General features: G+C 42.3%; 1 long non-coding RNA gene across 2 annotated transcripts; it reads left to right on the top strand.

Moving 5' to 3' along the window:
* The first annotated feature begins 6,176 nt into the window (after nucleotides 1-6,176).
* On the top strand, nucleotides 6,177-45,535 carry LOC142080467 (uncharacterized). Of its 2 annotated transcripts, none has more exons than XR_012672990.1 (4): nucleotides 6,177-6,589; nucleotides 35,918-35,989; nucleotides 41,034-41,090; nucleotides 42,872-45,535. It is a non-coding gene; the product is annotated as an uncharacterized LOC142080467 (long non-coding RNA). The 2 variants fall into 2 exon arrangements; XR_012672991.1 differs by lacking the exon at nucleotides 6,177-6,589 and adding an exon at nucleotides 26,323-32,694.
* The last annotated feature ends 26,554 nt before the right edge of the window (nucleotides 45,536-72,089 follow it).

Raw genomic sequence — 72,089 nt, forward strand, 5'->3', positions numbered from 1 at the left:
AAGACTTGTCTTTGTTGCTTCAACCCTGTTGCACCAAAAGGGTTTGTATTGCTTTAATTCAGTAACATGGGAATGCTACTAAACTCACATGCGTATGATGAGATCTATAACCTCTCATGCGGTACTTCTCTCATTCTCTAGCATTATTACTTTCTAGGTGAAGTCTAGTATTATAATTATTCCCAATAAGAAGTATGCTCTTGACTGCTGTTAAACCCTTCCTGGACTGGATTCCCTCTATGACAGTAAGCTTACCAGTTATGGAAAAGGAATGCTTTCCTTTAAAACCTTCATAGCATCCCTGCTTTTGTCTTGATTAGCAGAAACAACATTTAAGGAGAATTTTCTGACTTGTTTTTGTAGCAGGTCCCAGGAACTCAGAATTTATGGTCTTGCTTTTGTCCTTGGAAATGTATCTGCATGTTCACACCTTCAGATTGAAGTACAAATATTTTGGCTGCTCTGCTAATGCCCTAATTTAGGTTTCCTGCTGGGATTTTACAGCCAGAAAAGATATATCTCTGTTGTCTTTTTACTTTTGAAATATTTTGTGTACTTGAGTTGTACTGTCTTTTGTTCAGAATTTAGTTTTGTGTTGTTTTGTCTTGAAGTAGTTCAAGGACTGAGTAGGGAAGGTCAGAGTGTTAGACTTCAAAGAATACACGAAACAAGCACTTGCAGAAATAAAATCCAAAGCTTAGAGATTTGGAGAGAATGTATGATTGCATTTTGTGAGGCTGCTGAATTGCAATTATTAAAGCAGAATGCTAATGACTAAGTAGGTGATAAATCTATATTCTGGAAAAAGAGTCACCAGTTTGCAGCTGAGGTTATGATACTATTTGTAGGTGTGTGCCCGCATAGTCTCACTAATGTATGTGCATGTAATGCATTAGTATATAGTTCCTTAAAAACTACTAGTTTGCCCACCAGTAGGCAAAACTACAGGACATATCTGTGTAAAATAAATGCACGTAACATTACAGTAGTAACAACTGACAACTTAATATACTGAAAGCATAAAACTTACTGAAAGACTATTTAAATGAAAACCTTTGTCCTTTTCATAGACAGATAAGTTATTCCCCAGGTCACAAGTTGTATCTCTTTCCCAAGAACATCTCCTCCTGCCTATGACATGATAATAGTTGAGCATCCAAACACTAAATAAAAGAGAGAGAGGGGAAGAGAATTCTGGAAGCAAAGACATTTGCGAGGGAACAAATTAGTTACTGACTAAACATTTTCTGCATTTTGATAAGATGTTTCTTGCATGCCAAGAGACATTGCTGAGTAGGTGTCAAAAGTCCAAGCAGATTCAATCTAAAGATAACCTCAAAGAACATTCCCTGCCAGCATTTTGTTGATTTTAGAAGTTCAATATGTTTCACAACATGAGATGAATTTTCATTACGTATTACTGGCAGTGTATCATACTGCAAGAACCTGCAGTGACCTGACTTGAATTTTTCACCCACTAAGGAACAATTTTGCCATTAGCCAGGCTGCATGGGGGCTGAAGGTGCAAAGTTCCTGCTGCTCAGAGGCTGAAGAACATAACAAGCGTTTGGAGGACGAAATATCTAAACACAATTCCAGGAAAAATGGAGCATCAGAATTAGATAAGAGGTAGGGTCTGGTGAAATCGGACTGCTGGGGATGCACTTTCTCAGAGCATGTGATAGGGGATAATAGGTCTCGCTCCCTGTGGCGTAGCAACTCTTTTTTTTTTTCCTCATGACATAAAGGAGGATACAGGTCCCTGTGTAGCACGTCTTCTGATGGAGAGCGGTACATTAATCTCTCTTTAAAATGCTCTTTACAGTGTTCCAGGAAGCACTCCGATGAAAGCAGCTCATGGCTTTGGGGATTTTTCTAATTCCCAGCACCCCAGCCCTGGTAGATCTACCTTTGAAAGGACGCACTCGTCCTGCGAGTCCAGGCAGATGGCATGCCCAGGCACAGCTCGAGCAGAAGCAGCGGGGTCTGTAGCTCACCTATGAACAGCAGTCGGTGTCAGGTGTGATTCCAGCCATTCGTACCCACCTGGTCACATCTGCAAGGTCCACTTATGTCTTAGCAAGATAACTTCAGATGGAAGAAACAAACACCTTTAAGCCAACCATGCTACAGCAAAACTTCCTGACTACAAACTTGCAGTGTGTGCAACCCCAGAGCTCCCCCGTCCCCAGGAACGGGCAGAGTAAAAATGATTTTTCTCAGCACAGTGCTAGAGCTCACCATGTAAAGATGCATATGACTGAAATAATAAGATAATATGTGGCAACTGTGTTTAAGACATTAAGAGGGGGGCACCAAGGGGAAATAAGCACTTAACTCAGAATAGTCTTTTTTGTGGCTGAATTGTACCCACAAGTGTTTTATAACCAAGGACATTATTATATATGCTATTACAGTACGTTATATTATATAAAAGCAATCAGACTAAGAAAATGCAATGTTTTAGTCTAATTCTTATCTATCTAAGGACTACCTGTTAAAGCACAAACACCCTTTAAAATCAATGACAACCTTTGCTGGATCTTCATTGAAACACCATTTTTTTTCCCAGTAGGACAAATTATCTGACACTGACACGGTAAAATAATTTAAACATTTTTTATATTTTGTCTTTATGCCTATCAGTCTTTGTTTTAATCCAGATTTACCAACAGAAGCACATAAATTTACAGATGAGAGCACACTAACCCCTACCCTTTAGAGCACAGAACAAAACAGTAAAAGGAGAGCTGAGCACATATTCTACTCGAAAAACTTCAAAATTATGATGGATAATTTTTTGTCCACACAAGCACAACACGATTCAGCAGTTTTTTATATAGTGTGAAGCCTGAAATGGCCAGAAAGCAGGGAAAAGAATCCCAAAAATATCAGTATGCTTTCAATCAGTGTGTACAATCAACGTAAGGAATAATACACCAAAGAACTGCTCTATGTATAGACTACAGGCAATCCTTGTGCGTAACTACTAAGGAAATGGACTCCTTTATTGTATAGGATTATATCTGAAGTGACTGTTGCTCCCCACTTGTATTGTGTCATTTGGTTGGATGAAAGCATCTCTTTTGCTAAGTTTATATAGTGTCCAACAGAACACTGTTCTCAACCAGATCTGGGGTCTCTGGGCACTACTGGAATAATATGTAAAAGGATACTTTAACATTGCTCTTTGGAGACCTGGAATTAAGTCTTCTGTTTAGCTGCGATCGTTACATTGACAACACAGTTTGAGGTTATGAATGTTGGTCTTGTGGTTAATGGGGCTCTAGAGATCCACGTTCAGCTCTTGGCTCAAGCACAAGCTTCAGATGTTCAATTAATCTCCATGTGCCTCAGTCCCTAATCTGTAAAAGTCAGATAATAACATATTTTTCCCCATCCTGTGTCTGTTTCATCTAGTTAACATATAAACTCTCCAGGGCAGTGATAGTCTCTTTCTTCAGGTCTGTATAGCTTCTAGTACAATTAGGCTCTGATCTTGCTGTGCTTCTGCAAGCTATGTTGTATCAGAACAATGAATAATTGCAAAACATTTCTCAATCATACTATTTTTAATTTTTCGGTGAAGCTCACGGTCTTTCTTTCCTCCAGTCCCCCTACATAGCCCTTGTAAAGACTTCTTTTATACTGTGAAATGTGCTGGGCCACCTCCTAGAAATCACTCTGTGCACAAAAATCCTTCTGACTCTGCTGTGATGCTGGTATGCTTCTTTCCACAAAAAATGAGATGCTGCAAATTATTAAAGAGGATGACAGACGCTGCCATCTGACAGTGCCATCAGAATGCTCCACGGTCCCCCGATCAAGGCAGAGATCATAATTTATTGTTAAGAATTCAATTAAAAAAGAAAAAAAAAAAGCACAGAGAATGCTTTCCAAGGTCATCATTATCTGTCTTGCTTTCCTTTTTTTGGTAGCAGTTATGCTGTAGAGTGAATGTCCTCTCTTTCTGCACATTTTCTTCAGTGAATAGTCAGAAACAAAAGCATTTTTGAAGGAATAGCACTAATTCCTAAGAGAACTGCAGTGTATTGATGAAGTATCAAAATGAATTTACTTCAGACTCAGAGAGGAGACCTTGTGCTATGCCACTGAGTGTGCATGAGCTCTCCTCTTAGCCATGTTTTCTTACCTTCATCTGAAGAAATTTCTTCCTCATAGCAATGCAAATGGCTATAAAGTTATTAAATCCCAAAGATTATAAACACATTAATGCAAAGTGGGACACAGTGTTCATAATATGTCTTTGCAGATTTTTGTTTCATTTCATTTTTTTATTCTGTGTTGGGTAATGGGTAGGTGCTACACTATGCCAATAGAGACAAAGCATATTCCTGATATTTAGTAAAATGCTCATTCTTTTTTCATTTTCTGTAGGTTCTTGATTACTGTGATTCCACATCCATGAAAAAAATATGTCCTTTGCCAGGTTTGAATTTGCTACCTCTCCATTCATTGAATGTTCCCTTGCTGCACAAGTAGTGATGCTCCGTATCTGTCATCTCTAGATCTTTCATTATCCTACAGACTTGTATTGTGTCCCTTCTTAATATTCTCCTTTCTAGGGTCAATGATTCCAATCTTTTCAATTTCTCTGACACATGAAAGTTTTTCTGAGCCTTTGCTCAGTCCCATCATATATCTACAAACTAACTCCTTCAGTTCTGTCATATCCTTTCAGAGATCACGTGGTCGGTACCACCGGATTCTGGAGAAGTCCTCAGCATTGCTTTAGAGACAGACATCCTAAGGAAATCTATATTCTTCTCTGTCCTGTTCTTCATTTCAGCTGCCTTTAAGATGTTTTTAGGGTGTGCAAGTTTTTCTGCAATGATTCTATGGGAATTTTCTAAGTAAGTGCAAGAGTGGGCTGCTCACTGCTAAAGAACTTTTTCCTCCCTGGTAGATGGATTTGTTAGATGAAGACAACAGGATTTTCATCTGCAGCATGCATACCTACACCAGATACGGTGAGAGTTCCTCTCAGAAGAGACATGCCTCATGGTGTTTGAAGTGTTTACAAGCAGCTCACATGTTCCTGCTTCTGTGCCCAAAAAGAAACTATTTTACAAACCCAAATTTGACTGATGAGGTCTCGGCATGAGAAACAAAAGTCAAGAGAATAAAAGAAAAATTCTGGATGACTTGAAAGTGTGTCATGGACTTGCAATGTTTTAGGTGAAGGCCTCTCCTAAGATACTGCTTTCTACAGACAAGACTCCCCAGAAAATATTCTGTCTGCGGAAAGGTTTTTTCCTGATTACTTATCAGCCACTTTTCAAAGTGAACTTAGTGCTACTGAAAGATGCCAATTCAACAGCTGAGAGGACTGAAGGTCCTTCAGAGGGACATAGTAACACACATACACCCATGAGCTGTTCCAGCTCTGGTGTGCTGGCAACGTGACTTTGTCCAAAGGGAACTTTCTTAGCCGGGAAGAATTCATCTTCTGTCTAGATTATATTTATATGGCCCTAATTACTGTGTTATCTAAATTATTCATAATCTAGAACTGTATCATTGTAGAAAGATGGGGCATTTTGCAGGCACACATACAGTCACACACACCACGCTCTGGAGCCACATGGCAACTGCCCTTTCCTCAGCCATGGCTGCTACCGTGGCACCTTACCAGGGAGGACACGTGGGAATGCGTGTTTTTGCTGTGGAAGACATGCAGCAGTTGTTGAGCATATGCATGGCAAGTATTTGCCCATGCTCCTCTTTTTCCTGCCCAGCTGCAGAACTTTATTCAGGCTGCCATGTGGATTGCAGCATACTGGATATGCATCTGGCTTGTCTGCTGCACTTGCCAACTAATGCACATTAGTTTGGCCTTTGCTTTTTTTTTCAGTATGTGAACGTGCTTTCTCAAAATAGGGAGAAACCGTGATCACATTTCATAAAACCCATCAGGTTTTTAAGCATTAAACTGTAGTTTAAGAATACATTGACTCATTTACGGACAGACGGCTTATCCTTCAGTCCATTTAATTCTGGAGACATTTTCTGCTTCCCCTGAAACCTTCTAAACATTTGTTTCCTTTTCCATTTTGTTGGACGATAAGACCAGAATTACTTACCATGCTGACAGTAAAAACCCTGCTTCCAGAGAAACAGACTGACAATCCCTGAATTTCATTTCAGTGCCCTCTGGAGCAGCATGGATGACAAAGGTTCAAACGCCCACTTGAGAGGTGTCCCTGCACCACCCACAGCCCCCCACCGGAGCACCCCAGGCAACTCAGCCGGAGCCAGGCTCTGTCCACGCTGCCTGGGGCTGCTGCGAATTGCAGCCTTTGCCCGGCACTGTTCCTGGGGCAGGGCAGCCAGAAACAGCAAGCCAAGCTGCCAAGCGTGAACAAGATACGGGACATGCCAAGAAGGGGAAAGGACGACAACGGGCTCATGCAGTCAGACATAGATATGCTAGTCTGAACAGTGTCCTGGCAGAGAAACTGCAGCTCCAGCATTTCAGGCAGCCGGGCACAGCAGGCAACAGGAGGGGACGGAGCCTGCCCGGGGCTGAGGTTCAAATGACTCCGAGTGACTGGGACCGAAAGCGCTGGTGAGTTGACACGCAGTGGCCTCGCTCCAGCCACAGGTAACAACACTGTGTTGCAAACACAGCTGGGTTACTGTTGTCCAGAGGGGCTCTGGTGGGACCAAGTGAGGCTCTGTCAGCCATGAGGTAAGTGGCCGTGACATCCTGCGGCTCCCTGAGCAGCTCCCCGCCTCCAGGTCACAGCAGGGGTCGCAGAGGGTGATGTGCATTCACCCTGCAGCTGCCACAGTTCATAGCGCTGATGACAGTGCATTTGCACTTACATGACTGACCATGCACTGCAATCACTTGAGAGACAGGCACACTCTTTCCCCGCCTTACTTCATGCCACCGTCTGCCACCTTAGTGTGGGGACACTGGCAGAGGGATGGAGCAAACAACTGAGGGGCCAGGAATGTCTTAAAGGACTTGGTTCACTGCACATGAGTTATAATGCTCAATCCAGCCCATAATGCTCAATCCAGCCCAAGCCAGATGCGCAGAAGAGAGGAATGAAACACACAGGAGATGTTCCTGTTGGCCATAGGAGTCGGACTGCACAGGTTTAACCTCAGGCATCTCTGAGGTTAAATGGTGTTCTGTAAGTTTCCAACTGCTATGCTGTGAACATCTCTCAAGAAATACCACCAGACATCACATTCACATTCACAGCTTCATTCATTGCCAGCTCTTACATCACCTGTTGTTGGCAGACTCCATCAATGAGGATGGTTTTCTGGCAATTATGTTAGCCAACCTTCTTCTTTACATAGCTGTGTTGTTCTGCATTTGATATCGGCTGATGTGGTTTATGAACTGTTTTTCTGAGAACTCTCAGTTGACATATTTGCCTGTAGTTTCCAGTTTTAATACACCATGACTGCAGGTGGAATTCTGTCTTTCGCACATGCGTTTTTTTTTGGAAGTGAGCTATCAAACTATTGAAGGAAAAGCTAAAGAGCCTCTTTGGGGAACAACAGCCAGAATCCCTCCAAAAATGGTCAGAAAGATATAGGAGGTGGATCCTGCAAAACTATCAGTCAGTTTCCAAAACGCCCAGTGAGGGCTTGGAGGTTGGGGATGGTTGGTTGGGGATTAGGTGGAAGCTGTTATCACAGGCTGGCTGGGTTATGCATTTCCTCCAATTCAATCCCTACTGTGCACAGAGCAGCAATGTACCTAACAGCTGCATGTTCTTTGCTTCCCTTTTGAGCCCTGCTCAGGCCAAAAAAGCCCTTATCAGAGGACACATTTGGGTACCTTTATTCATTAATGATAACTGAGATGGAATACAATTTCTTCTTCATCTCCATTGCCTCTGCCGTAAATCCCCATGGAATAAAATCTCCTGGGACTTTGCAGCACTACAAGTCAATTGCCAAAGGGAATTTAAACAGACAGTACCTAAGTTTGGCAGCAGTAATCAGTTGGTATTTTTTTTTTCCCTTTGATGTCCACAGTCTGCAATTGCAGAAAGTCTTACTAGCCCAGCTTGACGGAAAGGGGACGAGTCCTCTCTGCAATTTTGTGCTCTTTTCTTGAGCATTTGCATGCATGCCTTTCCCTTATTCATTATAATGACCGGAGGATCTCAGCCAGCCATCAGCATGGGAGGGAGCCTAGATGCTGTTCTTGTGGGGAGTCCACGTTCCCTGCAAGTCTTGCATAACGCAGACTTTCCCTCGGACCCGGTCCAGGATTACTTCCTGCCAGACACTTTTCCTCTAGCAATGGGACCATATGAGGAAAAAAGAAACCTTTAGGGGAACACCTCATTCTTCCTCTTCCCCTCAAACCTAAGATACATTAAAACTCTTATTATGTAAACATAAAACAGCACTCTAATGAAACTGTCAGTGTCTTTTTATGACATCCCAATATTCTGGTTTGACAGGTTTATAAAACACGTGTGCTCTTTGCCAGTCTCTCTAAAGGGTAACACCATCCTTCTGCCACCAGCTAATGACATTACTTAAGTAATTTGTGTTATGACGCTGAAGGTCACGGGTCTAAAACCTGCTGATCAGTCAAAGCAAATATCATCGCAAAAGCAGTGACTTCTTTTCTTACTCATTTTTTATCCTAGAATTGCTGCTGATGAGCAGTGCATATCCCACTGGCATGGATGTCTCAGCAGGTAGGACCTCTCATGCCATTCATGTTTCAGTACTGGAAAAACAACCACTTATGTAATTCTCATACTACCAAAAATCTGCACCACAGATGAGCCACCAAATACAAGCTGAATTTACTGTATAGCCAGATGAGCAGTCAGAAACCAAATACTTACCTAGAAGAACTGCAAAAACAAATGCCCAGAGCTCACAGAGGCTAGTTACAGCAGAGTTGTGCATGGCTGTATCAAAATTATGTTTTAAGCACAGGTTTAATGACCGAGGGCTCTATTGAAAAGATTTAGTTATCTTTTGGACCATAAACTCTGAGGATGCACAGGCAACGCGACAAACGCTAATCATATGGAGTGAAATACCAATCCCCTTGTTGGTAACTGCTTGCTCTTAATTTGACTTGTTTCTGCCTGTGAACAACCATGAATCAGGCTTTGTGTTCACTGGCAGTGTGAAGTAATAGAATGTTGCACAGCTTTAGGTCAGCTGAAAGCTAAAGCATTCTTCATATAACTGAATTTTCCCAGAAGATTTGCAGCATAAGCTTGTGAACATTATTTATAGGGAACTGTCTCACCCAGGAAAACATACAGCTGAATTTATATGGTGTAACTCCACTGAAAGGTGTGGAATTACAGCCCAGGTGGGCTTTGGCCAGCGTGGAGCCAATGTCCCAGAGCAGAAGAGGTCCTTGGCAGTGCCAGGCTGCAGTGAGTGCCAGACTGTGGTGGCTAGAGGTCCCAACGCAAGCAGATGCCCCAGTGGCAGATGCCTCCCACATTTCTCCCTTATTTTCCCATTTACCTCCTCTCACCCCGTGCCATTCTGTCTTGGCCCTGCCAGATGCCAGATGCCAACCTCTGCAGTGTTGCAACTTTGGCCTTTGCCACAGGACCATTCAGTGTTTCCAAGTAAAAAGCAGGACAGTACCCTTACTCGTGCTCCTTGAGATAAAGACAAAAGCCAGGAAACCTGGTGGAGGAAAAACATAAAAAGAGGAGAAAGATGACCAATAATATACCCATCACGTGGCATCTCTGTAGGAGAGAAGAGTGCTGCTGTGTAAAAGAGGTTGCCTGTAACGTGCGAGTATGTTGACACAGCAAACCAGAGTGGATGGCCACTCCTCTTCTAGAAAACAGCCTAAATCTTTCTCACTCTCTGACTCTCCTGGAAAAAGGAGGAGGATTGCTTGCCTGGGTGGGAAAAGTATTTTTCCTGTGAAGAAGTGAGACAGCTGAACTCTGTCTCCCCTCCAGTGTTTTCTGAACTTAATTCCTAGTCGTGGCTGGGGTTAGCACAGGTGAGCCCTGGAGGCAGCATAATGTGAGTCACTAAAACAAGTCCAACCGCTGAACACATTTATACCATGACCCAGATTTCATCAATGCATGGAAAGTCCCCAAGTTGAACTAGGAAAATATTCCTCAGATTCATTAGAAAATCTGAGGCAATCAGAGGCTTGAACTCAGCATCGGAAATGCACTCACACTTTGTTTGTTCCAAGGGCTGTGAAGCAAAGTGCAGTGGAGTTTATTAGAAGTTAACCTGATGGGTGTATTATTACTTTAACGTGGCAAACCACAGTAGGAAGTCTTGACTGTGATTTTGACCGAGATTCCTGTTATAGAACTGCCGTTCTCATGACTGGAACAGGTTCAAGCAATAAGGACATATTTTTTTCGATGTCAACTCACATGTGGCAAAGGAGCCAGATTTTAAGAATTGTAGCTGCTTTTCTTTTTTTTATTTTCTTTTTTTCTCTATACTCAGTTAAATGTTATGACCATAAGTGCTGAGCCACAGGATAAAAGTAGCATAGGAGGAAGTGGCAAAGAAGAGAAATTACAGTAACAGAACAATTGCAGTGGCAAGTTCATTGAAAGCTCCTCTGATCTGAGGGATGTGTGCTCAAAAAACTCCCAAGCAATGTCCCTGGCCTTGGCTGTTCCTTTGGATAGTCATAATCCTGGGCCTGCATATCAGTAACAGAAAACCATTAAAAATAGCATAGTATAAAAGAGTCAGAGCAGTGAAAAACTTACAGAGGTGGACAGGGAAAAGCTGTTGTAGAGGCAAAACGGGGAACAGGAGCCGATGTGCACAACTGGCCCTGCAGCTACCAGCCTCGACCAGCTGATTGCCCCAAGGAGCCTGCAGAGCCTAGTCAGAGTGCCAGCAGGAGAGACAACCTTGTGTGCATTCCTTTGGTGGCCTTGCCTGCACTCTCATGAACTTTTTTTTAACCATTGAAAGGCTGGATTGTTCTATGTGGTTTTTTCACGGTGAGGTGTTTTATGACCGTGTTGTGCTTTGGCCTGCTGCTGATGGCAAGCTTCGAGTCCACAGGGCTGTATAACGAAGCAAACTGGCCAAAGGTCAGGGCTGGCAACATGGGAACAATGCCAGTTTTTCGCAGTACGAGCATTATCCGTTGACACGTCCTGATGTTAAAAAGTATTCAGCTGTTGTAAATGTGAAACTTGCCATTCCCCACCTTTTAGAGAGGTGATTTTTTTCCTGTGAGGTGAGACCAGAGGAATCAGACAACCACTGAGCTCTCCGAGAGCCAAAGACGACTCAGCCACATCCCTGTGAGAACAGTTGTCTACCTGTCATTATTTAACGTGTTGTCAACGGTATGTTCTGCGCTATGAAGGCAAAAAAAGAAACAGGAAGATATATTAAGCCTGTCTGTTATGGTGACTGTGTTTAAAAGAACAAAGAGCATTTCACGCTGCCCAGAGTTAGATGCCTAGGGTGGGATTTCTCTTTCCTAGCTTTATATGTCTGTCAAGTCAGTCATCTGTATCTGAGCTAGGCAACTTCGGCTGCCTGCATAGTCAATTGAGAAGAACAGGAGCTTCCAGAGGGCAAATCACTCTGTCTTATTTTAGACACCCATAGCAGTCAAAAGGAGGACCCAACATCTGCACGGTTTTCACTATACACTGTCTCCGGTTCGGTCCCAGGGACAGGACATCCACAGGCAGCCAGGGCATGTCTTCAGGAGTCCAGTTCATGCAACCCAAGATGATTTGCAATATGATAGCATGCAGCCTGTGGGGGTGACTGGGAGACCCATTTCAAAAGCACACTTCCAATGTAGGCAAAGATGCAAGTATAAACACACAATCTCTTCTTTACAGAAGACAGGGCTTTGGATAAGCATCAAGTACAGGTTGTACCAGGCAGGATGTTCTCACTTGATCCTTATGTACCACTATCAAGTGTAGGTGAACTACTTGCTTAGCACTTGCATTGGGGAAATATTTATCACTTATTCATTAAGGAGTAGACAAGAATGGTCTTTGAGGAAAGAAGATTTCTAACTTTACATTCAGTAAACTCCTTTTCTGTGGACATAGAGACAGCCTTATTTGGCACCCATGAACCTTTTGTTCCATATTTTAGTCAGTGTTATTGCTGCTATAAATGAATATTGTTGCTATTTATGCTTTGCTTACAGTAGGTGTAGCCAGGACAGGAGAATGGGAAGTGGGAAGTGCAGTGCACAGATTCATTCCTGATTTATTTTGATTTAGTTTCTGCCACAACTAAATAATTTTGACAGTGCTCCAGATGTACTAGATGTTGTACAATTGCAAAGATCACTGTCTTTGCTGATCTTCCAGCTGCACAGAGAGACCAATACAACAGACAGGGCAGAAGGCAGAGCAACATTAAACATGGTGGTGGAAAGGTGCATAATTGTGCCTCTGAAAGCTATTTTCACACGCTCAGTTTTTCTGAGTTGTTTTATACCCCCTACACACACACATAAATGGCTATTGCTCTGTGACTGTATTTAGGGGAACTCTTCTTCCTGTTACTATGACGAAAATCTACTGATTTTCAGTACTGATTCAGTTCTACTGATGAAATTGTCAGTACGAGGAGGAAAGGTAATTAGCGTGGGTCTCAAGTCAATAAAAGCTCTTCTAGACATGTCCCCCCTTTCACAGAAGTTAATGCCAGGCTGATTTTCAGTAGTTCTGCAGTCTGTATTTCTCCACTTAATCCAAAATGTCCCCTGTGAGAATGCAGGGAGGTACCTTACAGTAGTGGGCACTGCCTGTGTCAGCAAAGGAGGCTCCTACACAGGCAAGAACAGAGTACAAGCCAAATGCACCGAGTCTCACAACAGTTGTCTGGATTTGGCATTTAAAAATGGTAATTAATCTCGCTGAAACTGAAAGGGATACTTGAAGTGTGTTGATTTGAAGCTGTATGTTGATACCTCATTCTGAAAACTGCCAGCAGGACATGTGCATGGTGCACGGTGTCTCAGAGTTGAGAGTGCAGAGTCATTTAGTGTCACATGTTCCATGCCAGAACAGTTGGGAACCTCTTGGGAAGTCTTTTGTTCTAACATTATTTAAGATATGGGTTCAATAATGACCTTAATGAGAATACCTAAAATGTACAATGGGTCAATCACCTTGTAAAGGAACAGGAAATAGTTGCAAAATGCATAGGGAGGGGCTAGTATTAGAGAAGTCCAAGAAAATGTGTTGCCTTAAGGAACTGCTGATGTCTTCTGTGACTAATGTATTATTGTTCACAGAACAACACAGGTTATACACTTGCCCATACTGCTTAATGAGGTATTGAACCAAACACTTCTGTATCTTAAAGAAAACTGTTCTTTTTCGTCTGAAGCTTATGCGTAAGAACCAGATTCAAGGGAAAACTTCTTGTCTCTGAACTCCTGTAATGTCTGAAAAAGCAGTAACATATGAAATGGTGAATCACAGAGAAGAAAGTCTTGCATTTCAGCAGCAAATACATTTTGTCAGTGCAGGAAAGTAGAGCTGGCACTGTGCAACTTTGAATTTGCAACTGTGCTCTTGCACTCAAAATTGCCTGAAAACATTTGCAATCAAAATCAGACAGGTACAAAGACAGAGTAGCAGTTCCGATGCAAAGAAGTGCAAATGTTGCATGGGGGCAGGGGAATAAAAATGTTTTAAAGAAGTGTCTGAACAAGAAAAGGAAAGAGGCTTAGAGCATGAGAAAGTGGAGATAGCGCCCACAATGAAGAAATGCATAGTAAAACACCCAGGAGGACAAAGATCCCAAGCAAGCAGTCTGCCTGAAGCTAGGAGAAGACAAGAAGCAAAGCAGATAGATAGAAATGTAGTTGGAGAGGAAAAACATCTAGGTCTGTTGTGGAGGAAAAAGTAGCAGAGTTTTTTGAATTCAAGTATTGGATAACTGTAGTAAATGTTGGAGTGACAACCAGAAATATGAGACTGGACAATAGGCAAAAGGTCAGAAGTGAAGAGAGAGATTTTGAGTCACCATTCAGGTAGCACCTATAAGTACTGCAGCACATGAGGTCATGAAGAATTGTACACATGGAAGCCCATAATAAATCCTCATCCTCCTTCATCTTTCAGTTAACTGGATTTATTCCAGTTCAAAGCCAGGGATTCTTTAAAGTTCTGACTGTCTTCTACCTACCTTCAGCACCCCCTTCTTACATCCCCTTTTTGTTTCACTTTTACAGTATTGGCCATGTTGACATGACAGCACAGCCAGCTCTTATACTTCAGAAAGTGCCTCAAACTACCTAACCTTTACACACAGAAATATCTGGTGTAACATCTAAAGCATCTCCTCCTCCCAGAAAGTAAGATACTGAGGTCAAAGCTCTGGCATTCCAATGGTCTGTGTGGACACAGCAGGTACCTAGGACTGGCATTGTAAGCAGGAACACCTCCCAGTCATGCTTCACTACCATGAAAAGAGGACAGGTAAGTTAGCAGCCGCCTTTCTGCTTCTCACATGCAGGAAATTCAACTGTTTACCGATAGCACAGTTTCACAGCAACTAAAAACCATGTTTTGCATCAATGCTCAGGCTAACTTATTATGGCTTGTCACATCATCGAAAGTCAAACTGGCAAATTCCTTTTCTAAACTCCTCAGGATTTATGAATTTGTAAAAAAAAAAAGTTACATGTAGAAGACACCCTTAATTTTGGGGTGTCTTTGATGCAAACTCCTCTTCTGCTTGTTCTTTTTCTCTGTTCATCTACGTAGACTGCAAAACTGGCACCATTATTTTCTCTGTACTTGTTAGTCCTAAGAACGTTGGTGCTGCGGTGCAGATTTCAAGCTACAGGAGCTTGGAAAACTAAGTGAATCCCATCCCACATTAGTTTACAGAGACCCCCATCAGACAATTATTTATTGAAAAGAGGAGAAGGAAGCTCTCCCAGTCCCTCTCTTTCTTGGAATAGCTTTCATATGCATACACAGTCTGAAAAAAACCAAATTCTACATGAGCAAGTTTATGAAAGAAGGTCATGACATTTCCGCCAAAAGGACGTGAACTTGTTCCTGTTGAGATTGCTAGTTAAATTCATAGAGTCATAGAATCAGAGAATAGTTTGGGTTGGAAGGGACCTTTAAAGGTCATCTAGTCCAACCCCCCTGCAGTGAGCAGGGACATCTTCGACTAGATCAGGTTGCTCAGAGCCCCATCCAACATGACCTTGAATGTTTCCAGGGATGGGGCATCTACCACCTTTCTGGGCAACCTGGTCCAGTGTTTCACCACCGTCATCGTAAAAAATTTCTTCCTTATATCTAGTATAAATCTACCCTCTTTTAGTTCAAAACCATTACCCCTTGTTGCAACAGGCCCTGCTAAGAATTTTGTCCCCATCTTTCTTCTAAGCCCCCTTTAAGTACTGAAAGGCTGCAATAAGATCCCCCCGGAGCCTTCTCTTCTCCAGGCTGAACAACCCCAACACTCTCAGCCTTTCCTCATAGGAGAGGCGTTCAATCCCCCTGATCATTTTTGTGGCCCTCCTCTGGACCTGCTCCAACAGGTCCATGTCTTTCCTGTGCTGAGGGCTCCAGAGCTGGAGGCAGTACTCCAGGTGGGGTCTCACCAGAGCAGAGTAGAGGGGCGAAATCACCTCCCTCGACCTGCTGGCCACGCTTCTTTTGATGCAGCCCAGGATACGGCTGGCTTTCTGGGCTGTGAGCGCACATTGCCGGCTCATGTCCAACTTTTTGTCCCCCCCAAGTCCTTCTCGGCAGGGCTGCTCTCAATCCCTTCATCCCCCAGCCTGTATTGATACCGGGGATTGCCCCCACCCAGGTGCAGGACCTTGCGCTTGGCCTTATGGAACTTCATGAGGTTCACATGGGCCCACTTCTCGAGCTTGTCCAGGTCCCTCTCGATGGCATCCTGTCCCTCAGGCATGTCAACTGCACTACTCATCTTGGTGTTGTCTGCAAACTTGCTGAGGGTGCACTCGATCCCACTATGTCATTGATGAAGATATTAAACAGTACTGGTCCCAGTACGGACCCCTGAGGGACATCAATTGTCACCGATCTCCACCTGGACATTGAGCCATTGACCACTACCCTCTGGATGCGACCAATTCCTCATCCACCGAACAGTCCACCCATCAAATCCATATCTATCCAATTTAGAGAGAAGGATGTTGTGGGGGACCATGTCAAAGGCCTTCCAGAAGTCCAGATAGACGACATCCATAGCTCTTCCCATGTCCACTGGTGTAGTCACTCCATTATAGAAGGCCACTAGGTTGGTCAGGCAGGACTTGCCCTTGGGGAAGCCATGCTGGCTGTCTTGAACCTCCTCCCTATCCTCCATGCGCCTTAGCATAGTTTGCAGGAGGATCTGTTCCATGATCTTCCCAGGCATAGAAGTGAGGCTGACAGGTCGGTAGTTCTCAGAGTCCTCCTTTCTACTGTTTTTGCAAATGGGTGCCATGTTTCCCTTTTTCCAGTCACCAGGGACTTCACCTGACTGCCGTGACTTTTCAAACATTGTGGAGAGTGGCTTGGCAACTACATCAGCCAATTCCCTCAGGACTCTGGGACGCATCTCATCAGGCCCAATAGACTTATGCATGTTCAGGTTGTCACGAACCTGATCTTCTCTTACAGTGGGAGGGACTTTGCTTTGCCAGTCCCCATCTTGTGGTCCATCCACTCAAGAGGTGTGGGAAGAGAGGTTGCCAGCAAAGACTGAGGCAAAAAAGTTGTTGAGTACCTCAGCCTTCTCCTCGTCCATTGTTACCAGTTCGCCAGTCTTGCTCATTGGGGGGGTACGCTTTCTTTGACCTTCATTTTCTGGCTGACATACCTGTAGAAGCCCTTCTTACTATTCTTTGTGTCCCTTGCCAAGTTCAGCTCTATCCATGCCTTTGCCTTCCTGATCCCATACCTACACAACTGGGCAGTGTCCCTGAACTCTTCCCAGGATACCTCTCCCTGCTTCCACTGCCTGTGCGTTTCCTTCTTGCCCTTTAGTTTGACCAGCACGTCTCGACTCAGCCATGCCGGTCTCTTGCCTTCCTTGCCTGATCTCTTACACCTGGGGATCGAGAGCTCTTGTGCTCTGTGGAAAGCGTCCTTAAAGATCTGCCAGCTCTGTTCTGCTCCCTTATCCCTGAGGGCAGTTTCGCAGGGTGTCCTATTGACTAATTCCTTGAAGAGCTGGAAGTTTGCTTTCTTAAAATTCAGGGTCCTGACTTTACTCTTTGCCTGACCCATATCCCTCAAGACTGCGATCCCCACCCATGCGTGATCACTGCAGTGCAGGTTGCCTCCAATCTTGACAACACCGAGTAGCTCACTTGCATTGGTGACCACTTGCATTGCATCAGGTCCAGTCCTGCATCCCCTCTGGTAGGGCTGTCTATTACCTGGCTTAAGAAGTTATCCTCAATGCATTCCAGGAGTCTCCTGGATTGCCTACAGCTCACTGTGCTACTTTTCCAACAGATGTCAGGGTGGTTGAAGTCCCCCAGCAGGACAAGAGCCTGTGAGCATGATGCCTCCTGTAGCTGGAGTAAGAAGGCTTCATCAATAGGCTCCCCTTGATTGGACAGCCTGTAGTCGACACTAACCACAAGGTTCCCTTTGTTGCCTCGATCTCTAATTCTTACCCATAAGCTTTCAACCTGCTCGTGGCTATTCTTCAGAGACAGCTTTTCACACTCTCTCCATTTCTTGATGTAGAGGGCAACCCTTCCGCCCCTCCTTTCTCACCTGTCCCTTCTGAACAGCTTGTAGCCATCGATAGCCACACCAGTCGTGGGATGACCCACCAAGTTTCAGTAATGGCAAGTAGGTCATAGATTTCTAGCAGCATGGCGGCTTCCAACTCCTTCTGTTTGTTGGCCAAACTCCCATCAGCTTCAGTCAGAGTTAAAGTGGAATGTGAACAAAATCCAGAATGGCTCCCTAGGCTGCCTAATAAATTTTATGCAGTTGTTGCTGTTTTTAGCAATTTGGTTTTTAGACAAATTATAGAGATATGGAAAGCGGAGGAACTAGAAGAGAAACAGAGAGAACTGTTTTGTCTGGACCAAAGGAATGCTGTTACAACATGTTCTTTAAATAATAAATTGACATTGTGAGTTCAAAAGAAATGAAAATGAAAATATTTTTCTTTCTCAATATCACTTTGAAACAACCAATTTTTTGCATCTTTCTCCCCATGAAATGGATGATTTTCATCAGAATTCAAATATTCTTGTGCAAAAATACCGCCCTCCCATACTGTGTTTTAAGCAAGCAAACTTTTTCACGGATTTGACAAGCTTTGTTTATTTGTTTACCGTTTGGAATTTCCAAGCATATGCCAGGTACATCATCAAAAAACAGAAACAGCTGTTCCTGCTCTGCTGAGTATAAAGAGCAAATTTAAAGACAATGCTGCAGTTCCCAAGCTGGTCATAAGGGTTTTGTGGTGAGGATGAGGATAATCTCCTCAGGCTTCGGGACCTACCTGGCAGCCTCTGGAAGGCAATGAAGGTGACAGGGTACAAGGATCAGGATTTTGATCCTTGCATCTGGTTAGGCTTATTTATGAAAGAGCACAGATACAGGATGAAGGTCAGTGAGAAGGACAATTTTACCCCCACGGGACAAACGTGACACAAGCAGAGCAATCCAGGTGCCCAGACCTGAGGGTACCAAGGAGATAAACTCAGCTATGACTCACATCCAAGAGCAGACCCTTCTGGAGCAGCAGCAAGAGGTCAAGTAGCATGGCCAAAGGTGACCTCAGGTGCCTCTGCGTAGGCATTTGAATTGCTCCTGGGGCGTTTTGCCTTCCCCACTTCCTGCCTCCCGACGCTGCTCCGGTGACCGCTCAGCCCTTGGGAGCAGCACTGGAGCGTGAAGCCACAGGCTGTTTTTCTGGGGAATCATCCTCTCCTGGAGAAAAACAGCTTCCCGGTCACTGCTGGCCGGAGGGGCACTGCACTGCCAGCCATGTTCAAGTGCAGGTTGTGGCTGACTGTTGCCAGAGGAGTAATTAGGACAGAGCCAAGCAAGCAGCAGCTCCTTTTACTCAGGGTTTATTCCTTCATCTTTTGATTGTGGCTGCTAATTGAGGTGTTAGCATGGCTGTGGTCGCATCAAACCCAACATCAGATTTGCCACTGGCTCTACTATGAACTTTGTGGTGTCCAAAGGAAGTCTAAGTGCTATATGGAGAAACCTCTTCTAAGAGGGCACAGCCCTAACAAGAGAGAAAACAAGACAAAAGCTCATTATTTTTCCTCTTGAAAATACATATATAGACACTGTATTTTTAGGTATTTTTTAATCCTGTTCTGTTCTACCTGAAACTGAGTTTCTCCAGCTGGATGTCCTCAGCTCCCGTGCCTCCCATCAGCTAGGCCCGCCATGGAAATCTGAAAATGGTCTACAACATTTGGAGGCTCTAATACAATTACTGGAAACACAGCAAGATCCACAGGGCTATCTAGATTGACCATTAAATTGTATTACCTGCAGACTACAAAGTGAGAAAGCCAGAGGGGAAAATGACACCATACATCAGCTTCTATACTATTGGATTGTATAGTTGCAACCCAGACAAATTAGGCAATCACAGGGGCAAATTCAACATCATCTTGTTAAGAGCTTGTTTTCAATCCAGTTCCTAAAGTGTTTTAGGACCCAGACAAATAGAGGCTCTTCAGTTGTTAACCACTCATTGTGTTGCACACTGTGATGACTTCACTACCTATTTGTTCTAACTCAGCCCCAGGGAGAAAAAATGACAGCATAATCAACTTCAGGACGTTAGTTATTTGGGTGAAAACATGAAGCATGAAGTAGCATGAAGACACAATGAGTCTATTTGAAACTGATAATCAAAAATACTTATGGCTTGAATCTCTTCATTAATGTGCTTTTGCTATTATTTTTCAGTGCTGTGCGGCATAAATAACCTATGAGACTGTCAAATTGTAAGCTGGTTTTGTTTTGGTAACATGATCACTTCCTGTGTCTGTGACTATCTCCTTCTGATCGATGGTGGGAACTCTTGAGGAAGTTTGGGGTCAAACACATGGGATGACTTCAATTGGCTGATTAAGCAAGTTCTCATGGATGGATGATGTTCCAGCCTGGGGTGCTTCCTCATACATGGCACTTAACTGTATGTGTAATGTTAAGGGACTTACCGTAGCTTATAAGCACAAAATGACCAAATCAGGAAGCTGTGTCACACCTCCATTTTGCATAATTTACTCCTAGAGTTTCAGTGGTTTGTGACACCACCGCAGATGAAGGCATGAGAATGCAAGCTTCCTTTAATTATGCAAAACAAAACCAGCACTGCACTGCTTCCAGAAGGATTTAACATCTAGCAATTTTTGGCAATTCAAAAGGTCAAGGAGTTCATACTAGCTGTGTTTGTACTGATAGGCATTTGGGCCTTACACATATTTCTCCTTTCCATTCATCTTTCAGCCCCCTCCCTCCTGGGTCCTCTTAGCAATCACATGCCACTTGGATGGTCCTTAAAGCACTAAAAAGCTCTTCATGGAGCTATTACAACAGCAAAAACGCATCCAGGATACATGATCTGACATCAAAACCAGTGACTATTGGCAAGGGCTTCTCTTTACTCATCCCCCTTTCAACTACTTTTATGGTCTTCTGATACTTTAAATCAAAGTCTTTCTGCTGACTGGCATGAATTTCCAAGCTGACTGCTAGGGACATTTGGTTTAGGCAACGTGCCTTATCTGTTTTTCCCCTACGTCAGTTGGTGGGGAAAATCCCACCCATACCAAATATTTAGAAGATATCATTATCTGCCTATCTTTTTATTTGCATTGAGCATCCTTTGTTTGGGCCTCAGAAGAGCTGTACGACTCAGGAACAGGAAGAGCCGAGACAGACAGACTGGGACTGTACAGGGAACTGAGGAAACTCTAAAGAAGAACAGCGTGTTCTGTGTTCTGTCCTGGTTTGGCTTCGGGGTAGTAAGTGCTGATTTATTCTCTGAGGCTTGGACAGGAACTGCATGTATGTCAGCCAAGAGAGTTTGGAATATCTGGGCAACACCTGTGGATTGATTTGCTTTCTTAATAAGCTGGTTTCCAGCCATCCAACTCTGCAAGAACTGCAGACCCTATTACAGTGATTACAGTCACAGAGGGACTTTTTGGTGTTGTGGGACCAATGCCCTGCTTTCGATTAGAAGAACACTTCTAGTTCTATTAAATGCTTATCGGTATTTTGAAAGGAGTATATATTTTTGTGAATGTTTAGAGTATGGGTTTTATTTCCACTAAACCAACTTTGTGTTAGTCCACTGGTATAAAAGGGTCTTCAGATGATCCTAAAGTGTATTATACAGTACAGATCTATCATCCCCAGAGCAGTATGAGAAGCGATCATCTGACTCTGAACGCTTACTATTAAATCTGAAGGATTTTTCTTAACAAATTAAAAAAAGTGCATTGCAAGTAAGTTTCTGAACTTCTGAGGAAAGTTTTAAAAATAGTAGTGATGGTTACTTCACTAGTAACCAGGTAATTACTTGAGAGTTACTTTCAAGGGGACAGAACACACACTGTTCAGGGTCAAGCTAGTAATGGCCTGCAGATATTAGTTAATGAAGCAAACCATCAGGACCGGGCACTTGATGTTTGAGTGATGTTTATTATGGTAATAGCCATTGAAGTCAATGTGAATAACTGTGACAATGGCATTGTGGAATTCCAGCCTTATTTCCATATCAAATCACTTTTGGTGACAGGTGAAAGGGTGAGGCTCATGCTTGCCCGGCACACAAAGTCTCAATGGGCAACTGAGATTATGTTGATGCTTTCTGTTTAATATGTCACCTGTGATCAAGATACTGAAAGCCAGATTCTGCCTCCAGATACAAGTATGCAAATTTGTTGTCTTAAAACTTTGTCATTGTTCCTGGGAATGCAGCGTCACTGTTCTCAGATTGTATCTTCAGTCACAGCTTGGGCAATCTTCACAGCAGCTTGCACAAGAATGGAGAGACTTTAGTTAGGAGTCCTTTCAGCCGGTTATCCATCAGATGAAGTGAGGGGATCTACATCTGTAGCCAACCTGGCTATGCTAAAGTAGCTCTTTTGCATCTCTTTTCATTATTCCCATTAGTAGCGTCACAATCAGCACTAAATACCATTTTGGTTATTTTGATAAGAGAAAAAAAGGCGTCGGGTTTTTTTTCCCCAGTCATTTTCCTGGCTGGAGCAACCTCTGAGCAATGTATTCACAAAGTAAAAATGTTGAGAAAGTTCATGACTGAAAGAGTGATGGTGAAATCACAGGAAATAGGCAGAGAGAGCTTCCATAGGCAGATGGAAATAACATTTGTGAATGGAGAATCTATATAACTGATTAACACAAAGCTTGGCTGAGACCTCTTCTATGACTAAGTATCACTTCCTGCTAGTGCAAGGTACCCCATCTCATGTAAATGCACCTGTGAGCTCTGAAGAGGGAAACTGTCTAATGAACAGTATGATGGATCACTCAGGCCAAACTTGCTGCTTTTGGGGGTTGGAGATGTGCTTGAGCACAATAAACCCACATTGGGTAAGACCTGTCTATAGTTTGCCTTTTGAGAATCACTCAAAGGTTTGACCAGTAACACCAAACCACTGGGGAAGTCCATTGAGTTTGGACAACTCTTATGAGAATATTGGGTTTAGAAGAAGGTCATGTCTAGGATGACAGCCCATCTGCCAAACCCCAGATTTACAAACCTAACATGTAGCTAGGTACCAGGCAGTCCCCCTTACTGTGTAGGTGCTTGTTTTCATTAGTTGCCTCCCTAGCCTGACACATCCCTTGGAATGGGTCTTCAGGCTCTTACACGTGCTCCGAGGCCTGATCTGGGAGATGGCTTGAGAATTGTGTCCAAAGCCTCCCACTCCCTGCTCTCCAAAATTAGTCATGGTATCTGTTTCATCCATCTGCTTTCTTCCCAATAAAATGAGAGGCCTTGGGCTCTACAGCTGAAATTCCCTTTTCTACATCTCGCGGAGGTGCCCTAGCTGCAAGATTACATATAGTTCAGAAGACTAGGCCATGGAAAAGCCTGGAATGCAGTATCTCAAGGCCTAAGGGAGAACCTATGTCCCTACCTAGTGGTTATATCCACCTGGCAGGCAACGTAGCACTGGAATACAGCCCCAGCTCTCTCAGTTCCTCGTATGTTGGATCCTTCATGGCTGAGGAAAAACACCAACTCTAGGAAGCCCTCGATACCTCTACTCCTGTGAAGCACTGAGAGTCAACCCTGCACACTAAGGATTTGCCTGCAGACTCCTTTCTTTGCTTCCTTTTGTTTTGAGTTTTGGGCCAATCCGGTATCCCCTAAATCAATGGGAAACTTTTCATCAGCTTGGATGGACATTAGATAAGGCACCATCTGACTGGAAAAAGTGACATCACACTTCTAATAACATAGATATTATGAATAGCTTGGCTTTATGTAGTGCCTTTTAACAGAAAACATTTTGTAGTTTTGACCTCTGTGTGCAGGATTTGCTTTTACCAACCACTGAAAAGCAACCACATGTGGGGAGAAACGTGACTGCAATTAAACAGTTCACAGCAAAGTTATATTATGATAGCACATCTCTCCAGGTCATGAAGCTCCAGGCAGCAGATGATATTCTAACAACACAGCGAAGATATGTGGTGCAAAGCCAGGTGAAAAGCGTGACCTACATTATTTTTTAAATCTCAATTAGTTACTCATGTTGGCATTTTGACTAGGAAAGGTCATTAAGAATTCTTTGGGTTTTTTTTCCTTCTTGTCTCTCCTGCATGAACTTTCATTTCTGAGCAAGTTTAGTTTCAACTGTCCTGTTAATCTGACTAACATTTCTTATTTCATCCCCTTCTGCCTTTGTAAAGGAATAGTGAGTGAAATCGATGATCAGTCTATGTGCAAATCTATTGCACAGTGAGATATTTTTTGATAGACTATATTTGAAAAATTCTTTATATTTTGCAATCAGAGGATGAAGGAATCTTTATAGATTTCAAATTTTGAGACACAGTCTGAATCATTTGCAGATGGACTCAAAAACCAAAAAGGAATATACTTTAAAGAGACTATGTCTTTCCCTTGGGATATTCTAATACTGGAACTTAAAGAAAAAAATACCTGCTCTTTCCTCCCTTTTTCAGGCAGCTATGTTCCAGGACAGTAACGCTAAACTTTCAGATTATATGCACCTGTCAACACATGCTTGCTTGCTTCATTCCCTTAATTTTAACAATTACTGAAGTGTTTCCTAGAGATGCTATAATGTGACGAAGAACTGCCAATTCGAACTTACCCTGATACAAACAAGGAGAAAATGAAGAGTTGTTTCCAAAAAGCTAAAGCGGGACAGTAAAAGCATTGAGTGATTGTAACTGTCCAGGTCATCCACGTGTTTGGACAGCTGAGTCGAAATACATGGGGTCTGTGTTATGAAGGGGTTGCAGCTGCAGGGTACCTATAAAGGGCACTGAGAGGCTGGAAAGAATTTCTAGCAGGGATTTTCACTTCCAGAATGAAAGCAGCGGGATTTAATTTCAGAGAAAATATTACAGAAGCCTACTCTCCCCTAAATATACGTAATGCAAGTGAAGTATGCAAGCACTGGATCCAAAAAACAAAGGCATTGGCAAAGTCAAAACATTGAGAGATGGGAGGGGTTTTGTCAGCAGTAGATTAGTTTGCTGCAGGCTTCTTGCCATATGCCTCCCAATGCTGCCTCTACTAGATTGAAATCTACTTCCATAGGACAATCAATTAATGTTATTAATAATGTTATTATGAATCTGACATTAAGGATCAAAACCAAGCAGCTAGGATGTGAGTCAGCTGCAGAAAAGGGGCCTGAAAAACCTCTGTCCTTAGGCAGTAACAAAAAACAGATGAATGGCATTTTCCATCAGATCTGAGCTGAAAGCTTTGCGAAAGATCAGGCAGGACACCAATTCCATTGTGCTCCGTCTTTGCCAGGATATGGACTTCTTATATCTCCCTCATTAGATCTCACACTTAGACTGATTTTTGTTTTGGATAAACTGGCTTTCAATAGTAAACACAAACTTCTCATCCCAATTTTCAGCTCCAAGTGAGCATGACTTTGTCTTGTTTAATTCTACAGCACATCTGCCAGATGAAGTCTGTGTTTCCTTGACCTCGGTGATAGTAAGGTTGAGCTCGTCATAAATATAATTTAAAAAATTATAATTAAAAAATATAATTAAAACATTAAAACAACAGAAGCAGAGCTACATGCCGCAGCAGCAACTTCAACAGTGCATTCTTCTGCCCCCTTGCTACCTCAGTTTCCCATCTGCATTCTCAAATGCTCCCACCAGCATTTCTAAGCCAGAATGCAGCCTAAACTTACGGTTGCCATAGGAGTTCATGCCACCAATTAATTTTATATGAATCCAGATAAATTCCAGTTTCTTCTCCTCCCTCAAAGTCTTTGGTTTTTGCTCTCTGACTGCCAGCTCCCTCTTCCCACACATCCACACCCAACGAAACACTCTCCTCTCCTTTTTAACAGGTTGTCCACCACTCTGGAGAATAAACCTTCCTTTTGCCCCCTTTCCTTTGGGCTGTGGCAGCAACCTAACAAACCATGCTGTTTCCTTCACAAACTCTTCTGTGACTCTTAGTCCAACCAATTCTTTTCTTCTTCCCATGGGCTAGGCTGTACTCCCTGCTTTTTCTGAGGGCTTTCCCAGTCTGTATCAAAAATTCATAGCAAAATCTGCCTTTCCTTTCTTCACTACAGACCTGAGGTTACCTTTATATTTTCTAACAAGCCTGGTGTTAAGCAAGTGCTTCCCACCTGTTGACTTTATATTTACTCCCTTTCCAGGACTGCTAGGCTAGACTTAGCCAAGTGCCAGTCTGAGGCTCCCTTAAAAGACCAGATCACTTGGTTATGCCAGGGAAAACAGAATGGATTAAACTAGGTTCAAATGATCATCATTAGTGGTTTTTATTTTAAGGTGAGAAATGTGCATTTATAAAATGCCAAAAGAACATCACCTTCCTCAGTTTTCACATAAAGCTCATGATATTATATGTTAATATTAATATTTGAAGGAGGTTTGCATAATTTATGTGCAATTAGCATGTAAGTGATTCCTGCTATAACAGTGAAAAAAATCACTGTATTTCTGGAAAAAGTTATAACTTTTCTTGCTCTCTTTTCATTAAGGCAATTAAATATGAGTTGCCACAAGTGCCTAAAGCTTTCCATCATTAACGTGAACTGTATTTGGCCATTTTCTGTACTTTTAAGAACTACTCTGAGGAAAAAAACAAGGAAAAAACGTCACCCACTGAATTTTCTCTTTTACATTTATTCTGCTGGAAAACACACAAACCCCCAATTGCTTCTTCTAAGGGATCTTTTAGGCTGTGACAAGCAGTGTGCACAGGAAAATCATATGCCTACTTTTTTGTATGTAGGGGTGGAGGACGGTTCAGGATGGCAATTTCCAGCAAAGCCAAACTGCTGACAGTGAGAGGCGCAAAGCTGCTCGTCGCTGTGCAGCCCACCACCCTGGCTGCCAGCCCACAACTGGAGGATCCCAGTTTGGGGTGGCTGCACCTTCAAAGGTGAAGTCCTACCCTTCGGTGCTGGGAAAGTCATGATGTTAATCTCTCATCACACGTTGCTTTGTACGCTGCCACTTGGACCGTTTTGGACAGCAGCGTCACTGTCTATGCCAAAGCGTGTTAGCTTTTCGCTTGTAGTCAGAGACCTCGACTGGGCTTTTCAAGTCCAACGTTGCAAATTTGCTGGCAGCCACAGCAGTCTCTAAACCATTTCCTTTCCTATGGGTGTTCAGGACACATTCCGCATTTTTTTTTGTCCCTTCCCTTTAATATTTTAAAAATAAATGCTTGGAGAAATTGGACCTTTGGGATTAGGCAAAGAGCAGGGGTCACCAGCTGTGAACTCTGCAAATGAAAGCAGCAGCTGACATTATCATGGATACCTGTTGGGCCTTTTCTTCTGATACTTACACAGCTTTAGGTCAGTCAACGTCTGTCTGACTATGACCAGAATCGAGCTAAAAGACATGCAAACGCTACTGTGGGCCACAGAGGCAACATTTTAATCTATGAAGAAGAGGGATATAAGCTTGCATTCTTTAACTAATTTATCTTTCTCTCTCCTCTTTTCCTTCCCATTTGATGACACTGACTTCTGGTTTGCTTGGAAGCACTAAATACATACAGCGTGGCTAGCAGGAATGTGGTGGGTTTCAATGATGTTGTCCCAGAAGGTCCATGAGGTCTATCAGCTGAAAGGAGACAGAATCATTGGGGTGCATCAAAAGTCATGATTTACACTTAAAAAGGGAATTGTAGGTTGAATAACAACAATGATTTCCTATGGCCTGTTAGACTGTGAATAGAAGCCCACAGCAAAATGAGTGGAGAACTGTAAAGTTAGGATGTTTAAAATCAGCCTAGGACAACACATTGCATGAAATGCTGTGTAGGGAAAAATCTTACATGGTTACAGGAAGGGACTAAATGACCAAACCATCTCCAGCTTCTGTGAGTCGATGTCTTGACCCGTTTTTAGCTTGTACAATTAGAATAATTGTTTTGCCAGTTAGTCACTAGAAACTCTCGTTTGCTGGAGAGATTGTTCGTGGCTAACAGCTCTAAGCAAGATCCTCTCCTGGTGTGACAGAATTATTCCAAAGATGAACAGAGCGAGTGTGTTCACTAGTGCCATATATAATTGTCCATGTAATAATCTGTGCTTAGTAAATCAAGCCTCTCTGCAAAATATATAGGAGGGTCTTTACCTTAAAAAATCAGCAGGAAAGGAAAAAAGATCAGTAGAATTTGGGCAAATAAATCTCACAGGCTCATATGTTACTCCTAGCTTGGAGTGCTGTACGGAGGAATTCTGCATAAGACATAGTATAGTTCACTGAGAGTAGTAAAATCCAAGTTCTTTAACTCTAACCTCATAATTTTTTCTGCTGAAGTCAAGGCTTTTTTGTGACATCCTGGTTGACATCACAGAGAACTACTCCCTGCTAGCTGAAAGATGGCAATAAATAATTAAAAAAAAAGTAAATCTGATGTTTACAAGTTTCTAACTGGTGAGCTTTAAATGAAAAAATTAATTTCAATTCAATTATGCGTTGATCATAATGAAAGTAACATGGAGGCTTTTCAGCTCTTTCCTCTCTAATTTGCCCCCCTGCAGTCTCATGAAAAAAAAAGACAGGAAAGCAGGAAAATTATATTAGACACACTAAAAATGACCACCCCCTAAGACAAAAATGTTCAAATTGAATCAATTTTCATCTCATTTGAGTGAAAAACAGAAAGTATCCAGTGATAGGTTTTGTACAGGAAAGAAAAAGTCATACTTTTCCATCAATGTATTTTCAAAGAAAACTTTTACAGAAGAGTTATGTTATTTGCTTAAGTGCGGAAATGATCATCAGAAGTACTATTTTCTTAGTAGCAATGACAGAAAGACTTGACTATAAAATAATGTTTCTGTATATTTCAAGGTACGACTGCTTCTCTGAGTTGCATTTCAGACAATGAGAGGAAGGGAAACTCTTGGCTTAGTTTTTTTAAGTACAATTGTTTATAACAATAGATTTAGCCAGTGATCACGCACCATCTGATATCTGCTATCTGATATAGAGGGTATCACTAACATTTTTTTCTGACTGAGGCAAACTTGAGTAGTTTGTGATATACTGTTCTTGAAGGCTAACCTCTTATTGCATCCTAGAAGCTTTCCACTGACGTGAGATATTAGTATGTGAGAAATAGCATTTATTCTACATTCTGTGAATTGTTTCTCTTGAATATTGGGAAAAGTAAGCTTTCTTCAGTAATTTCAACTGTAATATTACGCTGTCATAAAAAACATTAGTTGGGATTGAATTCTACACAGGCATACTGAGGTTTTCCCACCTTATGGTGGGAACAGTAATCAACCACTCCAGTTACACTAAGGTCTGCATTATCTAAAGTCCATAAAAAGAGGCTGGTGGTCGAGACCAGCCTTGAAGGAGTGAGATCATCAGTGTGAGAAGAGAAAAGAAGGTTATGGCAGAGGAGATGCGCACTATATCTTTGTCTGCAAAGGGATTTGCTACAACAGATAATATAAAAACAAGGAAAAGGTTTGATGATACAAATATGTAAATACAAATTATTATACCCATTAACTGCGAGAAAACAAAATTTATAGTAAGGGAGAGAACCAATCCTCAACTTTAATTCTGGCTGCTTTTAACAGCTGAAGTAGAGGTTATTTATGGGAAAAAAAAATTGTTTTGTTACAAATTCAGTCTTGTGTCAAAAATGGCAGCAAATATTTGCCCCGACATTCGTTGGAGGCTCAGAGTTGGGATGAGCGACATATCACAGAGGAAATCCCACAGATTTCCTGGGGGAGATCCTTCAGTGCCACATGGCAGACAATGCTGGACAACGTCCCCTATCTAGGTGCAATTACAAGGCCATGACAACAATTGAAGTGGAAAGCACTAACGACTAGTTGAAAGAACTGATGACCTAAAGCCAGGAGCTCAGCCAGCCAGTAGCAATGTGGAAATGCCCCTTGCCAAGGTCCTTAAAGTTATCGTAGGATTTCCTTTTTTAGAGTTAGCACAATATTTTCGCCTTTTCTATAGTTATGTATTCTGGATGTTTCTAAAAAATGTGTGTCTAGTACCTCAATCGATCAAAAAACTATAATTTTACCACTCTCTCTACGATTTAAGCTGAGCCATTTTTACTGGGTTTTTGTTAGGAAAAAAAAGATTAGAGACTCAGTCTTGACTCCATAATGCCAACATCAAACCTCCTGCTCGTTTTGATGGGGCCAGAATGTCATGTAGGCATCCTGAATATTTCTTATTTGTTTATGTTCTGCATCAGCTAAACCATCAGTTGTTTGTTGGTGGCTTTAAAATGAATTCAAATAAGTCTCATTCTGATAAGTGGGTTGGTCCTTCCTTCTTCCTGTGCTGGGTTTGCCCCTGTCGTTACAGGCATACAATAAGAAGACTTCTCTGCCACAGATGTTTACAATACAGTCTGTAAATAATGGATTTCCATTGTTTACTCAGAGCAAAAAAAGACTTTTTTTATGCAGACCTACAAGGTTTGCAGAGCTGGCGTCAGCCTCCCCACGCACAGAGTCTCCTAGCTTCCAGGAAGAAGCCCAGGGCATCCTCTCCTCTTGTAAAATGTTTCTGCCAGAAGCATTTTAAAAACGTTTGACAAAGAGAAACGTGCAAAATGAAGCATTTCAAAGGAGGAGGAAACTAGAAAAGGGGGGTGAAAAATTGAACCCTGCAGGAAAAGACTTCAATTTCTCTAGTGATACCAGCTGACAAAGTGTTTGAGGTCCAGTCTGTAAATGGCGACTCCCAACACATAGAGTTTGTCTTCATAAGTAGTAAACATTTATATTATATTAAGATAAAGCTGTACATTTTAAACTTCTGCTCTGCTAGCTTTGTACCAAAGTATCAAAAAAATAATTTACATCAGAAAAAGTTTACAGTCTAAAAATGTGGGTTTATTCCCTTGAATTTCTTTCCTTTCTAATTCTGGGAGAGAAATTGATGCTCGGGAGCAGCTAGTCTGGAGATGGGGTCTGATGATTGTTTCTTGGGTTCGGGTGTGTTTGCAGTGGCTTCCCTTTATCACTGTGCCCAAATGTTTGTGGTATTTTTTACTTAGTTGAAATGACTGTTTGAGATACGCTGGTCAGCAGGGAAAAAATTTGTTACCACTCCCACACCTGTTTTATGATAGCATTTGTATCTGGAGGCTATTTTTCCACTTCTAAGAACTCAAGGGATATAGGCATGATGATGCCACGCACTGTTACACTCTAATTTCAAAGGTCCTGGCTATGAGAATGGAATTCACAGCCTTGTCTGACCCACTTATTTTCCCAGTGCCGCAAACAGGGAGTTTAGAGGCAGGGAGACTGGACACACAACACCAGAGCCTGTAAGACAGCCAAGAGGCAAACAGCGGGATTTATCTGAAACCCTGTCACTCTCAGGGACTGAGATGCTTTCCTGCAGCTCATCCTGAATAGTATGCCAGAGTGAAAGAGGAAACTATACTTTGAAGCCACTTCTAAAACTTAGGCACCTGAGTCACCCATTCAAGCACAGACAGCCATCTCATTCTTTTCTCACAAGCCGTACCTGCTGCTGCTCCTGGATGAGGAGATGTTGTCGCCCCTGTTTTTGTTGAATGCTTGTGATTAAAGCACTTACATAGGAGGCAAAGACCTGTGTGTGTTCAGGTCTCCTGAGGCTGAGCGGAACAGAGTGTCACCTTCCACGTTCTCAGAAGATGGTCCACGGCAGGAAAAGTAGTAAGGTAGGGTGTCTCCTGGTCAAGATTAGCCACTGTCAGGCCAAGAGGAACCTCGCAAGGCTGGAGAGTGATAACAAGCTGGAGGAGCATAACTGTATCTCAGTGAGATCTCTTGGGAGAGAGGTCCCCACCTTTATGGGTTTTATTCATTGATTTTTAATGCAAAATACACAAACACATTCCAAAAGGCTTTAAGTATCAGACAGATGCAAAGATGCTCACTTTATTCACATTGCCTAAATCTCTTCTTGGATTTGGATTTAGCCTGTTATTAGTTTCATATCCTACCTTGAATGCAAAACGTGAGATGCCCCCACTCATGCTTGGACAAGTTTATCTCTGAGCTCTGCCACAACCCTGAACCAGTCTCAGTTTTTCCTTCTTTTGGATATTGTTGACGTCAGTGTGGTGATCTCATACATTCTTCCAATAATATCCTGCTTCTTAACACCATAAGTAATAGTACTTCCATGGCAAAAAAAGGGCCAAGCATCTTTGCTCTCTTTTTAAAACAATTTGGCAAACAAGAAGGTACAAACAGCAAGAGACCCATCATGAGAGGTCATGCATGAAGCATTTCATAAATCTGGTACCCCACTGCAGAGGGAGCGGAAGCCCACATAATCTGAATTGTTTCCTAATCTCCTTTTAACACTAACTTACACAAAATGCACCTGTCCAGAAGTCTGGGCACTTTCATAAGGTTTAACATTCACGCAGCAAAGCATGCAGTGCTAATGACCTAGAACCACTTTCCAAAATCACTTTCTTTAACCATGTCTTATATATTTCTTCCCCAAAGTCCAAGAGAATGGACAAACCTTCCGGGATTTCCAGAAAGACAGCCAATCTGGGTACCATCAGAGAGAAAATCTCACGACATTTCTATTTTCTTCTCTGGCCACTAGGCCGGGGTTTTTTTTACCCATAAAAAGTGTGTCTCACTCCTTTCACTGCAACCAGCTGCCATGTCTCAAGGAGAGGAAGGCAGTCTCTGGGGCGATAGAGGCCCACACTGTTAAATGCCACAGAGTTAGGAGATCGCACTTTAAGCATAGAACAGAAACTAATTAGAAAAAAGTGCAGGCTAGTGCTGAATGCTGGCCTAATATGTTTTTTTTTTTCCCCTGAAGCAAAGGTCTGAAGTCAGACATATTCTGCACTAATTAGAGTGCCTGAATGGTCCCAACATGTATCTTGCCACAGGAGCTCCCAAAGGTTTCCTTAAAATACCAGCACTGCCAACAGTGGGAAAAGCAGAATCAGCAAAACTGCTGCTAGGTGAGTCCAGGGGATTGGGACGAGTCCCTCGGTGTGGGGCAGTGCTCACACATCGCTTTGAAACAGCCGGCACTCGGGCAACCTGGGAACCCTTGCTTGATAGGTATTTGGCAGCGTGCTGCAGCAGGCAGCTGTAAAGGTCTGTCACAGCACTTAACTGAGGGGTCCGGCGCTGTCAACTTAACTGTTGATCACCATCCTGCACCCAGAAACCGTCCCCAGAAGCTACAGGCAAAGGAACAAGTGGCTGAAAGGAAGCTAGAAGTGTTGCTCTAAGGAGCAGGGTAGGATGCTCCATTTAGCTGAATCAGGACACCTTCTGATTATTAGAACCAGCCATAGCTTTTGGACAGAAGACAGAAAAATGTCTCTTGTCAGAAAGATGATGCTGCAGAAATATGTTAAATTCCACTACATTTCAAAAATCATCTTTAAATATGCTGTCTCAATTTTCCCAATTATGTTTGATGCACTCAAAATATTTTAAATTCCTCATTTAGATATATTTTCATGTTTCATTATGAAGTCAATATATCTAAATGCATCACTAAATTAAACATATTAATATTTCATAAATTTTATCTGACATTATACTGCAATGTTTCAACATTACTGAAGGCAAATGCTGCAGCGTTATAGAAAAAAACCTTTTTCCTTGATGTAACACTAAGAATCTCAGTGACATGGAAAGTTTGAGTGTGTTGAATTTTCATTCCAGTTCAGAATGGAAACAGATGTCAAATCACTGTGAATTCTTATGGAATAAAAAAGCCATCCCTGACTGGCTCTCTAGACTGTAATTGTAGATGGCCCTTAAGCTGAGAATATTTTGAAGGTCAGCACAAGTGGATCTGTGGCAGAGCATAACATCTAATGATGCCTTTGATTTCAAAACCAGCAGTGTAACCAGCTAGCCAACTGACTAGCAGTAAACAGTTGCTTCCTGAGAGGGAAGAGAGGATTAGAGAAAAGGGACATGAGATCACCGTCTTGAAGCATCCTGAGTCAGCAAGTTAGGTGAGAAAGTTTGCTCTGGTCCCAAGAGCTACATCTGCCTCCAGAAGTGCTGACTGGGCTCGTGCCGAGGCTTGTTCACCACCGACCAGACGCCCACGCGGCTGGGGGACTGCAGCTAGGTCCCGGCACCCAGGCAGCGTATGCATTTTGTAGTCACACTGAACCTATAGCGTCCTTGCTGACGCAGGGCGCTTTTAGATAAGAGTTGTGAGAAACTGGTGGCTGGAAAGCAGTGAGTATAGCTTGCAACAGCATCTCCCCGACTGAACTGCTGCTTACACAGTCACCTGCCTGCTGGCACGGACAGCAAATCGCACTGGTGTCTAGCAGGTGCCACTGCTGGCACCAGGACGGCCAGTGATGACAGCCCTGTTAGCCGCTCCCTGCCCTCGTGGGTACCTGTCTGACCTGCAGAAAAGAGTTTGGAAGTTGAGTCGTGGTGTCACAGCTAGCGTAAAAAGAAGTGGGTGGTTAAAATAGCAAGGTAGTGTCTTCCTCGGATCTAAATCAGAGTTTTTAATTGCGATGGGAGTTGCAGCTGGATTAACTGTATGTGTAATGTGGCCGGACCAAACCAAGATATATTTCCTGCTGACTGCCTGGTGAAGAATTGTCCTGGGGTGTTGCTACTGTCAGTGGAAAGTAAAATGCAGCACTGTCATGGGGCACTGCCTGCCGGTGAAGGCGCGGAGCTGGGTGCTCTCTGCTCCCTTGTGAAATCTCACAGGTGTGAGCAAAGGCTTCTTTCCAGCTCAGATAGTCTCAGAAATGAGCTGTGTGCTAGCACACGCACACTTTGACTCCTTAATCCTAATACCAGTATTGCTTTGTTTCTTATTTTCCATCAAAAAGGGTGGCTCATCTATGTATACATTAATTTTCTTTTCCTCTCTCTTTTCCTAAACATTTAAATCTTCTGGGTTTGAAGGAACAGGAAAAGAGTTTTTTATCTCAGAGATACTGCCTTGTTTGCTCCACAGGCAAACTAAAATAGCTCCTGAACAGAACCACAGGACACAGTTGCCCCACGTCTATCAAAATAACCAATCCGTTTCTCCTTCCCCTCCAGCTTGTGTCTGTGGTGCAGGTTTCATCAAGTCATCTTAATTCTGCCACTCTGAAGCTGCAGTTACATGGTGTCTCACAGAGCCTCCTATCTGAAACTGGAGTACAGAGCGCGAGGAAAAGCTTTTATTAGTTTTGGGGTTGTTTTTTTTCCTCTTTTCTTAGATTTTGGACTACAAGTGACTCATTTCTCCTTCTTTTCTTAGTGATAAAACACAAAATGTTAAGAACTTCTGGCCTGGATGCTTGTCCTGACCTTAATGACAAATTGCAGGACCCTTTCTTCCTGTGACACAGAAACAACCTCTTTCTCAAGAAGTCCTGGCTGCTGTGGCAGCAGAAGTTTCTTAGGAAAGACAGAACAGTGGTGTTTCCCCCTCCGCTCAATGAAGCTGCTCTTGAGTCACTGAGGAGGCTTTTTTCTTTCCACAGAATATATTCAAGGGAAGAATCCTTTCCAACCTCACACCCACAGCATTTCTTATCTTCTGTGCGTGGTGTGGAGTGGGAATCTTACAATCAGTAAATAAAATCATAAAAAAACCCAGCCTGCTTTGAGGCTGGGAGACTAGAGTTACAGAAAAGACCACACTGTCTCCCTGAGGCTCAGGGGAAGGGGACAGGACTGCAGCCACCTGGGATTCTCACTACATCTTGACATTAATAGAAAGCACCAGTGTTTGTCTGGGTCAAAGGGATGTGAAGGAATCCAATAACTGTGGTGGGAGGAGGGAGGATGAGAGATCACTGGAGAAGTGCTTCGGATGATGGTCTGTGGCCCTCTTTTCTTCTCTGAGTTGCAGCAGTGGCCCGTGCAGACACCTTACTGCTGGCCTATGTTGCTCTGAGAGTTGCCACGGTAGGGTGATACTCAGGATATCTCAAGGACAGCCTTGCTCATTGGCTCCCCAAGGAGTTTTCCAATGAAGCCCCAGTATGATTACGTCCCTCAAGGTCTGTGACAACCCTACCAGGGAGGAACTGAGAGGCACAGAGGTGTCAGTAACATCAGGTATGTGCCACTGCAAGCGCCCTTCTGGACTCCCTGCCCTATGCTTTTACCATTGTGTAAGACTCCCTCCCTCTCAGTCCTGTAGTCCTAACTCGTTTCTCTGTACACTACTTAAACTCTGGTTTTCAGATGCAAAAAGACAACTCTGAAGCAGGTCCAGAAGGCCACACTGAAACAAGAAGTGAACCTCTCCCAGAATAGGTAAAGCTGCCCTGGCATTTCAGTTGCTTTCTTATCCCTAACTCGATGATTTTCTTTGCCACCCAAATGAGATGACACCAGCTTGGGCGACCCCATTTCCTCAACATTCAGTTTGCCTGTGTGTGTCCAGCTGGCTGAGGTGCGCGCGCAGGGTGCTGCGGGCACGTGTATCCTGCATTGCCAAGAGCCTTGGAGCAAGGCTCTAAGTCGCTGCCATCCCCGGTTATGCTCCCTGGCTACACTCGCCGGCTGGATGGTCTCAGAAAAACCACCAATTGCAATGCACCGTCGCGCTTCCAACCCGGCCAAGGAGGCGAGCCAGGGCACGGGGAAATATCACTGGACTCCGGCCAGTGTTTGGGGATTTTCACTTGTAGGAATGCAAAATAACACTTGCAAAAACCAGTCAGGGTGCCAGGTCAGGCCTTTTATATCCCTTTTATATTTATAACTGTAATGTGAACTGTCATGGGGTTCATTTATATATGACTTTTAGAAGGTAGCTTACAGTTTATGTAAGACCTTATTCTGACGATCTATCATCTCCTCTCCCTCAACATAAGGCAAACAGCACTATAAACCAGGCAATTTCTGTGCAGAGCAGTGTGCTTTGAGCCAGTACAGTAAAGCAATTGGGTCTGCTTTATCTCCTGTTACCTTAATAGGAATCATTTTGTTTCTTATTTTGGGGGGGCAGGAAGGGAGAGGAAGGAAGGGAGAAAAGGAATTGCCTCTGTAATTCACCTCCCCTGACAGAGCTAGAAGTGCCTGGTTATTCCTTAGAAAATAATAATTAAAAAAATCTACAAGAATGAGCTAAAGACTTTATCATTTTAGCTGGCTAATGTGTCCAATTGTAGCTTTCAGTAAACACAAATGGAAAAATAAGTGCAGGCTGGACAGTAAGCCTAGAGGCAGTCTGATTTATGCAGGCTGTTTGAAGTATGTATTTGAAGAAGACCTGGGAAAAAGGCTGAAGCTGGCAGCCCCTCTGCAAGCGATTAGTACCGAACCCTGCCCTCACCATAGAACAGCAGCACTGCGGGGAGGGACCAAGGGCCAGATATTCCACTTTGGATGTTATAATCATCCTGCTTATAGAGGTATATAAATTCAGGATAGTGTGCAAAGGAAGCAGCTCTGCAGACAAAGATTAAGTTATAACTAGAGGGAGGGAAAATATCAGCGAGCTATGAGGCAGCCAGTAGAAGCCAAATGGACTTCATCAGTCCTCCAGCCGCATACCTACCGGTGCTCGAGTTCCTTGTTCGTGGAGTATTGGCACAGGCGTTAGCTGACTCCGTATGTCCCGTCCAATACATGTCTTCAGCACTGACAATTGGCAGCCAGGAATCCTTGGGGCTTCTAAATAACCACTTATAGCTCCACTTACTCTCTAATCAGCATTCATCTTCCATGCCTGGGCATCTCTTTTGTTGCTCACACACAACCTTATTTCACTGCTTTTTTCCCTGTTCTATCTGACTTGTTCTGGAGAGGTTTCTCGGTTAACAAGCAACAGTGTGTCAGCTGCGAATCAGTATTATATATTATATTATATCATATTATATTATATTATATTATATTATATTATATTATATTATATTATATTATATTATGGTGGGCAGTGGCGATTTTCATGTAGAAGGAGATAGCATATACCTCACGTTACATAAATATATCCAATTATAAAGCCATTGACAGCAATAAAACTAAAAGTCAACATATATATTGAGCACATTTTAGGTTAAACATACAGCTAGCATTATGTAAGTAACAATAAAAGGCACCAGACGTTTTCTTCGCTTACTGCATCCTTGGCAAAGAAGCTAGCCATGGCATCTACTCATAAATATTGGAAAGGTTGCTTCCCACCAGGTCTGGTCTTCCCAAAGGGGATAAAGAGGAATATGGACCCATGGCCTACAGCTACTGCTGATCCAGTCACCGTAAGTGAAGGACAGCAAGAGACACTATTAGTTGAATTTGTTTTAGATGCCCAAGTTGTGAACCAGACACTTAAGGTATGGGAGATGCAGAAACATCCAAGTTCGTATCCACTGTGCCGGGTCCAGAACCAGAAATGCCAGGTCATTTACAAGCTTAAAAGCCATGTCAGCCGAGTGCTGGCATGGAGCATCCTCCAGCTAATGAATCCTGTTAGACTGGGCTGCACAATGTGTGGAACTTATTGGCTTGGGTCTCTTCAATACACTAAATTTCCTGGGGTGAACACACCCTGAGTAGACTGATGTAACAACTATTGGCTCAAGGCTATATTCAAGCTTATAATGTTTGTCTAGATAACGTCATTGGTTAATATCTCAATCCATTTTTAATTGGAAAATAGTCTGTGTTTTTGCAAAATAGCATTATTTATTCCGGTTTCTCTAGATTTTTTTTTAAGTTAGCAATACAGAAAAAAACCATAAAATACATCTGGATCTTCTCATTTCAGTATATATATGTGTTCAGTTTTTGTGGAGTAAATCTATATGTCTGCCACTCCACGCTCATACCACTACAGCTTGGAGCAGAACTTGGTTCTAATTCAGATTGCATCTCTAGGGTATGGATGTGTTGTAACTAGTTCTGCTGACTTTAGAGGTCAGCCTTACAATTCATTATTCCTAAAGGCTTCCGCAGAAGTCCAATCATTACTGAGAAATCTCAACTTTCATTTAAGTGAAAGCCAAGAGGTTTTAGACACACCACTGGAAAGTCCAAAATTGAATCCTCAACTAATAAAAAAAAAAAGAAAGAAAAACTCAGCATGGCTATTCTTTAAAATCATATGGTTTTAAATCACATAACTTGGTGGGTGTTGGGGGTGTGGTTTCAGTTCTTGGTTTGGCATCGATGCACTCTGTATTATTCTTTGCCCAGCATTAAGCATGTATTCAGACATGGTAATAAGCCACAAGAGAGTCATGGCAGAATTTACAAACACAGCATAGCGACCCCTCTCCCAAATGGTGTTCGTGTGCCCAACGAACCCAAAAGACAAATAGTATTAAGAGGAAACTTATAAAATGATCTGTAACAGAGCGAGAAGGTGAAGCCCCGTGATGTATGCAGAGGGTACGCTTGTAAACAAACGGCTTCCTAAAACAGGTGAATGAACGGGTGGTCTCAGGTCATGGTTTATCTCAGAAAAATTGTCATGCCCCTTCTCAGTCTTAGACAAGACATGCCAGACTAAATAACAGCAGCGAAAGACTCGGTTGTCTGCTGCTCTTCAAAGTGGTCCTTTCGAGTGAAGTTTGTGATATACTGAGTCACAGCTGTAGTGAGATCTTGCCATGCTCTCATACCTCTTCTTCTGGGTTCATGTAGAGCAGCAGTTTTGAGCGTGTTCAAGCCAACAGTGCGCTTGATGACTAGATTATCTTTCTGAAAGACATGAGTGCACAGTGGCTTGAGAGGTCTCCCTAGAATTTTGGTTTTCTTCTTTACAGTGTCATTTTTGGTCAAGAGCTGATCTGCATATTAATGGTGTGGATTTGCATTCAGTTTTTGTGGCTACACTTTTGCCTATAATGAGCCAAAACCAAACACTTTGGCAAAAATGTGGCTCTAAATCTGCACATTCCAGTTTTTGCTCCTCTCAACCTAGCTTGGTTCTTCTAAGCCCTGGAGAATTTTTTGTTTGTTTGTTTGTTTTAAAAAGCAAAAGCCATATATAAACGTACTGTTCCCAGAAATCTCTTTAAAACTCCGAACGCACAAGTTTATACAATAGCAAATGCCCCACTAATGCAATTAGGAGGTGGGAATCTCTCCTGCATTACTCCAGTGTTGTGCTAATGCAAGTCTGCTTGTGCCAGTAGATTTCATGTAGTGGAAAACTGAAGCAGTATAGTGGTGAATCAGGCCCAGTGGTTTGGTTCATATGCAAGTATGAAATACTTAGGAGTTATTGTGCAAGTTCCTGCTGTGTTTATGAGGAAAAATATTTTCCATGCACCATTCAACATGATACCCCTGCACCAAACAAAAGGCTGTTTCTTCCAATAGACACAACCTCTGAAATACCAAGTACCTAGACAAGCAGCAAGGGCTGGGTAAAACTAATGCACTTTCCTTGTTTGAAATAATTTTTTCTTAGTGATGCACATCTTCTTCCCACACACAAAATAAGTGTTGATATTGTATTAGAAAAGTAAGATGGAGAACACTGCAATTTTATTTGGGTCATTCAAATAAGATACCTATAAATAGGAAAACACAGGAAATCGCTGCTGTTGCAGAATGTTCCCTCTATCAGCTTTCTCAGGTGTGTCCACTGAAAGATTTCCAGCATGTTCCTCTTCCTTGCCTGCCTGGCATTTACCAACAGTTCTCACCATTCCCCTCTTCTCTTATTTCTCCCCTTTCTCTGCACTTCTCCTTTCTCCTTTGTGATCGTCTCTGTGTCTCTGATTGTGTTTTACCCTTTCCATTGCAATCTCTTCCTCTCTCCCATCAAGCCAAACGCAAATCCCATACCCCTGCCATCCTGCGTTCACATGGCCTGGCCTCTCTTCACCTTGCCACCAGCCCTGGCTTCTCTCCAGCCTTGCACTCTTCACCTCATATGTCTGGTCCCCTTAACACCTTCATCATCTCATGCCTATTGCTCTCTTGCATTGTTTCTTGATAGCCAGCTTCATTTCTACCATGATCTGGCACCGTTGAACTCAACAGTGACCTGCTCCCTTCAGCTGCTGGCTATGCTAAACACCTAGACCTACCTGATAGTCTTTCTGTTGCTCGTTTCTTCTCTCAGACTCCCCAGGCTGTAATAATCAGCTTCTCCTCTTTCATTTCTTCTCTCTCTAGTTTGCCCCACTCCCCCTCCTATCTGACTCCTTCCCTTCTCAACATTTCTGTCATCCACTGACTACCCAGGTCCTTCCTCTTTGATTTGCATTTGCTTGGAAATGAGAACTTTTATTATTTACTTCATGCTACCCTTTGCATTAGGTAGTTAGCACTAGGAAGTTCTCCATAAACAATCACAAGAAACTGTTCTTCAGATTCCCATGTAAATATTTTTTTGCAGAAAACTTGGCAATGGCTAAGCTGCTGATGTGCTGGGGCAATTATCCAAGACATGTTGGTGAGTACTGTGTTATTGGACCAGTTATTCTGGATGTATTCATCTTTTGCCTCTCAATTTTCAGTTACTTTATAGATCTTTGTAAAACACACCCCCCCTCTTTTTTTCCCCTGTGTTATTATATTGCCTGACACTAAGGAGACTTAATCTTTTTCTTGGGTTTTCAAACTCCGTGGCAATGAGATTGATAAAGAATATAATTTCAAAACATGATAGCAAGACATATGGCAAATAAAGAAAATGCAAAAGAAAAGAAAAGAAAACTAAACAAACCTTACACTGCAAGTATTCAGAAACATGTTTCCTTTCTATCTGGGAAAATATATCTGAGACGAAGAAGGTATAGTTTTCTGGATACATGAAAAATCACTTTTGAAGGATGATACTGTATTACGTTTTGGCAATTTAACAGTGATTTAACTGTTTCTGCAGTACTTGTGTGGCCTCCCCAAAAACCAGAAACGAGATGAGTTTTAACAGGCCCTTTGTTCAGCTCTCTAGGTGGTAGCCAGCGGTCCAGGAGAATTCCTGCAGCACGGGCAGAGCCTGCTCTTTTTCCATTGTAAGGACTTCTACAGGCAGAGAGTGCAGAGCAGATTAGCCAGGTGGTTTTAAGTGAAACAGCTAGGGTACCGGGAGGTATTTCATTGTCATAGTATGCAGCTCTCCTTGGTTTAACTTAACATGAGAACGGGCAACCTGCCATGTTGATATAACCTCAGTGGTACTGTGAGAATGAAAAAGGACTCTTCTCTGATGTAATCTAACCTCAGAATCTTTCATTTTCTATTGCCAGAATAGCTCTAATGAACATATGAATGCAACTTCAGCTGCCCCAGATTTAGAAAGATAATGGTTTTAGTGTTACAGAGCCTCAGGCAGACTTCCACAACATTTGGCGACCAGCAGGAGAGACAGAGGAACAGAAACTGAGTTTCTTCTGAGACATTTTCATCTTTTCTCTGTGCCCTGGACTGGAAAAGTATCTAATGCTAACAAACGCCCTTTATACATACTTCTGGTAGCCCAAACTGCAACTACTTCCTTTGCTTTACTTCTACTGTTTCTGTTTTTAACCAAGCACAGATCTAGAGGTGGAACTGAAAGGACTTCAGTGTCCCCCACCTGGTTTAGGAGAGGCTGGAGGGATACCATTTGACAGTGTAAAGTGCTGTGGTGTCTGTGCTCTGTCGTTTGGCTCGGGGTTGGATCCATCTCTGTTTCACAAATTCTGCAGAAAGCTAGCTTTTATCAATTTGAAAAGCAAATATATAACTCTTGCCTTGGAGATTACATTCAGTAGAAATATTTCTAAATGAAAATTCCTGAGAGGGAGACAATGCAGTGAGATCGAGATCCAGCACATAAAAAGTTATGGACTACAAAAGAAGTGAAGTCGGACTTTGAAAGTCCACCTCTGACACTAGGCTCACATCAGTGGTGCTAGAACAACCTAAGCCTATTGAGACAGCTCCAGGTCAACCTCCTAGGAGGGCTTTTTACTCAACTTGGGTTCACCATAAGTCCTCGGAATAACATGCTAGTGCTATTAAAGCCACCTGCAGAGAGTCTGTAGAGAGAAACATTTAACAGATGGGATTGGATTCAGCTCCTGTAATGCCAGCCATTAAAAATTAGGCAGCTAGCCTAGGGTCCCTATTCAGGCAGTGATGCGCTTCTAGTGAGTGATTCATCCGCTCATAGGATGTGATAAGAGGGTCTTTGTCCCATCTTGGGTTGTGGTAAAAGGCTACTTTCTCTTCTCTGACTCTACATTACAGACTATTCCTTGCACTGAGACTGAAGAAATAGCAATATGAACAGTTAGAATAGGAAAAAATGTCCCTGTCCTGCTCCTCTGCCCCATTTTGCAGTTGTGGTAAGTTCTGTCAAAAGTTTTGGAAATGCTGATGGAGGATACTGGTAGGTAGCAATTCGTTTTGGCAGCTGAGCTTCAGCAAAAGAGCAGCTCCCAGCCGACAACATTTCAAACTTTCTGAAAGGCTCTGCTGAGACCTTGTTCAAAAAGGCTGGGAACGAAGGCAAATCACAAACCCTGATCTTCCCCAACCCTTTTTTCTGGGATATGTCTACTCCCAGCCAAACTAACTAGCAGTTTTGGAGAAGGGGATGCCTCAGCATAATGTAAAAGGAAATCTGTGTGTGGGTCTCTCCTGTACCTTTTCTGTGGGTAAACAAAGGACTAACCTTCTGGACCATCAACCAGTGACTTCCTGAAACTGCATTTACTTCATATGTGAGGCAAACTGAAGCTCCACAGCTCAGCTGCATTCAGATTCAGGACTGAATTCCGAGCACCACACAACATGATGTCTTTCAGTCCAACTGTTTGCCTGTTATGAAGATTCAAGTTCATTACTGAACATAGATCTGGCTGAACTCCCATGCAATTGGAATTTCAATTCACTGCTCTCTTGTGACCAATCTCTGGTACAAAACACACAGGCACACATGCATGCACACATACAGATACTGTGCTGCAAACTCAAGTGTTCAAGAAACCAGCAAATTCCAGAATTACAGTTTTCTATCCTTTCTTATGGCAAAGATTTTTTTGATTACAGCTACAGATTACACTGGCCCTCGCCTCACTCAGGGCCTGAAATATGTGATGCTCACTTGGTGAGCAGCTACTGAATATTACATTTTTTCCTCCTCATCTAGTGGCTCTCATTCTGCACAAGCCAAATCCCCTTCCAAGGGCAATATTATTTAGTAGCTCATGAGCTAACAAATGAGCTCTGCAAGTCATCACTGGGAGAATCAAGAGTCTCTACAGTCACCAATGAATTTGTTCTCATACTGGGAGGGGAAGAGCTGGGGAAGCTGGAAGGAAGCAACCTGGACTTTCATGTTTCAGCGCCTGGTAAGAGATGCCTAGAACATGTCACATAGGGAAATATTGTGATCAATGACAAATCTTTAGTAAAAGCAATTTACCCAGCATCACTGAGCCCATCCTACAAAGAACTGGAATCACCTCTGTTATTTCATGCGATAAAAGTACTTATTTACAGTTCCCTCCACACACATACAGAGTTTGTTACTCTTTAGATTAGAAATCTAACTGAGGCTAAGAGTCTTTTGATTCACTATTTTATTAACATTTTTGGAGGGACACTTTCAGATAAAAATGGGGCAAGAAAACAAAGCACGAACTTTTACAAAACAAGTAACAAGCAACTGGCTTTAATTACACCTAGTACCCTGGCTTTTCATATATGTGCACCCCAAGCCCCCACCCTTCCCCACGTTTATTGCCCCCCATTACTACATCTCCAGCTCTCAGCAGTTTCAGCTGACGTTTCAGGTGCTTCTGAAAAGTCAGGCTGCCCTTCTCTCGCTGCCGGTTTTGCTGATGCTGGGGAGCACAGACATGTGACGTGCTGTCCCCTCGGCTATGAATAGTTAGCAGTGTTATAGTTCAGCCAGGACGGCCACCTGTGAGGACTGGGTGACTTGGGACAGAAAGTCCTTGGCAGGAGCTAAACCTTAATGAGCTTAAAATGCATTGAAGAGTTTAGCAAATACAAAGGCAGGCCACAGAATAAGTAGTTGCAGAAAGTTTCCAATGCAAAATGTTTACAAGACAATTATTTACATTATCTGGATGGTTTTAATTACAGGACAGTTCAGGCCAGTTGCTTAAGTTTTCCCAAGGGGTAATTAGTCACCCTGTGAATTTGCATATTTTCCATTGCTGTATAGAAGCAAATCAGCTGTACTTATCAGAAGATTGAGCTGGCAACCTCTGTTCTTGGCAGACTGTAGTTTAAGTTTCATCATGACAGTATCTAATGTATCAGCAAATGTTCCACTGTAGTGCTACAGCAAGCAAACTTGGGGGACATCACAGGGCTCCTCATTTTCGATGTAAGAAATTTCAAGCACAGTCAGAAGAAAGGGGCCATATTTTACAGCCACTACTCATGACAGCTGCAGTACGTGTCAACATCTTATAAATATATTAATATTCTAATCTCGGTCAGTGTGGCAAAAGAACTTGTTCATCTTATTCATAGTAATAAGTACAATAATCACATGAACTTCATACATCCACATGATATACAGATTGCCACATGTTATACAGACTGTGCTTTTAGTTATGCTCAGATTTACTAAACTGAATGGAGGTAGATTCATTCCCACCACAATTCCTCAGAAGTAAATGGATTTCAGAAAGAAATATGGCATGATACATTCCAGATAGCTCATTTTATGTTATTTTATCAGCTGTGTTCTTTTGCTTGGTCATAGGAGGCATAGAGATATCCACAACTGAGATTATCAGCCATTTTTATTTAACGATCAAAACCATATATAAATAGACAAATACCAAATACTGCCAAGAAATGATGTATTACCTATTCTTACAGATTTCACAGTAGAAAGGAAACTATTTTTTTTTCAAATTAGTTTGTAAATGGCAGCTTTTTTTTAAGATTCTCATATTGTTTCATTTTACTCACATTTTCCACTGGTTTTAATTCTGATTTCTATTACCAGAGCAATGATTGCTTCCACTGAGAAAAGATGATAATGGGCATAAATCATAGTAAATTTAAACTGTGATAGATATTTAAATAAGTAAATTACTTTCTTTCAAAAGGACCTAAAATTGGTACTTATCAAAGTAGAAAGTTGTAAAATGACAACTGGCATTATTCAAGTGCCATCTAGCCTGGTTAGATGGGTTATCCTTGAGCCTATGTGTACCTGTATTATGAAGTTAAATGCAAACTAGACAAAGTAGAACGTTTTGGATCTTTTAAGTTGAACACTCTGAACACTCTGAACACTCAGAACAAAGAAGTCCTAAGTTTTTTATATATAAGATAGGACAGTTAATGAGTGACAAACACATTTTCAGATAGCCTTGTCTTATGAAGCAGGTCAGAATCTGATATTATATAATAGCTCACACGTATATAAGTATAGACAGAGATATAAACATAAGATATCTTCAATAAAAACTGAATGACGAGTTTAGGCAGATTAATTTCCATTGCTTTATATATGAAAAGAAAGTAGTAAATCCTCCTTTTCTTGGTATCCATGCCTTTGCTTTACCATGTAATGAAGCTAACCTTTTGGGTCAGTTAGTTTTTCCTCTGGTCTTTTTTTAAGCCCCTGTTATGTAGAAGGTCAGATGTCACGATCAGAATAGTCTCTTTGGTCTGAAAATAATGGAAAAGTGTTGATTTTCAGACAGAGAAAAAAACACGCAACCACATTCTCTTCTGCTGACAGCCTCCACCAGGCAGAGGAGGTTCTTTAGGGAGCTGATGGCTGCTGACACCTTGAAGCACTCACCAGCAGCCCATTTATCACGTGCAAGGGACAGAACTGAGAAGGGACTCATATTGCACATACCGTGTCTGTGATAAAGATATCCTCTCTGCAGAGGACAGTAGTAGTGAACTACTGCCCCGCAAATGCTTTGCATGTTCACTGTCTCTCCTAATGTACAGTTTGCACCAGGGAATAGGATAGAGAGCTGGCCTGGAGCAAGAGCCACTTCTCTGTACCCATTCTGCAGGATCCAGCTGGTCTTGCAGGAATCCCTTGCTGAGCCAGGTTTCGGGTCCTTCAGACCATCTGAGCACTGCCAAGACCCTGGCTCTTTGCCTGCCTGCCACATTGCCTCCCAGAGGACTTATGAAGCACACAGCAGAATGTCTCACCCGTTGTCTCTTGCCCTGCCGCCCATTTAAAAGCTCACAGCAATTGATGTTAAGCAGAAGAGCTGCAAAACCTGATGAAGAACAGCAAGAAAGCTGAGAGGGCTCGCCCATTTTTCTCACTTGGGATAGAAGTATCTGGATACTCACAGCCTGCTGGACAACCACAGGAAATCAGCAAAGTTCAGTAAGTTGTGAATAAGCACACGTGCATACATGTAAATTCATTTACACATCCCTTGCTTTCCAAAATTCTACCCATATTTAGTTTAAATCCAAGCAATAATATACCAGAAGAAGAAAGAGCTTGCAGATCTCTGGGGTTAACATGGAAATTAACACCTCGAAAGGGTGTTTTCGGGGGGGGGGAGGGGGGAATTCAGTAGTAGAACTTCATGTGAATCACATTAATGCAACACTATAGACAAAGAACCTTCATTGTAGCAATAGGTTGACACCAGTGGCTAGATATTTAAATTGATGCTCTAATTGTTAAACTCCATTTCTTTAAATTTTTTATTATGTATCATGTTTCCAAAAGGGAGAACCATTGTTTACTGTAGGTGTCCTTTTATGAATCATGAAGAGTCGGTGAAAATGTACTCATGTTGCAATCCTTAAAATAATAAATTGGTAATAGGGACCTACACACTAAAGTTCTTTGCACTTTATACTTTCTGTTCTTGTTATTTAACAGAGACATTTCACAGCTTGTAGCAAAAAAATAATTTCTCCTTTTTAAAATAAAGCAAGTTGATGCCTGCTTTATTTCAACATGCTTAGTGAAATATGAGCTTTTGCTGAAGGTATAAAGAATCACCCAGAGCGCTTAAGAGTTTCAGTCTTCTCCTACAGGCAGCAAAGTGACCATGATTTTACTACCTACTTTGCCTTTGCCAGAGAGCCAGGCTGGCTTCTGCTACAGGTCATGGAGACTTTTGTAGGGCTGGGTAGTAGCTACCAACTATAGCTGTAGTAGCTACCTAGAGGGGTAACTGCCCTAGAGGGGTACTCTACTCTAGAGGCAACAGCGTCATCCTGGCCCAGCAGCTGCCATCCCACATCTCAGGTCAGTCACTGGTGGTAGCACGGTCAGGAAGCTCAAGTCACCAGGCCTCTTCTCCTCTACCTTTCTTTGTACATGGGTTGTAAACTGTCTTTTTATTCTGCTTGTGCAGCAGCAAAATTAGCGGATGTGCAGGTTTGTAAATGTGCAGTAGATGCAATAACAGCAACCTAAATAATGGTCATTGCATCCAAATAAAAGTTTAGATGTGCTGCAGGTGTGTTAATGGGAGAGAAAAAAATAAGTGATGGCTCACATTAAGCTGAGAAGTGATTCAATTTTCATAAGAATTGTTGTGAATACTTTTTCCACAAGCCATCCAGCTCTACCCATGAATAAAATTGGTTCTAGTGGCAGTCAAACTGCACATGATTGCAGCTCACTGTTCTCTGGTGAATGAATGTGATGGGACATCTCCATTTGCACAGCAAAGCAGTCCACTGGCATTTAACTCTACCCAAAACCAGCTTTTCCACAGAGTGCTCAATACTGGTTAGAAATATGGACATAAGAATCATGTTTAACAAACACAGGTGAGCTGCAAAGCTTTAGCAAAGATTCCTTTATATTGGCAAAACTAAATCTACCTACCACTAGGGCAGGGAAGGGCTTATGGATGTAGTTATGCCTGTTAATCCATGCCAGCAAACACTTTGAAGCATAGTAAAAGCCCGAAGCTAAAGAACTCAGTGTATTTGTGAATGCATTTCCACCGAACAAGATGTAAAGAATTATTCTTCCTGTCTAATGTTAACTGAATTAAAGAAGGGGTATTTTGTCCCTTTATTTAAACCATGAATAAAAATAGAATAATCACAAAACTGTGCATAACCCAAGAGCTGCAAAAGGCATGTTCAGTAAAAATTCTAGTGGCTCCTCCTCGTCCCCCTTCTTGAGTCCCTTTCACCTGCCCCAAAGCTACATCTGGAAAAAGAATAGAAGTACAGTCTCCTGAAAGAGCTTGTTTTGCTGAAGTTGGCATGGGAGCACTGGGCAAGACTTCAAACCCAGGCATCAGCTGAGGATTACGTAAGGTCGATTCTCTTCATTGTCTCCGCCGATCTTTAAGCTGTTGGTATGGAGTCGGTGTGACTTGATTCCTTTGAGTGGAAAACAACACAATGGTTTCATGATGAAAATGGTTGTGCTGATTAGAAAAGCGGTTTTCCGTCACGAAAGCAAATATGTGGCCACACTTCCACGCAGGTACGGAATTCCATGTGCTTACTTTTCCTTTTTCTTTTTATACAGGCAAAACAATACCCCTAACTCTTGCTTGCTATGGAGGGTTTTTATGTACGATGTGGACTCAAGAGCTGTTTGAAGACTGGGGTTTTGGGAAAGTCATCAAAAGCTGCCTGTCTTCCTCTGGATTTTGCCTTGCAGATGACTGACCTTTTAACAGAATTCTGTTCATTTCTGTCTTCTCACCGACCTATACAAGCAACTTGTCCTTTCCTCCTTGTAGCTGAACCAGATTGTCTTGAATGAACCAAATCTAGCCAAGGAAGCACAGTAAATGGGTGTGGGAGTGTCAGTACAGGGGAAACAGGGATCCATCTCAGCTCCTGTTCTTACAGGCGTGCTTTCCATCATCTATAAATCACAATAATCTACAGAGTGATATTCACATGCTGTGCTGGAGGAAGGAAAGCATGTTATTTGGTACCTTGTACAGAAAGCACGTAGGGAGGCTGCAAAGAGCGTGGATAGTATTGACACTGCATGGGACGCTGTATTGCTGCAGGAGCCATGGCAGCTCATGATAGGGTGGATGGTCTTACAGCTCTCGTCTTCACTGCCTTATTAAATCCTCGCTGCTGCCCTAGGTTGGGTTTCAGTCAAGATCATCACGGTGCTTCTTCCTCTTTTTTGACCTATCTTCTGCTGTAATGAGCCTAAGTTTCTTTCTCATCTCTCATTATTTACAAAATTTGCAGAAAGTTAAATATCTTTGCAGACTATCTGCACCTCAGCCAAGACAGCTTCAAATCAGACAGTGATCACAAAAAATGTTGATGGGGATTAGGCAAGGTGCACACAGTTATACAGAGCACTCACGTAAGCTTGTGTTTCCCTGGAAGCCAAGCTAAGACTAAAAAATCCCAAGTGGTCCAGGCTGCTCACAACAGATTTTTTTCTCATGTTGTGGGTTTTTTGTTTTTCTTTTTTTTAATGAAATAGCTGACTAACCTCATTTTCTGCTTAGTTGAAACACTGTGATCAATTGAAAATGAAATATTTCATTTTTCTTTTGGGAGATACTTTGCCTGGTAAAATCAGATCTGTTTCAAAACCAGAAGTTTAAATTCTTGGAAAATGTAACCATGAACATGTTTCGATTTTTTTTTTTGTAACACAACCCTTCAACTTCAGCTGATTGATTCAAATGCAAAGTGCTTGTTTGCTTGAAACCATTTACTGATTTAGATCCAACTTCACAAATAGTTTCCATTCTCCCTGAATGCACTTTCTGGCAAAGCAATTCTTTGCAGCTCTGTTGGCTCCACTCTTTTCAATGTCTTCACTCTCAAAAGCAGAATATGAGGCTATAACATAAATGGTAGCCACACACAAAGAAGGAACAAAGGTGCATAAAGTTGTGGAGGAGGTAGGGGATCTTGAACAAGTTTTATTTTAAATTCATACAGATTGGAAAACTTAGGAAGGGTGATTCTTACGTGCCCTCATGCATGGGGCAATGAATGATTTATGTGAGAATTGAGACAGGCCTTTCCTCCCTGCTCTTGCCACAGTGGTATTCTGCCCAGAAGTGACTGGCATTGAGAAATTCCCACGTGCTGCATTTCTGACAGCAACCGCAGAGACTTCAGTTTCTCTCTCCCAGTCTCCTGCTGCAGCTGAGGAAGCTCAGCATTGCCAGCAGAGCACCAGCAGCTTCTCAATGTTTCCTTGGTCCCATGCAGCCAGTGCAGCAGGACACCGGGAAGGCTTGGCACTGCAAGTGCTGGGGATGTTCTGGGGGAGGTGATGCTGCTCCCCTCCAGCCCCCCCACTATTTCCCAGCATATCCAGTGCTGCCCCAGTACGTGATGCTTCGTCGGGGGACAACGGCCACTTCAGGGCTGAAACTCTGAAACTTTTAACTTGTAAGGAGAAAAGTCCTCACAGGGGAAGCAAGAGACACACTGTATGCCCCATCTTTCAGGGGGAGGAATTACAGCAGCGTAGGTTTTAGCTCTCAGTCACGCTTGCACGGACAGTTCATCAACATCTCTGAGAACCTCCCGGACCCAAAGATCAGCTGAAGCATTCAAATCTTCTCCGTGTGACCATTGTTTGGCAAACCTTCCTTCAGTTAAATTATAAATTACAGTGCAGGACCAGGAAACGAAAAAACAAACCCCAACCTATTTAGCAAGGAGCCAAGTCTGGTCTTTACATAACAACCATGACTTGCTTTTGGAAAATACTTGAAAGCAAAGTTGGACAAATCAAAGACTACAGAACAGCAGGAGTATGTTTTCTTTCGTCCTGTTCACTGTACTACATAATTTTCTGACCAAATACTGCTAGAACTGGCTCTTGTTGGCATCAACAGGTAATTAACTGACAACGAGTATACGCACTTATGAGATTAATTTCTAATCCTTCAAAAAAGTAGCGCTATTGCCTTGCTTCCCAACAAAGGGTGGGAGAGGTTTAGAGAAAGAAAGTACAGTGCACTCATTAACAGGATTAGAAATCCAAAGGTACAGACTAGTTTGAACAACATACTTTTCACAATGTTTGAGTTGATAAGCCATGTCAACTAGAAAAACATCCTAAACCATAAACAAGCACTAGATTAAGAAAAATAATGGAATTTCAAAAGAAGTATAGGAGAAAAATGTTTAATAAACATTGATAAAGAGAGTTTGAGAACCAAGAGTAAAACTTGTTGAAAATTTTCTGGTAGAAAACTAGTCTGATAGAAAGCAGTGATTCAATGAAATCAAACCATTTCACAGGAATGTATATAACTGTTGGACCCTTTCTCTAAAAATTCATAAACATGCATGTGAAGCACCTGATGGACTTGTGTAGAAACAAGGAGTCAAAATGAAACATTCTGACATAGCAATTTTATAAGGCCCTTTTGATATTTTGTGGGCCATTCTGAAATATCATTTTGCCCAACTGGGGTTAAAAATAAAATTTGAAATGTTCACATTCTTCATAGAATGGACATAATCCTTTGCCAACCCCTCTGATCAAAAGATAGATGAGTATGATTGTTAGCAGTCACTGCCACCCCAAGTACTCATTAGAGACTCTGGAAAAAAATGTTCCCAGAGATGGAGTGGCACCGAAGAGAGGTTCAAGTTCTCAGCATTAACCAGGGGCAAATGGGGAGATGTATCTCCTAGTCAATTGTAAAAAGAACACCCAGGATTATATGGTCAAGCAACCAACTAGGAACAGTGTGAAGTGAAAATACCACGAATTTTATAACACCACCACAACAGATCACCAAACTATACAGCCACTCTGTAAGGTAAGCTATATAATATTGTTACCGTGGTTCCAGAACAATTAAGTAAGAGTTATTGAAACTAGCCCGTGCTCAGACTACCACTAATTTCACATGTCTTCTTTTGTTTGTGCTGTTCCAGGTCATAAGAATGGCTGGATCAAATGACAATGAGACAGTTGTCTCCAAATTTCTATGTAGTATACATAGATGAGAAATTTGATCTTGAAGGTGTGGAGAGCTATGTGTCACTGATGCATGAAAGTCTTTTGGGAAACTGCAGGCAAAATTCAGATATCTACAACTGGATATGCAACTACATAAAATGTAACTTTTTTTTTTTTTGCTGTGGCAAGTATTCTACCATTTAATTGCACACATACAATGAAATCTTCACATATTGCTGCAACACCATGTCTGCTTTCATTTCTTAGCCGTTCCCTCAGAGGATCAGTTCTGCTACATTTAGGACCAAAACCTGAGAGCATTCCCTGAATCGTACATGGGGTTGTGCTGACAGCAGAGACAGTGGCGCAGTCACAAGATTTTGGAATGAGTTTTGCGTTGAAGTTCTTTTACCAACAAAACAACTGAAAAGCAGTCATGGTAGCACAGGGTTGCGGTAGGCTGGTTTACCAGGCTACTTCGCAGACTAGCCGTGCATCTATAGCCTGTCTGTGTCTCTCTCTCCAGCAGTGTAAACATAGCTTACTATGTCACAGGGAACCCAGAAGTACAAGAATAGCAAAATAGCATGAAAAAATACAAACATAAAGTCACACTTGAGAGGTTGCAGTTCCATTCAAACACTATTTATCTCAGTTACCCACAGCCTTTGCAAATAAACTATTTTTTTAAGCAATGCTTAATCCATTTCCAGTATATCTGGGGTGGGCATTTGCTTATATAGGTAAATGTAACACCAGCGTGCGCAGGAGGGCCTTTCCAGAACGTTACAGATTGTGTCTGCATTAGCATGTAATTCTGTGCAGCAGGAGGGAATCAGTAAATTAAAGCTTCCCCTTTTGTTCCTAGTCCACCATGATGCAAACCCAACCAAAGCACAGTCAGGGAACAACTGGATATTTGTGCAGAAACACGCTGCTACTCCAAGCCAAAATGTCAGCACGGTCACACTTGCCTTTCCAGAGGGCCTCAGAAACTTAGATCTTCAGGGCTTTTGCTGTGAAGGAGATGATATAGAAAAGTCAATCTTGCCACTGACAAACCTAAACGTAGACACAACCTCCTTTTTTTCTACACACCTCTCCCTTGCAGGCAGCTTCCGTTCTCTAGCAAGGGCATCCAGCCTGTCAGACTTGGGGCTACTTCTTTTTTTTTTTAATCATGCCATACAAACAGTTTTGTGGCAGATGAGTGAGTGTGTTTAGAGGCATCTTTCTAGTCACCTGACAAAATTTGTCCCTAAGCTTCTGCATCAAATCATTCTCCGCTCTAGAACTCACTGAAAGCAACAGCATGACACCAGGATGTAATGCAACTCTTTGTGTTACAGCAGTTATAATCAAACTATTGTTCTTCATGCTTTAATGGAGTTGCTAGAAAAGAAGATTTGAAAAAGAGGGTTAAGACTAGGTTTATAAAACTTAAGTATGTACCTAATCTGTCTGGGAAAATTCTTAATTTGCTTTGCACATTTTCGAAGCTGTTTCTGACCTAATGTCAGAGCAACATGCAGACTCTGGAAGCAGGTAATTAATGGCTCCACTTATAAAAAAACATAGAAAAGTTTATATTTAAAACTGTCTGTTTGTATGCTAAATATATATACAAAGGTATAGTGTATATTGTGTGTATGTTTATATGTATATAAAACCATACATACCTACCTAGAACTGTATATATATAGTAATAAAACAACACTGGTTAATAATGAAGTTGCCACTTTCCAGAACACCACTGTAAAAATTTCAAAGCCAGGCTTCAAGAGCTCTGCCTGACCTTTCTACCAAAAATATGAAGACAAATGGGCATTGACTACTTCTACAGCACCAAGAAATGGGACATTAAGCCTGTCAAACCTCTATTAAAGAACCAGTGGGACTATAGCAATGTTCACCAGCTGAGGTGCTGCCTTCTGATTCTCTCTCGGTTACTCCAACTTTACATTATTTGACCTGGCTGTCTGTCTGCGGTATCGCTCTTGGTCTCTGCCAGTGCTGGGGGAGCCTTCAAAGATGAAATGTTACTGACCACCAAGATAATTCATACAGAAACAGAGGGCTGCCTCCAATAACAGGTACAGGCTACAACTGTACAGGACAGTGCCATATTGACACGTCCTTTAGGTGCTGCAGTACCTAGCTTTTAGGTGCCTGCCTTGCGCAGTGCAGAGTTCAACGTTAGACTCCTAGACTCACTGGACAGTACAGGGGGGCAAATGGCTGCTTCAAAATGGCATTCAAGGCAGTCAGCAAACAGAGGCGTTTCCTAGAATCTCCTAGGAGTTTCTTAGTTTCATTGATATTGCTACCTAGAATTTATTAATTTCAATGATTTGGTACCTAGAATCAACTAACAGGAAAGGCTGGAAACCAAACCACTTCCTAAAATGCATCCCTTCTCATCCATCGCTTGCTGGGAAAAGGTGGTGATACCAAGCTAATGTGATTAAAAGTGGGCTAGGGCACTGGTCCTCATTTGGTCGTATTTTTTGAAGGCGGCCACAATTGTCTTAGGAAAGTGTTCATTCACCTGTTGATGCGCAAGATCTACTCTGGGAAATATTTGGCAGGCTGAATCGTCATCAGAGGATGTGGTGGAAGAATATACAGGGCAGGATTTAGCTGAGCAGAGATTGCAATGTAGAAGTGAGATTCCCTCATAAACTGGTGATAACCACCAAATCATTGCAGATGTTTTGGATATCTAAGCCTCTTGCCTCTGGCTGTCTGTCAGGCTTGCTACACTGTCTTCAATTTTTCCCAAAACCCATAGGAACAGAACTATCTTTGAGGCTCCAGCCATCTTCCAAGCGTGATGTGAATTGTCCCAAGGGTTCAAAAGCTATCATGAGAAGGTAGACAGACAGTGCAATCTCATGAACTTATTTCCTTAGAAAACCAGACTAACGAGCCTGTCAGGGAGCTTAGGTACTTTCAGGATTTGATAGGAGGTGAGCAGGAGTTCTCGGCTTTACGTAAATATTTACCGAAGTACTTCCTTTAATAATACATAATTGAATACTATGTAAGTCCCTTCTTCAATCATATTCTTAGAATTTCTTGGCTTTTGTTTACCCATTGCAATAACAAGCAAGTTCATGACACAAAGCCATCTGCCTGTCCCACTGGTGAAGAGCATACAAGCTTCTGCATGTTGCAAAAGGACATGGCCTTTTACAAGGTAAACTTTTTGTTTCACCTAATTGCTGAGCCAGGAGAGCTGGAGCCAGAAGGGTGATGGAGTGGGGCTGGGGAAATGGCTGCAGAAAGTACAGGGGGGACACAACCCTTTCCTCTTGTGCTCCCTCAGTGAGAAGAAAGCCAGCCAAGAGTGGACTTTTCTTCTTCCTCACAAGCTACAGAGTAAAGAGCGATTTGGTATCCTGTATTTTTACATCTGCCAAAGCAAAATGCCACACATGCCTCTTCCCCCATTTCCTCCCTCCCCCTAGTTTTTGGCTGTTCTCAACCTTCTCCGGTTTGACAGTACATTAAGGAGAGTTTCAGGACACTGCTGCCACAGATTACTACATTTTAGCAGACCTAACGTAGGAAAACAATTCCTTCAAAGTGTGAAGTCAAATTCAGAGGTAGTCTAAGCTGAGAGAGAAGGCACTGATGTGCTCTCTGCCTTTTAATTGTTTTTGGCTATTATTTCAGTTTAATTCACTGTGTAAAAGGAATGACTACGTCGAAAAGTTATGTTTTGTACAGCTCACCATTGCAGAAGTGGTCCCCATGCAATTTCCTATTCCCAGCACATCTGGATGAGTTGCAAGTGAAATCAGTCATTTTGAAAAATTACTACAATTTTCAGTAATTTTGCAGTCATTTTTCAGTCATCCAGTTAGCAGAATGAGCAGCAGGCTTTTGGTGAACTGACTAGTCTTCTAGCTTGGTTTTTATCTAGTTGTTTTATGAAATGCCTAGATGTTTCAAGCAGCTCATGAAACGGTAACTGGGTTACCGTTCCCGTCACACTGTGAAACCAGCCATCATTACACTTTCGTTGTGAAAAGTGACTCTCCTGGGCTGAGAGAGTCCCAGACGCGGTGCGACTCGGGTGCCAGCCCCTCTGGATGAGGCAGGGCTGAGCCTGGGCTCTGCGCGAGACTCCTCCGGCGTTTTCCTGGTGGAGAAGAGCGTTGCGTAAAATGTCACTATACACTTGGCAATAGGAGGAGAAAACAGTCAGATGCAAATGTTCAAAAAGGAAATCGGAGTGTAACAGACGATGTCGCACTAGTCTTAGAGGGGAAAATAAGCACTGGCTGCTCTTCACTTGCCTGTCAGCATGCCCGCTCACATCTCCAACACTTGGCCTGAGGAGTGTTTTTTCCCTTTGCAGTATCTGTGCCCTGTGTATGTGCCACATCCCAGACGTGCGCCTGGGCACACTGCTCCTTCTCCCACAGCTTGGGAAAATCCTCCCTTTGCCTGCTTCCTCCTGATTTCCTCCTGCTGGCCCTTTTCTTCTTTCCTTCCCTTCTCTGCCTTTATAGTTACTTCTTTCAACTTGCTTGTGAGTTAAAAACAGAAATTGTTTCTTTCTGGCAGAAGACCCTGTAGCTGTTTTTACGCTACATGGTGCTTCTGCAGGTTAAGGCCTCTCCATCCCCTTCCTCCCCAGTCCTCCACCTTCCCCCGTCTTCCCTTGCTCCCCTCAAGCTGTGGAGCTGAGTGTCAAAATATAATTTTTACTTTTTTCTTTCCATTGGATTTAAATTAGTTGCACATCTTTCTCTGACCAGTAATTTATATATTCATATATTAACTAAAGCTCAGTAATAGAACAGAATCATAGAATCATAGAATCATACAGGTTGGAAAAGACCTCTAAGATCATCGCATCCAACCGTCAACCCAACACACCATGCCCACTACACCATGTCCCTAAGCGCCTCATCTACACGTCTTTTAAATACTTCCAGGGATGGTGACTCCACCACTTCCCTGGGCAGCCTGTTCCAAGGTCTGACCACTCTTTCAGTAAAGAAATTTCTCCTAATGTCCAATCTAAACCTCCCTTGGCGCAACTTGAGGCCATTTCCTCTTGTCCTAGTTATGACTTTTATTAGGCTGTTTTACACTCTCTAGCTTCCTCTGCATCCCCAGGTTTCCAGTCTCTGAGCTGTGGTAGCCAGGGGGTGATGGGCACTCATGTTGCATGCTTTTATTACCTCGGGGAAGTCCTGCAGTCCTCGGTCTTTCGCCCACCCACTCTGACACTTGCAGCCCTCTCGCGGTACCAGTTTCCCAGCATGATTCTGGGGGCAGAGGCATCTCCCATAAAGGGGAGACCGGAGGGGACTGCCTTGTGCCAGACCCTGTAGATCAGAGTGTGCACCCTGGCTCCCCCCGACCTGGGGCTGGGGGGAAGACGCAGGTTTTCCCCACTGCTGCAATTTCCCACTGGCTCTGAAGCAGCTGGAAAGAAGGCGCAGCGCTGCCCGGGGGGCAGACGCCAGTTGGCTCCTGGTGCTCAGCTGAGTCGTAGCAGAGAGAGTTAATGGAGAGGGTTTTCAAGCTCACCTCAAATCCTCTCCTCGGGGAAATCCAAATGTGAGCACAGTTCATCTGCACCTACACATTCAGACTTCATAGCAACATGCACCAAGCGCTGAGAGCTAATTGTATATAGTTAGCTCTGTTCATTAGCTGGGCTGCTCTCCGAATTTGAAAGGCATCCATTCAAGTAAGTGGTTGTATGTGTAACAACAGAGACTCCTGCTCCAAGTGCCAGCAGTTTCCTGGAGGGTTTCATATAGCTCTGAAGATACACAAAAAAGAAAGCCAGCAGAGAAGCGTGTTCTCTGTTTACCTTTCTTCCCCTTTTCACCTTGCTTATTTCCTTTTTAACAATTTATGATCAAGTAATTAGTGTTGACCCAGTTGCAGTGGATTCTTTAGCTGCAGTTTGTTTTCTTAATAGAAAGAGCTCTATTTAATCTCAAGGCCTAGCCAGAGAAATGCACTAAAAAGCTTTTCAGAGATGAGGATGCTTTTATTTATACACCATGAGGATGGTTTTATTTATACACCATGAGGACGGTTTTATTTATACTCTAATATAACTTCACTTTTCTTATATTGTTCAGTGCACCAGGTATATTAATTAATATTTGTATTTAATACCCTAGCTGAACAGTAGAGCACCCTGGAGAAGATTTACATTTTTTTAATCTGTTAACTCCTTCTGAAAGCAAGAACGAGTTAACAGAAGAAGAAGGATAAGAAGAAGGAGGAGCAGAAGAAGCTAGGATAAGAAGAAGGAGGAGCAGATCACATTTCTAATCAGAGTTCAGAAGCCCCACAGGTACCTTGCCCTGCCCAGGTAGAGTGACCTGCACCAGGGGGCCATGAGAGGAGTCTCTGCTCGGAGCAGCATCCACATAGCTGTGTACCAGCCAGGCCTTCTGGAAGGAAAGGGGAACTTGGTCCAGTAGTTGTTTGAGCTTTAGCAATAGACAGAGGAAGAAAACAGAGAGGGGCTGACTTGTGGAACGGAGACCCATGTCATTGTACGCAGGCAGGAAAAAACCTTGGTGGCTTCTGATCCTTGGTTTTCTGATGCCCTTTTTCACTATTTCTTCTTCTGTTGTCCATCTCTGAATATTGCCTGCCTTGAGGGCATGAAAATGTTTGTTATTCCAGGCATAGATTGTCTTCCTCCAAAATGGAGTTCATACAGTCTTTTGTTTTTCAGTTTATATGCTCTTAAAAAACGTATTTCTCAAGAGAGCAGAGAAGGTCTTATGATACTACAAAGCTGGCTTAAGAAAGACAGCAGCTATTTCCAAAGAAGCAGCAAATTATAATGGTTGTATGTGCTGGATGGAAAATTTTTTTTTCGTATTTCATTAAACTCCACAGGACTGAATCAGCTGAGTCAACTCAAGTGGCTCTTTCCAGAAAGATAAGTGGCCACTTATTTCCGATTGCCACATAAAGTGTTTCTCAAATGTACCTGAAAGTTATAAATAAAGACAAAGGACAATGAAGAATTTTCTTTTTATTTTCTTCAGATGGGACAAAGTTGCAATTGTTAGTGCTGTGGAACAAACTGAAAGTGAGAGTCCTGTCTAACATAAAAATGCCTTTGAAGGAAAATTAAAGCTTTTGTGCAAATTCCTACAACATGTTTCCAGATGCCACGTCCAGCCAATCTGTCAAATAGTTGATATAATGCAGGCTTTCCTCTTGGTCTTCGTAGAGAATGTTTCCCCATTAGAGACCTTCCAACTGTTTCTCTTGTTTCTACTGTTTCTAGATGTCTTTTATCCTCTTTGCCAAAGGCACCTTTCCAATTGCATTCCCTCAGGAGATTCCAAAACATTTGCTCTCACTTGGCAAAACGATGATCTCTTGTCCCTTCAAAAGGTGTCTCCTGTACAACCGGTCCTAGTAATGTCACTGGAGGTCATTTCTCATCACGGAGATTTGGGGGTACATGCAGCATAGTATTTTGCCTTGGCAGTACTCTTGCTGTGTCCTATAGGTAAGTAGTGCTCAGAATAAGTGAGAGAATCTGTGTCTTGTAGACTGACTACAGGAATGTGAAGCCAGATGTTATTATTTCTACTCGTTCTACGGATATGGCCACAAAGCAGCCAGCATAACGATCAGGTCCTTGCTTATCTGAAGATTATTCGAAGAAAGAATAATGTGTTATTTATTTAATGATGTCAAAATGTTGTTGTCCTTGATTCCCACCACTACAGCATCTAAAAATGAAAAATAACTCATTTGCAGACACCGGGTAAGGCCTAGAAAGTCATGTTATACCTTCAAGGTTAATTTGGCAAAGGACTAAAGCAGAAAGCTCAGTGGAGGAGACTAAGGCAAGTTGTTTGATAAAAGCCTCTGTAGATTAGATCACTGCTCTGCTTCCACTTGTGACATTAATGGAAATGAATTTATCCACCTACAAGGACATGTGCCTGTTACTAACACAGGCACTTGTACATTTCTTCACTCTTCCCTTTCAGAGGCAAAAGATGAGAGGTCAGAGGAGGTCATGGTAGCTCGTTATCATTTTTTTTCCCCTTGTTTACTTCTCCTGAGGAGGACAACAAGCAGTTTTAACAAGCCCTGAAGCTTCACAATCACTTAGATTGCCCAACATCTTAATTGCTTTCTGTGGTATGTATCAGTAAGAGCGTGATAAGGCTAAAATTCAAACCGAAATCCCGTGAGTGTCGACAGATGTAGGAATCTGACCAGGATGCAGGGCGTCGCTGTACCCTTTCCGCTGGGCTGTGCCAGCATCTTAAGCCAAATACCCTGAGTTTTGGAGAGTTCATAATCAGTCAAGATCTGTATCAAAAATGTGCAGCTCAGATCCACTTTTGGTCTAAAATATGCCAGGCCACGTGCCAGAAGACACATACCTAATTACCAGCCTGTGCTGATTATTCCTTCTTCTGTACTTTTCTCAGTAAATTTAGAATAAATTATATCTTTGGCAAATTACACAAAGAGATGATTATACATTTAATTAGATGTTTACCTCTTGTTTTCTTCATGCAATAGTAACTAGTGCAGATTACAGGAACTCAGAATAATTTTTCTGTGTGGCCACATTTTCCCAGGGTTATTCAATGAAAAAAAAAACCAAAAAAACAGCAAAGCTTTTGGTTAGGGGAATATTTATAACATATTCACCTTCTTTTCTTTCTTTAATATGAAAATGAATAGTATCAGGGGATGGTGTCTCAGCTATTTGCAATCCATTGGAAAATGCATATTAGAGGGGAAAATACATAATTTATTAAATGTATTGCTTAAGGTGAGAAACTTGAAATTGAGTTTTGTAAGTCTGGGGATTTTGGGTTATACTTGGCATAGGCTACTCAGTCTGCTGAATTATTCAGTGCTAAGCCTGCCAGTGGGAATAACAAGAAAACAGACATAGATTTTGAAATGTGTTTTCATTTGATTGGGAAAAAAAAAGTTTAAAAATTAAATAGCTACACTCAGAAAAAGCTTTATTCCCTCCTCATTGAACAACTGTTGATGGATGACTGCAGTTCTGCCTGTGAAAGGAGTACCCATGTGTATTCACTTAGTGGCACTTAAACAAGAATGTTATAAGAGACTGTACTGCCCATTACACTGCCACAAATGTTAAATATAATTAGAAATTGCTTCCCATTGCAACCATTTTTTTCCCAAGTAACCAAAAAGTACATATATGTTAGAAGATAAGGACAGAAGGTGGTCAAAATGCTGATGTCTCTTACACCTGTTTGAAGAAATCAACTTGAAAGGAAAACCCATCTCTTAGGATTGCTCTTTCACCACAAAATCAGTTCCCTATGTTAGAAAAGTACTCTGATTTCCTTCAGAAATGGAAAGAATTGTGCAAATAGTAGTAATTTTTACTCAGATTTAAATGTTGTCAGAGGAAAGTCTGCCTTTGCTTTACTGGAAGCTAAATCTGGCTTTTTGTTATCCAAGTCTCAGATTACCTAGTGTCTGAAAGATTTCTTATGTATATAAAGAAAAACAATTTCTTGGCAACAAATATCTTCAACCACCACAAAGAAAGAATTGTTTCAGGAACTGAAGTAAAAACCTTATTTTGTCAAATCCCATTTTTTTCATCATTAAAAGGGGATAACTCCCCTTGATAACAGCAGGCTCTTTTTCTCCTCATCACAAGGTTGGGTAAGACCTCAGGAGATAGGAGGGATCAAAGTAACTAAGATCACACTCTGTCTTACCTATGCTGAGTCACACTGTTTAGTTGGAAACAGGAATTGCTAGCAAGGGGCAAAAAGCATCTGAATCTGAAAGATTTTCATTCCTGTCCATCCCATTTTTCCCACACCCTGCAATATTCTACCCACAGCTTTTCTGTCCCTACAACCGACCCTTCAAACAAGCTCAATGAGAAGGGATGAAGACAGAGTCTCTGCCAATGGTTTCAGTCTCACACCTCTGGTTCTGCACTCGCTCAGCAAAATATAATCCCCCAAAACTGAGGAAGTGAAGGTAGCAAAACGACCTCTTGGCAAAACACCAGGAAGTCTAATAAATAAAAAAAAAAAAGTAGCAAAATTCCCAGGTCGTTCAAAGTGTGAGCATGGACCTCCACACTCAGAGTCCTCCATGCAAAACCACATGCAAAATGGTGCACCACAGGAGCATGGCATTCAAGTATGGGGCAGAGCAAGTCAAAGCCTCCACTGGCACAAACCAAGCCCTGAAACATGGCAACAAAACCAGCATGGTGGACCTTGATCAGTGAGGAGTTGCTATGTGACTAGGTAGTAGCACGGCACCTTACACAATGACTGAGAAAAATGATGTACCAGGCTGTTGAATTTTACATCTGCCCTTTTCATCATATGTCACCTTTCCTTATCTTTGGGTAACACTGAATGCATTCACAGACATCATGGTAAGACAGTGCCAATGTGTCCATTTACAGGGAGCTAAGAGTTACAGCAAAGCAAAAAGCTGATTTCTGGACATCTACTTCCTCAAGCTGTAGGAAATAATTGACTTTCACAATGAAACAGCTTTTCTGAGTTTCATATGTGTGTGCTTTCTCTGAATCACTGTTTTTGACATTTTGTTTAATATGTCATAAATTTGTACTACAATTGACTCACATACGTCATGATAGCACTAATCTTTCAATAATACACTATTTTATCTATTCTTCATCATGTTTTGGTAAAAAGGAAAATGCTCTTTGTATTTTCTTTGATTAATTTTAACAACGAAGGCAGCAGTTGTCAGGCCTAGAAACAGCACTTTTGCAGATTAAAAAGGCTGTGGAAAATTTCTAGGTTTGTCCAAGGAGAGACATTCTAGGTGAGGAAGAAACCAGTGGAACAATTTTAAGAGAAACACAGAAATATCAGTTTAATCAACACGTACAACTCCTTTTGGAAGAAAATGTTCTGGTTTTTTAATGCAAGCAAATAAAAGCTAGCATTTCTCATGTTCAGAGAGTTCACCAGTGATTGACAAACATATTTTTGCAAAGCTTTCTAAAGATCTTTTTATTTAGCAATATAAGGCAAATATTTCAACTTGATGACAATAGATTAGAAATATGGAATAACAAACACAAATCGGATTTTTTTTTTCACCCTAGGACTTGAGAAATATTCCCCAAGCTGACTAATAACTCTGGTCACTTCCTCTCTGTCTCACTCTTGTCCAGTCTGTGAAGGGCTCTTAAATATTTGTCAAATGCAAACAAGAAATAAGAAATAGGAAAGGCATGGCTATATACAGGAAAATGGATAATTTTTAAGGACAAAAAAAGGGAGAAGTATAAATTACACACATTACCCTGCTCCAGGGCTATTGAATTCAGCTGGAGTTTTTCCATCAGCCTCAATGACCTTTGGACCAGACTGTTATGATGAAGTGCAGAGGTCTCATCTCTTGCAGAAACTGTCTATTCAACCCAAAAGCCAGTCTCTGTGTTGGAGCCCTCCCACCCCAGCTGGGGCTGCATTCAGACCACACTTCAGCCAGGACACCTGAGCTGAAATCCGACCTATTTAGCAAACACAGCACATTGTTTATTGAAGCAGATACCCCACTTAAATGCAAGCATCATGTGGAGGGACTCTGTCCAACCCTCCTTTGAGTCCAACTAACTGGAATCAAATTTATCTGTCTCCTCCTGCTGCTCTGTGACAGTCTGGCAGCACAAAGCAGTTGTGAACTTAAGGGACGACTTGAAACATGCTTGGCCCAGGTATAAACGGTTACAAAAGGGACTGGGCAGGGTAGCGTAATCTACTCGTACAGTCATGACACAGGGTCATGATTTCTAAAGGTTTATTTTTCCATAGGTGACCCCCTTGCTCTGCGCAGTGGTGAGAAGAAGCGACTGGACAGTGGACAACAGCTTGCATTTGTCACAGGAATTTTTCCAGTGTGTTTCCTGCTCTGTAGGAGGTAAAATAATTCACTTGAATTTCCTCAGCTCCTTTGCAACTCTATAAAAGGCAAAACTGGTATGGAAACAGAGTGTTTACGGGCAAGATGAAATCCGAGTGGTGCACTTTTGTAGTCTTTTCCAAATACAATAAATTAGAGGTGTGGTTTGTTGTTTTTTTTTTTTTTAAAGGAAAACAGCTCTTGAAAAATTCTGATAAGTCAGAAATTACCTGAATCTTTCACCATTTGAAATCTTTTAGCAACTTAAAAGATGTAATCTTTTTAGCAGGAACCTTTTCTAAACAATTCCTAAAATATTACTAACTGCTTTTTTCCTTTTTTTTTCTTTTTTTTTTTTCCTTTTTATTTTTCTTTTTAAGTGAACCTACTCAATCTTGAAACAAACTTAGACTGATATTCTGAACAATCTTTATGTTCTTTTACTGTGTAATGAAGTACCTCCTTGGGCTTACCCAGAACTGGATGAACCTACATGAAAAATAATGAGTTGTTACAGTACTCTCAGCTTAACTGGAATAAAGACGAGATTTTTTTTCAGAAGTATTCATCCATTCGGTAACACACAGTTCAGTAAGTAAATGAATACATGGGTCCTCATATAAAATCACCTTCCATAACTCCTGTAATTAACCGATTTCCAGTAATTTCCCTACATAACTCTCCATGCTGTTTTCATCTTCTTCCCATAGCCCTAGAAACCATGCCTGTTCCATTTGGTTCTCACTGGTTCTTACTGGTGTGTAAGTATCTCAGGACTTCACTAGGTCACATTTCTTCTTACTGACAGTTATACACTTTCCAGCACAAACCACAAGAGCAAAGCAGATAGAAATCTGCAGATAGAAATCTGCAACAATTCAACTTTTGGAACAATTTGAAAACCTAGAGGCTTTCAGAGCTTCATTCACCTCTCCTTTTTTGTTATATCACCACACTCATTGCTTTTTCAGAAAGATAAAAGAGGTCTTTCCGTAGTTTGGTCTCTTTGTTCCTATAGTACCTTGCATGTTTTAGCTTCACACTTTCAATTATTTAAAATGTTAGCATATTTTGTTTTGGGAAGATCATTCAAAAAACTAAACTTAGAAACACTATGTCACATCTGGTTCCTGAGCTCAAGACAGCCTAATAATTGTGGTATAGAAAATTAACTCCAGATTTCTGAATATTAATTGTATTTATTAATGTCTGTGCATTGACAGCATTAATCACTGCAGCGCAACTGATGGCATCACTTGAATCAAAATGAATTGTGCTATATGAAGCCAAATTGCTATCTTGCACTTCCATGAGAATAAAACCCCTGGCAGATATCCCTCACTGATGGTTTGCACCAGCAGCAAAACAGGCTCTGAAGGGCTAGTACGTATAATGTCATGCCACCCTCTGTCAGTCCTAAAAGTTAGAGCCATTCTGGGGCAATGCAGGGATGGCAAAGGGCCATTACCAGCCAGCACAGAGGAAAGCCATCAGGGTGCACCAATCTGTTTGAGTGCTGGGACTCCTAAATTAGAGTCACAGCTGACCCTTTTGTGCTTTCCCTTCAACTACACCAGTAGAAACTGAATATATACATGCATAAATGTATGTACATGTTTGTATTTGTAAACATTTCCTGCCTGGAGCCAGATTTTCCTCTCCCATGTATTAATTTTCTCTCTCTCACACACACGTTCCTTAGCCCGTAATTCATCAATACTTGGACGAGCCTTAAGTTTGTTGTCTTTGGACACGGCCTACCACTACAGTCCATGCCCGGAGCTTCCACGCATTTGTGAAATGTAAACAGCAACTACACTAAGAGTAATAAATATAGGATATATCCTACAAACTAATGCTGGAAGATAGAGTTTTAATTTCTTTTAAAATCGATTTCATTAAAAAAAAAAGTTACACTCTCCTCAGATACCCCTTAACGTTTCACATTGGTAACCTTACTAGACATTTAAGGTATGACATAAACCAGTGATCAGATCAATGAAGACACATTTTAGGTAGTTTGGGTGTCTTTCGCTGCTTTTTTCTCCTCGTAAAGGTGCTGTAGGACCGCCGCTCGTGATCCACACCGATTGAGCCACGTGCCGCTGGTGCCCAGTGATTGCGCTCCCAGTGCTCCAGGTCCTTCGGCTGGCATCGCCCAGCTCCTCGTGACTCAGCCGGAGACTTCCACTCGACGGCGGCACCCGACACTCAGCGCAAAGCTGTTCGAACAGCTTCTCTTGCAGCAGGGTGCCATGCTCGTTGCAGCAGTGCCTTTGAGCCGCCGCCGCGCGTGGTGCGGCAATAAAAGTCCAAAGGAGGGAATGGAGCCTGCAACCCGCCACAGCCCCGTGTAAATGGCGCTACGGCTTCCCGTCTCGTAGGAAATGCCCGCTCCGTGACCTGTTGTTTCGGCTGTCTGGACGGCTGTCTCTTCGCTTCCTGAAGCAAAACAAAACAGCACCGAAAGAGAGTGTCTCTCTCTTCCTTTCATTTCACTACTTCTCTTCCATGGGGGCTCTCTGAACTGGTGTGCCCAGCTGGAATTAATACACCCAGAGTCTCTGCGGAGAAGGCTGGGGAAGTGGAGGGGGCCCAAGGGGGCGATGTGAGTATTTGCTGTTGATGTACACATAAATCAGAACCAGTGTATCACTCCGTTGGATCTCTGAGGCAGGATCAAGGACAAAGGAACCTCAGTTTGTGACACTCCGCTCCTAACTTTCCTGTGTCTGGTCCCCAGACTTGAATGAACAGCCCTTGGCATAAGTAATAACAAACGCCAAGGAAAGAAAGGCACATCTTTCTGCAGCTCCACATAAGCCAGGATGGATGCATTTTAGGCAGGTGCAAGGACTCATCTGCATCTATCTACCTAAGCTTCAGAGCTGGCACCTCTTTCCAGAAGAGGCTGAGACAAAGGCAAGGTAGGCAGGGAGGGAGAAGGGGAAGACAACTGCAGAAGTAGTAAGCACTACTCTCAAGTTATTTTTTTGATGCCACTCTGTTGTAGAAGCAGCTTGGCACTGGCTGGTACATGACCCAGCAGAACATCACCCTGGCCAAACACCCTGCTGGTGCACTCACATCACAGGCAAGCATCTGGCTTCTGGATTTCCCCTTTCCAGTGCAAGGTGGATATCAAGAGAAACAGGGAAGGAGGCATGCCAGGGTCTCCTCCAGACAGTCTTTCTGAGAAAGTCTACCTTCTTGTTCACACACAGAGGTATACCTTAAAGGTGAGCGGGTTTTATAGAGCTTTTTTTCTGCCAATTCACTTTGACTATAGGCCTGGAGAGCTTCCTGCTGTGAGCCTTTGCTTTTAGCTTTAGATCCCCTGCACACTGGTGTCTGTGAGAGAGAGATTGCTAACTGGAAGAGGGCCAGCTGAGCGCTACACATACGCGTGTCTACATTGCTTAAACGCTACCTCAGTCCAGCTCGGACCACTGCAGCTAGATTTCGCAGCACAGTTTGAGTGACAGGTCACTCAACGGACCAGTCTCAAAAGGTTTTATGGATGCTCTAGAGATGGTTCTCTCACTTTACATAGTCCTCCAGTAGACTTTGTCCCCTGCTATGACTCCACATGGCCTCTAGTCTCAAGCTATAACATGTATATCCTCTGTGTCAGGACACAAAAACACCAGCTGGGTGGGCTGCAAAGCAACCCTGTCATTATTTCAACCCCTTTGAACTGAAAAAAACACAAAAAGGATAATCATGTCTCAAAGCCAGGGACATAACCCATGGGACCTAAAGAGACCCATGGCCAACTGCTACAATGCGTGAATGTAGCCACTCTGCTCTAGAAGCACTGGAATGGAGCTGCGTGGATGGAGGACACTCTGCCACCTTTTGGGCTAGGAACCACTTCATTTAGTCTGCAATATAGTCACAGCCAGATAGACCCCAGTCTTGACATTACGCTGTAGTATGTGGTTCTTATTGTGCTCTGATCATTACTAAATCTAAAAACTGTTGCCAGTAGCATTTAAAAATGAGGAAAATGAGGTATAAAACAGGTGATGGGCTTGCTCAGAACCAAGAACAGAACTTTTGAGTTTAGTGCTCAGCTAAGCTGCTCTGCTTATGTTGCCTAAGACCTTGAACGAAGATACAGGCTTTAGGAAGGGAATTGACAGAGAAGAGGGAGATCTGCTCAAAGAGGAAGTTCTGGTGTTAGATTGTGCAAGAAATAACGAGTTTGTGTTACGTAAAGAGAAGATGGTGAGGTCAAAGTGTTGACGCTGATCAAAGAAGAAGATAGGAACTTTATAATAATTTTATCGTAGAAATAAAAAAGTTGAGAAGGTTTTCTGAGGTAAGACAAGAAGCCTAAATTTGATTCACTAAGTCTCTGTACTGATTTGCGTTCCTAAAAATAACCATTATTTCAGAACATAGATTTGGCCCGCTGCATGAAGTTATTAGTCAATCCTGTCTGGTATTCAGCCTGAGTAGTAACAAGTAGCACGTGGTGATCAAATGGAATTACAGACAAAACGTGCTGTCCTTACCCAATTAGGCATTGCTACACATGGAGTGAAGCATTTCTTTCCAGCTCTCACTACTGATGACTGATACTTTGAGTATCAGGCTGAATTAGCCTTATCTCCTGCAAAGCTATATATAGTATTTTGCTGTTGTAAAACCTGGCATTAAAGGGTTTTTTTGTACACATTAACCGTAGGCTGCTTGTGGTGGTTGGAACTACTGGAATTTCCAACACCACGATATTCTAAAAATACCATGGAAAACCTTGATTGTCCACGTGAAAAGCAACAGACCCTCAGAAATTCTTGGAACAAGGTGTGCAGTTTGCTTCCAGGTAAGTTATGGTGTCATGATTGCAGCAAGTCAGCTGGGAGCAAAGCTGAGCAGATAGAGCTGGTGGGAGATTTATTGATCAGATGAGAAGAATGAGTATGTGCCAGACCTCCTACACATCTGTACTGACAGATCCTGACATCTCCATTGTGGTGGTCAAGAGAGCCATTGCCCAGGGTCATGGATCAGAGCAAACTGAGGCATATCAGCCAAGAAGCAGAAAAAATTAGCCAGCAGTTCCCTTTTCTTTCTTGTGCTGAATAGATTTCTATCAGAGCAGAAAAGCTGGACTCATGCTCCCCTGAACCTGGATTTGTCCTAAGGGAACACCAATGACAAACTGTTCTTCAATATTTTTTTCCTGACAACACAAACTGCCTGAAAATGATGTGAAGAAGTAGCCTGCAGGCAGAAATGGATGGCATTAACTAAGAGGAAACACCACCTTAGTTTGTTCCTTGGGCCCGATCCATCTCTTTAAGATTGCAAATGTTTTTAATGCTCAAGCAGTATAAACAACCTTAGCAGTAGATGCCAACTGATCATGTTCCTAAGTGGCAGCTAGGGAAGGGCAATTCATGCAGCATCACAGCTGCTGTGTCTTTGAAAACATCATCTCCAAAATAAATGGAACAGTCAGGAAAGATGTAAGTAATAACATAAAAGAACCCCCCACTTTTTAAAATTTATTTTCAGTTTATCACCAGAAATGCCGAATGAGGAAGTTCTAAGAAATATTCATGTCATCAGTATGGCTTTGGGTGGGGAAGAAAAGGAGTACACCACGAAAATAGTATCTATCTTGCTCATTTAGCAAGTGGTTTTTAGCATTTGTTTTCCAATTCTGCTAAGGACTTGTGCCATGTCTGCCTGTTTCTGTTGTCAGCGCTGCAGACCTTCCTAGTCTGGAATTGCCTTGAAGTCACTTTCAACTTGCAGACTAGGAACAGTGACAGAAGAACATAAATTTTCTCAGCAAGTCGCTTTCCCTGGCAGCTCTCTAGCCTGGTCCAGAAGCTATCCGTATTTATCACCATCTGACTGAAGAGTTGTACTGCTCCCAAAGGAGCTCTTTAGTTTTTTTCAACAGAGCTGTCACTCCCTCAGTATAGTAGGTCCAAAGTGAGCAGCTAATATCTCCTGGCAGTGGTTCCAGGAGGCCTCCATGATCATGTTTTTCCAGAAGACGAAGGGCTTGCTGCTGTGGTTAACTGGGGATACCCCTTCCTGAAGCTCCTTCCAAGCATGTTTTGGTTTTTTTTTTAACTCCTGTTTGGTTTAGTGTCATCTTTGGCACCAGGGTTAAAGCTGATCATTGTCAGCTAAAGGTGTCAATACAGTCTGATGCCTAAACATGTAGATAGGCACTGACTGGGAGTCTCCAAAGTGCATCACCCTGCAGCTCACAGGTGTTAGGCACTGCCAGGTGTGCAAAGTTTAGATATTTAGCTTCTATCTAACCTCTATTTTGGGACACTTAAATACAGTCCCATAAGCCTCAAAAGCTCCAGCCTGCTCCTACCACCTGTAGGAGTGAGCAGCAAAGTCCCCCTGGCACTGAGAGATGCTCAGAAACAGCTCCATAGTGACACAGCTGAGGAGGGAGGCAATTTGTTCTTGCAGGTTCCCTTCCCTTGGCTTTCACACAGCTCAGTCCAGGGATGTCTCATGGCCAGACCACTATAAATTAGCAGCCATCATGCTAAGTATGGTGACATTTTAAGCTTTTCACAGTTTTTGTTCCTTGCCATTTTTTTCCAATCTGCACCAGTATTTCTCTGCTTCCAAAGGCACCCAAATGCATCTAAAAGTCTGTCCCTGGTTGCAAGTGAAGGATTTCTCTCTTCTTTAATTTGTACATTTTCACTTAAATGAAAATCCTACTTTCAGCTTTGTAGTGGATTATAGGATAACTTGGGAATTTTAAGCAACAGTATGTGTAATTAGTAGTTGTGGTCCACCTTGACTACTCTGAGGAAGGACAGCTCGTCCAGCCACAGGAGTTTTCACTGTTGTATGTTGTTGGACTTTTATGGCTATCTCAGGGTGTACCCAAATACTAGTGGGTATATCCAGAGCTGCCTCGAGGCCTGCTAGATCCTCAACTATTGAACTGACCCATCATGGAAACAATACTCATTGGCACTCTTCGGGCTGCTCTGACATGCATTAGGAATTACTCACCACAAATTGGTCTGTAACATGGGAAAACAGTTATGGATTTATTCTTTTCTCTCTTGTTAAACTGTGCCAAATATTTGCAGTTCAGGCCTGTAAGTGAACTGGGGATTTCATGCAGGGATATCTTGAATTTCTCTGTGTCATGCATCTGTAATGATTTCTTTTTTGTTCACCCAGGACATCCCACTGCCATCATGTCAGCTGTTAATAGTGTCATTCTTCCTCCATGAGCCATATAGCATACTCCAGGAGCCACAGAGGATATATCTGCACTGATTACTGTGCTTATGTGTCACAAGTTACCCCCCCGCCTCTACAGAAACAGCACAGCATCCTTGAGAAAGTGGTTTAAACATAGCCATAGGACAAATTCACTCTTGAGGTAACCACTAAACTAAAAAGTTAGTCCAGGCATACATTTGGCCTTATATGTCAGCAGTTCTTTAAAAACCTCTATCTCCTTCTGCCTGGTGGAGGCTGGTGGCAACATGCCATCAGCAGCTGACTAGCATGACCCTTTGTCCAGAAACGGGGCAAGTGAGGTTATCAGGAGATAACTCAGCATCATTGTCACCATTCAGTCACCATCTTCCCTGGCCAGGTTGCCAAGGAGTCGTGGCATATGCTACACAAAATAACAATGTTATTTTA

This window comes from Calonectris borealis, chromosome 3 (assembly GCF_964195595.1).
Source record: "Calonectris borealis chromosome 3, bCalBor7.hap1.2, whole genome shotgun sequence".
NCBI classification, from domain to species: Eukaryota; Metazoa; Chordata; class Aves; order Procellariiformes; family Procellariidae; genus Calonectris; species Calonectris borealis.